Source organism: Schistocerca serialis, chromosome 1 (assembly GCF_023864345.2).
Source record: "Schistocerca serialis cubense isolate TAMUIC-IGC-003099 chromosome 1, iqSchSeri2.2, whole genome shotgun sequence".
NCBI lineage: Eukaryota > Metazoa > Arthropoda > Insecta > Orthoptera > Acrididae > Schistocerca > Schistocerca serialis.
In genome coordinates this window covers 473,943,058-474,015,146 of record NC_064638.1, presented here as the reverse complement: position 1 = coordinate 474,015,146, position 72,089 = coordinate 473,943,058, and the positions used below count along the sequence as shown (strand labels likewise).

Here is a 72,089-nt window from a genome sequence, read left to right as displayed (position 1 = left end):
CCACACACGCTACTGAAGATGGTTCCCTCCGCGTGCAAAACAGACTGCACAGCAGTACGTGGACGTCGCAAATCTGGACGGAATTGCTCCTCAACGTGCGAACGCTATTGTGGCTTATCTTGTGAGAAATTGAGCTCGGTGAGGATGAGGAAGATATCGAAGATATGTACCAGGACGAGGAAGTTCGTGAAAGTACTGCAATTGATCCGGAAGGTCGGATACTGGAGCGGGAGCTGCAATCTCCCGAACGACCTCGATGGAACTGAAATGTGATAAAACGTGAATCTGGTATTTTAGTTTTTTATATTGTCATATCTCTTATTTGTTCATATGTACACATTTTTATATTACTCATACATAAATACATATTGGCCATTACTACAATTACGTACTTTTGTTTTCATTTTACCAACCCATCTTACCAATTAAAGCATGGATAAAATGAACACACATGAATGAAGAAAATTGAGAAATATATACACAAGAAACACGTGCTGATCAGAGGACCGTCTTCCCACAGGAAATTTCATTTCATTCAATAACTTTGACTTACAAATACCAACAAAGTGGAATTACTTTGGCTTTCAAGTTATGAATGCGTAATAGTGCCAAAGACGATACTTTAGTAATACCAAATTTCATGCTCTACAACTTTGATAACATGACATTTTTCATTTGGAGTAGCCATTTTCGAATTATAGGCGTTGGAGTCGACTTTTTTAGCGAAGTGTGCAAAAATGAACAAACTTTGAAAATTGATTGTGTGCAAACGGCTGCACTGATTTTGACATTTAAGTGCGTCATTTGACGCAAAATTTAATGCCCTTTGATTTTGGTAATAGTAAAATTTTCAGTAGTGCGCACAGTTTTCACGTAATAGGCGAAAACCTGAAGAAAGTGCCAAAATTTTTTGGTTTTTTGGTCACAAAATGTTGTCGCGAGGGTTTTGGAGTTAGAAAACTTGGATTCAACATACTCTCAACTATACGCCCAAGACAAAAGGTAAAATCTTCTACCTCGATTACCCTGTTAATGGACTACCAGTACACCACATGAAAACTGCACAGGTCTAAAGAGCATATTTCGATTCAAACTCGTATACATTTATGAGAATGAACTATTTTTTTGCAAGATCATCCGCTTGGAAAATCTTTCGTCAGGGAATGTTATAAATTTATTATAGGGTTTTTACCTCTGTTCATTTGCACTTTGGACTTACAGAAAATTTTTAAACAATTATTGGGAAAATATAGACTACTTTATACATTTAACAAGCCACGAAAAAGTACTTCTTAACAGACGTGTCCAATTTTTATATATGTGGACTAATTTCTTATGTTGCAGATTAACATACGATCACGCTAACTCTGTGACTGTCTGAAATTGTTGTAGGGCCACTGCAGGGCAAAAAGTGTGACAACATGCTTTAATATTTGCCTTTGGTAAATGTATGGAACGTGTTGGCAGTTTGAACATATGGCAGTGGGAGAGAGGAAGGGGTTGCTGATGTACCTGCAAGCAAGATATGCGGCATTGTCTGACCGCGGAGATGCCAAGATACTTTTGCAAAAAAGAATTCTCAAATAGCCCAATGTACGTCACAGGGAGCATTTCTATGGGTGAATTCAACAGGGAGGAACTTACAGAGCTACTTCATTTGGTTAGGCCAACTAAATTTCCATATTGGATACACTTGCAGTGGGAGTTAGTTCATAGCCCGAAAGACACAATGGATTTTTTTTTACTTTGTTGAGGAACTGGATTAGGCAATAGTCCATAATCCTCAGTGCATGAGCAGCAGCAACATTGCCATCAGAGATAAGACATGCATAATTGGCCATACAACAAAAGGAGGGGTAAATATGATAATTGGAGGAGAAATCCAAACAGATTCAATGGCATCAATAATTTCCACAAATGTGACTCTGCACATACAAAGTAAAAGACATAGGACTGACAAGCAGAGACAACACGACCTATGTGACAGGACGGAGCAGGCATGTTCAGCAAACTAAACACTGTCTCAACTGTGGCCCAAGAGGAACAAAAATTTATATCTTAAATGTTTGTGTAATGGTTATCATCAAAAAACATACACCATGTACTGAAAATACTTTTTCAACACTGCATAGTGAATATAAAGACATTATTTTGTCTTTTGTTCTGTAACTGACAAATCAGTATTTTCAAACATTTTCAATGTTATGACGGATGAATGAAAATAATTAAAAGCGCATGCACAAAGATTCCAAATGAAAAAAGAGTGATACAATGAAAGAAGGAAAGCAAATAAGTAAGTTGATATGATTATTAAAATCACACAGAAAACTATTTGAAATTTAAAAAATACATTTAAAACAAAGCTATTTCATTTAAGATCTAAAAATAAAACTGTGTGATCACCTGATTAGTTTTAAACACATGACTATCACGTCGTGAAAGTATCCTAACAGCCACCCTATGCCACCACTATGGCTAACACTTATTTTTAAATGTCTAGCCCACAACATGAAATTTTCTGCACATCCGCATTGAACTATTCATTCACATTTCAAGTGCTCACCTTTGCGAAAACTCTGATAAATAACATTTATCATCTTTCAAGCAATATTAATGAATTGTCCTCTGGTGCAATTACAGTAACCCTTGTTCATATTGACATGAAACAAGCTATTTTCCTTCGTTGCACACAATGATTTCCATATCCTGCTGAATGATTGTATCCTCTCCATAATATAATGGCGAGTGAGGGAGTCTGGGAATGTTTTGCTTGCCAGAATGACCTACCTCCACTCTTATATACCTTGGGTGGCAGTAAATAAAACTTCTCTGTGGGATATTAGCTGTTGTTGAGAATATACCGGGTGATTCAGGAGGATTATAATTTATGCAGGGATTCTACATGCGAAAATAAACCGAGAAAGTTCTACGAACATGTGTCCGATATTTGATCATTATGGAACTTGAGCAGGTTGCATCCAAGAATGATTATGAAGACAAGTGTGAATATTACTCAGCCACTGTGGTGGACAGAATAATAGTGGGGCAGACAACTGATACACCACCAAATGGTGGTCAAAACGTCACCAACCCATCTCAATCCACTTGACACATTGGAGGGTGTGTTGTGCTGCACACTAGACGTCATCTCAGCTGGCTTTAATGTGGGCAACAGCGTCGTTGATGGGAGCAACAAGTTCTGCGCACTTATCTACCTTCATAACATACACATCCCCATTCAATCTACCCCATATACTTAAGTCTAATGGTATTAGGTTGGGTGACCTGGCAGCCAGTTAATAGCTCCATCACAACCAATCAAATATTGAGGAAATGTTTTATCCAGATACTGAGATACTTTTCTGGTACAGTGAATCGGTGATTCACAATGTTGCAGTACATGACTTATGAGCACGTGTGTGTACGTTGCGGCTGTCATGCGATTTGGCAGCAGTACAGCCCTATCACCAGGTCATCTATTAATCACACCACACCAGACATCCGCTGAGAATCTAATTTGGAATCTTGTTTCTCTAGTGTCATGTGCATTCTCACCTATGTATGAGAATTGTGGATGTTCATAATATCACGCCATGTAAATGTAGCCTCATCTGCAAATAAAGTTTATTGCATGATGTCTGTGTGCAACCAACCATTGCAAAATTGTTGTCTGCTTACTACGTGACCTGGATGCAGGTCTTGCACAGATTGCACACGAAAGTGGGTACAAGCCCTCAGAATGTAGCATACGCCACACTCATGTTTGTGGAAATTCGAGCTGATGGCTTATGCTCCATACACTGGTGCTGGGATACCTTTGTACTATGACAATGTCATCCCTTTCCTTCTTTCCTAAGCTGACTGTATGGCCTCACATTCTGATGTTACATGTATGCTGAGTAGTTTTCTGGATTCATTTAATGTCTGAAAAACCCTGGGAATCCCCTGACACAGGAGGTTCGTCGATCAGGGAAATGTCTCTCGTATTCCGCAACAGCCTCAAGGGCATGCCGTTACAGTACCCGAACACAAAAAAACACGTCTGCGTATTCTACATGGGTTAAAGGTATGCAGCATTTAGGTATTCACAGAAACAATGGACATGCACAAGGACTCACAACTGCTCAATGATCCAACCCACAATTGCACACTGATTATGCTTACAGCCATTTCCTCCGCGTAACATCATACAACTACCATCTGTTAGAGAGCCCCCCACCTCTTGTAGGATGTATCAGTCATCTGTCCCATCATTATTCTGCCCACCATAGTGCCTACACAGCTTTTCAGTAAACAATATTCACACTTGTCTTTGCATTCAGTCATGGATGTGTGTAGTCTTCAACCTGCTCCAGTTTGTAACGATCAAAAATTGGACAGCTGTTCATAGAACTTTATTGGTTTATTTTCACATGCTTAATCACCTTATAAATCATGTGAAATATCTCCTGAACCACCATACATAAACACAAAACAGGTCAATAATGCTAAGTTATCAAATGTAAGCAGTAGAACTGAGAATTATTTGTTATATATAGCCAATGAATCTTAGCTAGGCTGTTATTTTTGGTGTACTAATGGTGATAATTTTCAAATAACTTCAGGGAATTTAGCCAGTTAACAAGTTCAGCGACCGCCGATATTTCGGAGGGAGAACACCCCGCCATAATATTGGCGGTCGCTGGAAGTGTTACCTGGCTGAATTCTCAAAAGTTATTTGAAAGTTGTAGACGCCAGGAGAAACTCAGGTCTCATAATGGTGACATCTTTATCATACATCACAAGCACACACAGGAAACAATACGTATCAGTTGTAAGTCTACGAATCTTCCCAGTGTACTGAATTCCTATTACTCCATTTGGGCACCTGCCAGACATCTTCAGGTGAGACATCAATGACAGGGATCCATTAAAGACGCAATGTTTAATGGCACACTGTATGCATTTTGCCCATGGGTCATGACTGTAATTGCAGGCTTAATCACACTACCAGTAGGCTGCACACTTTATGGTGGAAATGTCAAATTCAGCTGTCTGGTGTGTGTGGTTACAGCGGTTTTTGGTTTACTCTGTTGTCCGTGATGAGAACCAATCATTGAAATAATGGAATGAAAAGCAACTTGTGCTTAGATTACACCTAGTGCTTGGAATTGGCCAATGGGAGCAAAAAAAAAAAGTCACTAAGTAAATACAATACAGAATGTTATGCAGCCATGGTGGAACAACCATTATTTCCTTCGCCCCATTAGTTAGCACATTTGTAGCTTTATAAATCTTTTTACAGAACCAACAAGCATATCACAATAATGTTCTGTGTAAAACTTGCTAGGCTTAGTAAAGAAAGGATAATACAATAAGTCAGATAGGGTTAAAGCCTGCCCTTCATTTCCACGATAGACAAAACCCACTGAAGTTATTTCCCAATTATCACAACAGAACATCATTTGCACTACTCTACCATTTTAATATAATTTAACACACTTAAAGTAACTTATAAGAATTATAAAATCAATTGCAAAAGTATGTTTCATGGCAAGTAATTGTTTCTGGTGCTTACCTTTCAACTTCAATGCATTCTCCACACAGCATCAACACTCACAATCAAAAACCTCCCACCACACTGCTAACAACTGAACCAACTTTGACAGAGTGGTGACTTTCTTTGTTATTCAGAAGTGCTGCCTTGTTTCAAAGCTGCATGTCTTCCTGTACGGTGTTACAATATTTCTAACAATTGTCACACTTTATAGCCTAATGGCCGGGGTCCGCACATTATTTTAGGTGGTGTCCAGAAGCTTTTGAAAATTTTTATTGAGGTCGACAAGAAAAACTTCATATTCCTTACTAATTTTTTATTCTAATTGTCACTCACAAAACCGTATGAAATACAATAGAAATTTGTATTAGAAATCAAGGGTGATATTGCATTTGTGGTCTTGAGCCAGTTTCTTAAATTTAAGTTCGCATGCGGAGCAGCTTAAGTGAATAGCTTCTTCAAAGTAGGCAGTCGTTCATCTTGAGCAACACTTGTTTAAGAAATTCTTATTTGAAAATGAAATTTCACAAATATATGCGGAACCAACATAGTAGCCAGAAATAGGGCTAATTTTTTGCAGTTTTCATATTTTCTAGGACAAGTTTACTCCAAAATACTACAGCAGGTGCAGTTTTATATGATTGCAGGACATGTCTTACTGCAAGACTATTACCTCCATTTGCTGTGACAGCTTTGAAAGGCAGAACAGATTTGTAGCCACATCTGTCCATTCTGCCACTGCAGAAACTTCAAAATGAGATTTTAAGAATAGCGACAGCTTCTGAAGTCTTCGAATCTAGTTGCAAATTCTTTCTTAAGAACTGACACAAAATTTGAGAATACTGAAATGTCTATTTCAGAATTACTTTTATATTCAAAAATTGTTGGAAAGTGAAAAATTTCTTGACTTGCAGTATTTTTTTCAAAGATAACAAACTTGTGATGAAAAGAAGACACACTTTGTATTACACCAAATATTAATGTCTCATTTCCTTCTAGCTCTGTATTGAGTGCATTTAAATGTTTCAGAATATCTTTTAAGAAAGCCACAGATAGAGTACTGCATTCATTTGCTAGGAACTACTAATGGTTCCTCGCTTCTTGTGAATGTAAGTTTACTAAGAAAGATGTTACTACTTCTTTATGTTACTACTTCTTTTATTTGCCAAAAATGTTTAATTACTTGACCTTTATTCAGCCAACGAACATGATTGTACTGTAGTAAAGTCAGAATGTGCCAAATCTCACTTGGAAATAAACTCTTTGAACTGTCTGTGCCTAATAGCAGAATGAGACCTCATAAAATTAATCAACTTCAACATATCCATTACTTCTTTCAGAGTCATACTCAGTTTTCCACAAAGAGCTACCTGGTGAATTATGCACTGATAAGATAGTAGCCCAGCATTCATATCTTTGCTTCACTTTACTAGCCCTCCTTCTTGCCGATCAGGCTGGGGCCACATCAGTTAGAAGAGACACTGTTTTATTGTAATTAATGTTCGATTTTGTCATGAAGTCACCAAAAGTCTTGATTGAGTCTTGCCTTTCAGTGGCAATATTGTCCGCAATTCTTCCCCAAATTCTTTATTTTCAATACCCAAAACACACCCAAAAACAGACTGTTCTTTATCAACAATGTTGCACGATTCATTTACCGCTATGGCGTAGCCAGGCGTGTCCTGCAGAAAAGAAGCTACATGTGCCTGAAGTTTTTCTTGATGAGCTTCACTACCAGCAGGAAAATTTGTATGTAACTCTTGATAAGTTGTTTCACACTATCATTTTAAATTGGCACTTTTAACAAGAGTGACAGTTCTGTTGCATACAAGGCAAAGTGGAACAGCTCCAAGCCTATCAGGCAACACAAAACAATACCGTTCAGTCCACTCAGTCAAAAACTTCCTATTTTCACTACCAACTTCACACTTTTTAGGATCCATATCGATGCAAAAGAAATGTTATAAGCCTCAATAATGCTGAAACACTCCGTACAAGCATAAAAAATACCCCTGCTCCTGGAGCGAAGCAAAATCTTTAATCTGAAAAATAAAACCATTTCTTTGAACTTCCAGTTCGCCCATCTGTGAATCATCTGCTAATATTAAAACTAAGGAATCTGGAAGACTATACTCAGTATGAACAATGTGTAGACAGCATAAGAGTGGACTCCTTCCAACAGGGATGGAAGGAAGAGCACCAAACTGCAGCAGTCTCCTTGATTGTATGAAGTTTATTATTAAGAGCAGTAGCATACCATATGTCATTACACTTTTGGGTAAAGAGAGATTTGACAAAGATCCGCATATGCCACAGCCAGAATAATGAAAACAAATGGGGTAAGTACCTGCTTTTGTAGCCAAACAGTCAGCCAGTCCATTCCCTGGGATACCCACAACTCGGGAGCCAGAGAAAGACATCTGAGCAGCCAGCACAGCCAAGGGCAGAGAGAAGGTGACCAAAAGGTGACGAGAGCAGTCAATTGCCTGCAGGCTGCTCATTGAGTCACTACATATTAAAACACTGTGAATGGACACCTGAGTAACCAACTGAAGGGCCTGTTAATGGCTAGCATCTCTGCTATGAACATCCATGATCACAGCAACGTGTTCTAAGCCATTAAGCGACATTAAAGCATATCCCGCCTTACCTATCATCTCAGAACCATCAATGTAGAAGATGGTAGCACCCTGGAACTTTACAAGGATGGAATGTACAAGATGCTTGAATACCATAGGGGCAACAGAGCCATAGGACCCTGGGATAGGTCAGTCCTAATCCATAGTCCAGGCACCATCAAGGTGGGGTGTGGGAGGAAATACACGAGTGCATTCCAGTGAGTGGAGATGGAGATCCCGACAGAAGGAAGTGAAACACATTCCAACTGGTGATCCTACCCATTGGCAATTATCAAGAGGGAGACATCCCTTGTTCATGAAGAGAACAGGGCACATGGGATGGTCACGGAATTAGCAAAGGTGATTGTGTAAGAAACCAGGAGTTAGCTCCATCATATCTGTGGAGGGGGAATCCCCACTTCTACAGATCAAGTATTTTCAGAGTGGAAGGAGCCGCTGAGTGATAAATCTGACTACCATAATCTAGTCTGGACAAGACCAGAGCATGGTAAAGATGAAGACAAGTAGTGCGATCTGCACCCCAAGATTTGTGGGCCAGGAGGCAGACAGCATTAAGCTCGCACATGCATAAAGTCTTCAGGTGGTGAATATAAGGCAGCCACATCAGCTTTTTATCAAAAATAAGGCCCAAGGAACTGGACTGTACTCCATTACCAAGAAGCTGGTCATCTAAATAAATTTCTGGGTGGGGTGTAGTGTGGGTAGACAGCGAAAATGCGTAACCTGTGTTTTAGAGGGAGAAAACTGGAAGCCATGGGAGACAGCCCATCCAGAGGCCCGTCGGATGGCACCTTGGAGCCTGCACTAAACAGATGTCACCAGATGAGAGCTGCACCAGATGCAAATCAACAACATGGAGTGCCGGGGTAACCAGATGCCCAACAGAGGTTACAAGCCCACTGATTACTTATAAGAAACAGTGTGACACTTAACAGAGAAACTTGTAGAATACCGTTCTCCTGGATTCAAGGGGCACTGTGAAATGCCAACTCAAACACAGAAAACTCGCGAATAAAAATCTGAAAGTGGCTGCAAAAGCACCAGTCATGCAGGATAACTAAGTTGTGATGGTGCCAAGCTGTGTCATATGTCTTATGTAGGTCAAAGAAGACCGTGACAAAGTGCTGGCAGTTCCAGGTTGCCAGAGTCTGAAATCGATATATAAAATTTCCTTGTTCATTAAATAAAATTCTTCTATTACATTTATGTGTACAGTGCTTTTCTGTGGATCGACATAACATGCTTCGCTGACCAGCCAGCTTGCTCCCTTCTGTCTCCACTCTTCAGCATGCTGCCCTGTGCTGCAATGCATACAAACTATGTATTTAATCTAGCTATAACTAAGGACAGGAAAATTCGTCGAAACAGTAAAGCAAAAACTTAACACGAAAATTGGTGGTTTTTTGCAAAATGACACGAAATAATTGATTTTTATGAAATATTGCGAAATTTGTTGATTTACTGTATGAAAACGTAAATCTGAGGGTGACACTTAAGAATATTTGTGACTGATAGTTACTGAACAATGAAATTACATTTTCCCTACCTTTTTTCTCATGGCTGAGGTTTAGTCTTTTAATCTTAAAATGACACTTCATTTCTCACATAACGAAGTGTCATGTGACGTCAAAAGTAGCACCAAAATACAAAAAATAAATAAATAATAAATAATTGGCAAAATAAATAAAAATGAATTGACAAAAAATCTGCAAATTTGACAATACACACATCTAATCTGGCAAGAAGATACGATGAAATTTACAAAAAATACAAAAAAAATTGGCAAAAAAGTATAACTGACCTCGGCGAAAAAAAACCAGGCAAAACCGACCTCGGCGAAAAAAAACCAGGCAAAACCGACCTCGGCGAAAAAACAAAACCAGGCAAAACCGACCTCGGCGAAAAAACAAAACCAGGCAAAACCGACCTCGGCGGAAAAAAAAAGGCAAAACCGACCTGGGCGAAAAAAAAAAAAAAACAGGCAAAACCGACCTCGGCGAAAAAAAAAAAACAGGCAAAACCGACCACGGCGAAAAAAAAAAACAGGCAAAACCGACCACGGCGAAAAAAAAACAGGCAAAACCGACCACGGCGAAAAAAAAAGGCAAAACAGCCCTCGGGGAAAAAAAAAAGGCAAAACTGACCGCCTCGCCAAAAAAAAAAAAAAGTAAAACTGACCGCCTCGGCAAAAAAAAAAAAGTAAAACTGACCGCCTCGGCAAAAACTGGTATAACCGACCTCGGCAAAAACTGGTAAAACCGACCTCGGCAAAAACGTGGTAAAACCGACCTCGGCAAAAAAGTGGTAAAACCGACCTCGGCAAAAAAGTGGTAAAACCGACCTCGGCAAAAAAGTGGTAAAACCGACCTCGGCAAAAAGTGGTAAAACCGACCTCGGCAAAAAGTGGTAAAACCGACCTCGGCAAAAAGTGGTAAAACCGACCTCGGCAAAAAGTGGTAAAACCGACCTCGGCAAAAAGTGGTAAAACCGACCTCGGCAAAAAGTGGTAAAACCGACCTCGGCAAAAAGTGGTAAAACCGACCTCGGCAAAAAGTGGTAAAACCGACCTCGGCAAAAAGTGGTAAAACCGACCTCGGCAAAAAGTGGTAAAACCGACCTCGGCAAAAAGTGGTAAAACCGACCTCGGCAAAAAGTGGTAAAACCGACCTCGGCAAAAAGTGGTAAAACCGACCTCGGCAAAAAGTGGTAAAACCGACCTCGGCAAAAAGTGGTAAAACCGACCTCGGCAAAAAGTGGTAAAACCGACCTCGGCAAAAAGTGGTAAAACCGACCTCGGCAAAAAGTGGTAAAACCGACCTCGGCAAAAAGTGGTAAAACCGACCTCGGCAAAAAGTGGTAAAACCGACCTCGGCAAAAAGTGGTAAAACCGACCTCGGCAAAAAGTGGTAAAACCGACCTCGGCAAAAAGTGGTAAAACCGACCTCGGCAAAAAGTGGTAAAACCGACCTCGGCAAAAAGTGGTAAAACCGACCTCGGCAAAAAGTGGTAAAACCGACCTCGGCAAAAAGTGGTAAAACCGACCTCGGCAAAAAGTGGTAAAACCGACCTCGGCAAAAAGTGGTAAAACCGACCTCGGCAAAAAGTGGTAAAACCGACCTCGGCAAAAAGTGGTAAAACCGACCTCGGCAAAAAGTGGTAAAACCGACCTCGGCAAAAAGTGGTAAAACCGACCTCGGCAAAAAGTGGTAAAACCGACCTCGGCAAAAAGTGGTAAAACCGACCTCGGCAAAAAGTGGTAAAACCGACCTCGGCAAAAAGTAGTAAAACCGACCTCGGCAAAAAGTAGTAAAACCGACCTCGGCAAAAAGTAGTAAAACCGACCTCGGCAAAAAGTAGTAAAACCGACCTCGGCAGAAAGTAGTAAAACCGACCTCGGCAGAAAGTAGTAAAACCGACCTCGGCAGAAAGTAGTAAAACCGACCTCGGCAGAAAGTAGTAAAACCGACCTCGGCAGAAAGTAGTAAAACCGACCTCGGCAGAAAGTAGTAAAACCGACCTCGGCAGAAAGTAGTAAAACCGACCTCGGCAGAAAGTAGTAAAACCGACCTCGGCAGAAAGTAGTAAAACCGACCTCGGCAGAAAGTAGTAAAACCGACCTCGGCAGAAAGTAGTAAAACCGACCTCGGCAGAAAGTAGTAAAACCGACCTCGGCAGAAAGTAGTAAAACCGACCTCGGCAGAAAGTAGTAAAACCGACCTCGGCAGAAAGTAGTAAAACCGACCTCGGCAGAAAGTAGTAAAACCGACCTCGGCAGAAAGTAGTAAAACCGACCTCGGCAGAAAGTAGTAAAACCGACCTCGGCAGAAAGTAGTAAAACCGACCTCGGCAGAAAGTAGTAAAACCGACCTCGGCAGAAAGTAGTAAAACCGACCTCGGCAGAAAGTAGTAAAACCGACCTCGTCAGAAAGTAGTAAAACCGACCTCGTCAGAAAGTAGTAAAACCGACCTCGGCAGAAAGTAGTAAAACCGACCTCGGCAAAAAGTAGTAAAACCGACCTCGGCAAAAAGTAGTAAAACCGACCTCGGCAAAAAGTAGTAAAACCGACCTCGGCAAAAAGTAGTAAAACCGACCTCGGCAAAAAGTAGTAAAACCGACCTCGGCAAAAAGTAGTAAAACCGACCTCGGCAAAAAGTAGTAAAACCGACCTCGGCAAAAAGTAGTAAAACCGAGCTCGGCAAAAAAATAAAACGGAGCTCGGCAAAAAAATAAAACGGAGCTCGGCAAAAAAATAAAACGGAGCTCGGCAAAAAAATAAAACCGAGCTCGGCAAAACATAAAACCGAGCTCGGCAAAACATAAAACCGAGCTCGGCAAAACATAAAACCGAGCTCGGCAAAACATTAAACCGAGCTCGGCAAAACATTAAACCGAGCTCGGCAAAACATTAAACCGAGCTCGGCAAAACATTAAACTGAGCTCGGCAAAACAATAAACTGAGCTCGGCAAAACATAAAACTGAGCTCGGCAAAACATAAAACTGAACTCGGCAAAACATAAAACTGAACTCGGCAAAACATAAAACTGAACTCGGCAAAACATAAAACTGAACTCGGCAAAACATAAAACTGAACTCGGCAAAACATAAAACTGAATTGGGCAAACAATGGAGTTCCACCAAAAAATAAAACTGTTCGGCAAAAAAATAACATCGGAAGTGGTACAAATTGAACAAAAAAGGCAGCACTAAAATTGGAGAAAATTAACACCATAATTGGAAAACAGCAATACGGAAATAGACAAAATAAAACACAGAATTTGGTAACAAGAAGCATTTAATGTGTGAAAACAGCACCGAACCTAGTAGAAAATAGCACTGAATGTGGCAAAAAAAAAATAAAACCATTTTTTTCTGTCTCTACCTATAACTAACCATTAAGAATCTGCATTCCATGCGGGAAGGCATGCCGGTCCCCAGCACAAATCTGCAGATTAGTGTTGAGTTCCGGCCAGTCTGTGGATGGTCTTTAAGGCAGTTTTCCATCTGCCTAGGCTAATGCGGGCTGGTTCCTCTTATTCCACCTCAGTTATACTATGTCACTGGTTGCTGGTGTGAGAGTTTCCCATGGGGGTTCACAGTGAGCCGAACCGCACAATAATCCTGGGTTCGGTGTGAGACAGTGGTGAGGTGAGTGGACCTGCTGTAGCCTGTTGTCGGATTGTGAACCACTGAGGGCTACGGTGGGACGAAGCCTCTCCGTCGTTTCTAGGTCCCCAGTTTCATGCAATACAATACAACCATTAAGAATTCTAATTATTCAGCAGTGAACTGTACACTACCTGAAAAATTTATAAGAGTAGAGCTCAAATGAATTGTTATTTACAGAAACTTTTTTTAAATTTGAGTACATAATATGTGCTTTCTAAATATTTTTGGTAGACCAGTTTTTGAGCTTCAGTGACCTGCCAGTTGTAGACCACTGCTATTTGGGATCATTAAGAATTGATCATGAAACTCTCACACCGTGCCATCTTTCTGTGTTAACAGTCCCATATACACTCTATATATTCTCCGATTTCAGTCTTCTCTAACAGCTTTCTGGTGTGAAGTTTGATCGTGTCGCTTATTGTAATGACATTCAGTTCTTCACTTAAGTCTCTTATTCCCTCCCCAAAATTTCCAGACTTTTCCGGATGGAAATTATACAATTCCCTTAACCAGTTTCCACTGTATGTGAGACAAGTTATACTTTTCTAGTTTTGAAGGCAGCAAATTAATTTTCTTCAGTTATTGCCTTACTTATTAGTAATTATTCAAAGTTCAGCTAGAATTCACAGTTTTCCCAACAACTCTATAGCTTCTAAGACCTTATCATACTTTGAAATTCCTTTGCTACTGTCATTCATTGTCATGCTGTCTCACTGAGTGATATCCTCAAACATATTATAAATCCTCACAGGTACACACTATGAACTGTTGTCATGGAATGTAGTATCAACAGAACGATACTTACTAGGCATCTAATATGACTCCTTCCTTTCACATTACAGCAGACTAGAAGCATGATTCGCAAGATAGGTGGCATAGAACAACTCTGCAATGAAATTAATTAAAAAAAGAATCAAAATCTGAACATTCTATGCAGATCTACAAAATGTGTGTTCAAATAAGAATTCATGTTTCACTAAATTAAAGCACCCACCTTTCCTTTTGTGTGTATGTCAAATTCACACTATGTGACAAATCCTCAAGCACAAGTTACACTCTGTCACACTACCGAGCTTTCAATTAGAAACAGCCCTAGAGCCACAGACAATAACAAAGACTTCTGAGGTTGGCAGGCATGCCAGACATAGATGTGATGAGGTAACCAGTATTACAAAAGTTTAATGACCATTTGCACTTTTTCTCAGGTGATTCCAAAACAAATTGATTCAGTAGACTGCATAAATTGCCACAAAATAACTGAGAATGTTTCTTTCTATCAATGAACAGATCTACTGCCCCTAAGTGCCTCAATTCAAATCTTCCTGAATTCCCTGATGTTCCCCATAGTTTTGTAGTGAATTCAATTTATCTGATCCCAATTTTCCAGGTTTTGCAGGCAAGCTGCCACTCTGTGTGATATTCCCCACTCAAAAACCTGAATTTAATCCACACTGTGGCTCAGAAATGACATCGTCGGAAAATAAAAGAAATAACTCTAGATGATGCTACCACATACAGTGAACATTGTGAGTAAAACTCAGAAATGAATTTTTATGGCATTCCACAATACATATACAAAAATGCCCAACTGCTCATGACACTTCACAAAAGTGTCAACAATTATGCAACAACTAACCTACTGATCTTCGCCAAGTGCTATGAGTGATGGTCTTATGTGTGAATACCATTTGGATTGTGATCAATATGTATAACCCCATTATTCACAGCACCTTATGAAAGCAACTATGCCAGTAGTTGATACAGTGTGAATAATTGGAATCATCAGTTTCACTGAACAATGTATTTGCAACACACACAAAACTTAAGTATCATAATACTCTTACACTAAAATACACACAGCCTCCAATCTAAACTTCATCACAATGCTCGTATTAGTTTATCTCCCAGTGTGTACGGGATTGTTGTCCACAATCCCATCAACCTACGCACCAGTAATGGATATTCTTACTCTTTAAAATATGATCCTAATCATTATAGCATTTTTCACATGCACAACATGCCTTGAATGTTGAAAGCTCTTCACCCGCCAAGGCACCAAGAACATTAAAAACAATTAAACTTAAATTAGTTCCTCCTGTTAAGGTAATGGCTTTTTTTTATATACAACCATTCCTCTCCACAAAGATATAAATTTCACCAAGAAAGTCAAATGTACAAAGCTCAGTTAAATACTCAGGTGCAATGCACAAATGCACAGTTCACTATTAAGACAAAAAGGCAACAGGGTTTGGCACAAGTCTTATTTTCACATATTTCACAAAACTAATGGCAAGAGAGAGGAAATAAAAACAAGAAATTTTTGACTAAAGTTATAGATGTTATTCACAATCTCAAAGAATTTCACAGTCAGACTTAGTTGATTTTAAAAAGCATTTGATCAACAAGTACACTTGCAGGTAGCACAAACTTATTTTATTATTTGTACATAGAAAAGCAGTTACCAAAAATAGCTCTATCTCGCATTTAACAACAGTTATCTTCATTTGTAAAATTTAATGTTTTTTATTTCCCTTGTTCTACTGAAAAAGGCTGATTACTTCACCCGGTGACATTTCTGCCATATGATGTGGCACTTTCAATGACCACGGTGCAATAAATGTTATCCAGTGCAAAGAGGAATATGAGTAATTTCCTTGTGCTGTTGTAAGGTCAAAGTAAGTGTGACCTCTTCGATTATTATTTTGTAGCCACGAGTGGTGCCAAAACCAGTCCACTAGGCTCTTCACTAGTTTCCAACTAATTTCATCATCAAAGCTGTATGAATTTGTTACAGCAGGGCAAGCAGTTCCATTTCCTTCCACAGTTTCTGTAGACTGTTCTGACAACTTCATTGCAATATCATTGACAATATTATGATTGAAGTCAACTGACACGGCAGTGTTGTCTCTATCAGATGACCCGAGAGAGGCAAGAATGAAATTTGTAACCACGGTATCAGCATTCTCCTGCTCACTGTTAGCTGTAAAATTCTGAGGTATCTCAGCAGTTGATTGACTGACGTCTTGAGTATTCCGAGAGATGGCATTTCCTGGTATTTGGCTGACAATAAATGCAGATCCTAGCAGAGCCAAAACACTTACAGTGTAACTTGTTATGCAAACAGCAGACACCTAAAAAAATAACAAAAGTCTATTATGTATCATTTGAAACTTTTCAAGAGGGAAAAAAGAATGTTTTATTTAAAAATATCTTTTACTAACCAGAAGGTATGAAAATTACAACAAAAATATGGCCATTGAAAGCCTCAATCAGAAAACAAACAATGGGCAGACTAAGCTCAGAGTATTTCAGGCACTGTGTGGTAACAGCCACTTACACAAGATCGAAAATGTTGCTAAGCTTTGGGACAATACCCTTTTCTGAAAGCTAAAGTGACATTTTCCATCTTTTTTGATGTACTTGATACCTGAAGTACTTGGCGAGTAGCTATATTAACACTTCCATTATAAAAACACGAAACTTAATATTTGCTGACACTTGCTTATATAGCAAAATTTCATTTTAAAGTTTTAATGTAAAGGACTTTGCATCAATTTCATGTGTTCAGTTTATTTTAACTAGTGGAAACATAACCTCACATTTTGGTTGTGATGCTCTTATACTCTGCCTGATCCTCCCCCCTCTTTACCATACAGTGCCATTAAAACACACACACACACACACACACACACACACACACACACACACACACAAGTCAGTCTGAAAGTTCCCAGAGTGATACTACCCCAAGCATGTAAGTAATTTCATTAAAGTAAATACAGTGCCACCTTGAAATAACAATCATTGTAAATAAAAAAATGTGCATTCGACCAGTCACTCATGAAAACGCAGCATTAAGTAGTGGACAGATATGTCAACATTGTTGTGTCACAAATCACAATAGAACGTTTCTAAATCAAGAGTTCAAGACTTCTCTAGAATGTTCTAAGGAAGAGAAAAGAGTGTGCAAAGTTTGTCGCAGACATATTGATTGCCAAATGAAAATGACAATGCAGGGTCATCTGGTACAAGTTTATTGAAATTGTTTATTCAGACAATTCTTTACTTGAAATAAATCGTCATGGGTTACAAGATTAGTGCCAACAATATGAAACCACCACAAAACGAGAAAGTACAGAATGGGTCATTGGTGGTTCGCCAAGACCGAAGAAAATACAAATGTGATGCACAGGTTAAACAACATCGCAAAGAAATTTTCTGAGTTTTACATGGTGAATGTTCTGTACACCATACTGAACTGGCAGGAGAAAATTTAGAAAAACTTGATGCATTAAAACTATAATCTCCACTTTTGTCTCTGTTTTCTTAATCCAGTCTTTAAACTTTTTGGATTGATGGTGTATTTGATACACACTACATACACAATCAAAATACCTGTCATTTTTTAGTTGTAACCCAACTGCAATAAACAAAGGAACACACGTCAAATTACATGAAAACATCAAGCACCTTTTATTTGCAATTCAGGGGCATTTGGCACTTTGTGTCCAGGCTCGTTTGATGAACTTAAGCAAAGAGCATTAGTCAGTACCACTATGTCCCACCCTTTCTTTAGTTGCACTAAATAAAGGCACAGCCAATGACCTTGCCGCAGTGGTAACTCCGGTTCCCCTTAGATCACCGAAGTTGAGCACTGTCGGGCTGGGCTAGCACTGGGATGGGTGAACATGCGGTGTGCTGAGGGCTGTTGGCAAGTGGATTGCACACGGCCCTTGTGAGGCAAACTGAGGAGTTACTTGATTGAGAAGTAGCGGCTCCGGTCTCGTAAACTGACATACATCCGGGAGAGCGGTGCGCTGACCACATGCCCCTCCATATCTGCATCCAATGACGCCTGTAGGTTGAGAATGACATGGTGGCTAGTCGGTACTGTTGGGCCCTCATGGCCTGTCCGAACGGAATTTAGATTAGTTTAAATAAAGACACATGCATCTGTTAATACTTTCATGTCTTGATTTGAAGACCTTCCCCTCTGCCCTCCATCCTGAAGGTGTGGCAAAATAAATACCAGTATATAGAGGGTCCAACTGCTCATAAAATCAGAATACTTGTTGAAAAAGAGTTACTTTTCTAATCCACATTTAAAACAATTACCCTGGCAAATGTGTTGCCAACAACTCAAAAAAATAAACAAGCCAATAAAATAAAACTAAATCAAATGCATGTATCTGCTATTGCGGTAGAAGGCCTTAGGCAGTATCTGTACTGTAGTGCCACATCCTGTCTTCTGAGGATGTTATTCCTGCCTGATCTGCAGAAGATTCTCTGCATAGTTTGTAAGAGGTGGTGAGAGGTTATAGCAGATCAAAAGCTTACAATCAATCCACCATGCATGCTCAGATCATTGAGAAAGTAAATATTTTTGTGTTAAGGGCAAAGATCCTTATCAATTTAGTTTCAAAATCTCAGGACATAAAGCTTTCATCATCACCCTATTCAAGAATTGAAGTGTCCTTCAGCATGTTAGCACCCTGTTAGATCTAGACCTCACACATGCTGCCAGTGTATTGTGTTCAACAGGCTGGAAAAATATGCTTGGGCATCCGTCTATTGTGTGGAAAGAGGGAGGATCACACTGGGTATAGGTGCATCAATACAGTGAATGCAATTCAAGTGCACACACCTGCCGTTACAGTCAAAACTGAAAGCCAGTAGCAATACCTATTCAGCCGACTGCACATTTTCAAGCCAGGAGTAAAGCTAATAAGTAACTCCATATCAACTGTTTGAACGTGTCCTCTTCTTGGCACTATCCACCTCATTTATTCTGAAGCCAAATAAAAATAATCAGCCATTTTACACACAGATTAATGTACAGTAGTTTTTTAACCACCCTTCAATACTGAGATCTACTCAGAGAGCATCCAATATCAAGAAATCTTTAACATGATAGCTAGGGAGACGTATTGACAATATTGTATGGTTCAAATCTATAAGATGTCACAAGCATACTGTTCATATTGCTCAGTTAAATCGTTAATAGTTATGAATTGCACTTACTGTAAGAACTGCATTCACTAATGCTGTTATATCTACAGATTCCAGAAGTCTCTCCATGTCTGTATAAGTAAACCAACCTCTCCGCTTGCCTTCTTGTAATGCAATCTGCTTCTCGAGACACCAGAGCCTCTTCCAAAAATTCTGTTCACTCACAAAGACTTCCCAATTCTGAAACAATGTAAATAAAAGACAAAGTGACATAAAATATGTTTTCCTTACACAAAGTGATGAATCATTGTCCAAGTTAATCACTTCTTGCAGGCATGTTTTATATACAAAGGTAGTTTTACAAGAAGCTTCAAGTGTAAAATACACATGAACATTGGGATATTTTTCACATTTTCTGTTGAGTTTTAGTAACACCCTCTCATAATATTTCTTATCATACACTTGTACAAACAAACAAACATTAAAATCCCTATAGGAATACTGTTGCATACAAATCTGTATGTCAATGGGTGCAGCTTCCACCATCCAGCTCACAAGAGAGCTATGCTGAATGCTCTTGTACACAGAATCAGAACTATGCTGGACAATGACCACCTCAATTCCAAGTTTAACCATCTAATGATTGTGTTCGATGGGAACAAGAATTCTATCCATGACATTAGGTGAACACTGTAGTGCAAACCAAGACGAAATCATTCAATGAAGCCACAAGGACCAACACAAAGTGTGATTTCCATTCTTAAATGCAAAAACTAATGGAATAGGTGAAGTCCTAAACAGCCAACAAATCAGACCAGTCTTCCGGCCATCCCAGAAAATTAAAGAAATGTTGCAGCCTGTTGAAGATAATTTTGGCCTGAGAGTTTCAGGGATTTATAATATTCCTTGCTAGTATGGCAAAAGTTATGTGGGACAGTCTATACGGACTGTTGCCAATGGCTGCGTTGATCATCAGTCACCTGAAGTACAGGAATTTGGGGGAAAAAAAATCTTTGTTGCCTGAGCAACACCTGCTAAACAAATAAAAGATTTTGTTTTTTCACACAAGGGTTGCTACACATGTCACACTATTTGGACTCTGACCAGGGAAGCAGCTGAAATTAAACAAACAACTTTAATAGAAACAACAGTTTTGCACTGAGAAACAAATGTACGCATGCACTTGGTAAAGAAAGGACACAGAGGAGGACTTCACATACAGCAAATTTTGTACTGTGGCCATCCACAGCTGTAGAAATGTACAAAGATGAATACGACCACATGAGCTGTATGATATATCTTTATTTGTGATCCAACTAGTTTCGCGGCATTAGATACACATCATCCAGTATGCATATTTATTTTGTAATTTATTTCAAACAATAACCATAGAAATTTGGAACACATGAGGCAATACTGACCCTATGGCTTATCTTAGAAGCTAGATTAAGAAAAGGCAAACCTACATTTCTAGCATTTGTAGACTTAGAGAAAGCTTTTGACAATGTTGATTGGAATACTCTCTTTCAAATTCTGAAGGTGGCAGAGGTAAAATACAGGGAGCGAAAGGCTATTTACAATTTGTACAGAAACCAGATGGCAGTTATAAGAGTCGAGTGGTATGAAAGGGAAGCAGTGGTTGGGAAGGGATTGAGACAGGGTTGTAGCCTATCCCCGATGCTATTCAATCCGTATATTGATCAAGCAGTAAAATTCAGAGTAGGTATTAAAATCCATGGAGAAGAAATAAAAACTTTAAAGTTCGCCAATGATATTGTAATTCTGTCAGAGACAGCAAGGGACTTGGAAGAGCAGTTGAACGGAATGGACAGTGTCTTGAAAGGAGGATATAATACGAACATCAACAAAAGCAAAATGAGGATAATGGAATGTACTCAAGTCAACTTGGGTGATGCTGAGAGAATTAGATTAGGAAATGAGGCACTTAAAGTAGTAAAGAAGTTTTGCTATTTGGGGAGCAAAATAACTGATGATGGTCGAAGTAGAGAGAATATAAATGTAGACTGGCAATGGCAACGAAAGTGTTTCTGAAGAAGAGAAATTTATTAACATCGAGTATAGATTTAAGTGTCAGGAAGTCATTTCTGAAAGTATTTGTATGGAGTGTAGCCATGTATGGAAGTGAAACATGGACGATAAATAGTTTAGACAAGAAGAGAATAGAAGCTTTCTAAATGTGATGCTACAGAAGAATACTGAAGATTAGATGGATAGAACACACAACTAATGAGGAGGTATTGAATTGAATTGAATTGAATTGGGGAGAAGAGGAGTTTGTGGCACAACTTGACAAAGAAGGGACCGGTTGATAGGACATGCTCTGAGGCATCAAGGAATCACAAATTTAGCATTGGAGGGCAGCGTGGAGGGTAAAAATCGTAGAGGGAGACCAAGAGATGAATACACTAAGCAGATTCAGAAGGATGTAGGTTGCAGTAAATACTGGCAGATGAAGAAGCTTGCACAGGATAGAGTAGCACAGAGAGCTGCATCAAACCAGTCTCAGGACTGAAGACCACAACAACAACCAGTAAATAAGCCAACATTCTTGCTCTAACTGTGATAAAAATGTTCAATCATCAAGAGGATGTTCGTCCAATTTAAAATACGGCAGAATGTAGTGATCTGAGTTCATCTAGGTGGTCATTGCGGACCTCATGTTGTCACAATGTTACACTACTGGTTTCCTGTAACAGTATTATGTTCCCTACATTCTGCATATTTTTATTTTGAGTACGGACCTTTTGACAGTTGAGCATTTTTATCACAATTGCAACAAAGAATGTTAGTCACCTATTGGTTACCATTTAAAATAATTTATGAAATAAATATGTATCCCCAAAGACGTGGTTCTAATGCTGCTTAACTAGTTGGATCAAAAATTTAACATAGAGCTAAAGCAGTCTTTTTCATAAAGGTAGACTCCAATAGTTTATTGCCTGATACAAATCATGGTGCTGCAACAATGCTGGAAAGAGAGAGCAAACATAATCTATGGATGTAGAGGGGCCACCTCAGTACGCACCATTCCTATGGTATCATGATATAACCCAGCCAATCAGATGCCAATCAGTGGGTATAAAAGTGAGAGCCTTGTCATTTTCACAATGGTCAGAATTAGCCCCAGACTACTACGCTGATGTAGGCAATAATCAAAAGCTTGGAACGTTATCCAAATTTGACATTGTAAGTAAATAGAACTTTCGTACAAGGACTCCACTGTGAAAGATTTTTTTTTTTTTTTTTTTTTTTGTGGTTTTTGGGCACACAACTTCAACAGTCATTAGCGCCCAGACTACGTTAGGAATGCACTGCAAGGCACACGTTTAAAACGGTAACTAAAAGGGAAAACACGATAAAAGATCGACAGGCATAGAATTAAAAAACAACATAATCAAATGTCCTTAGACAGGTTGGTCAAGTTGATAAAACGAAGAACGCGAGCAGCTGCTCCTGGGTCATCTGCTAAAATGGCATCGAGAGTACATGGCAGGCCAAGATCAAGACGCAGTGTAGTAAAATCCGGACAGGACGTTAAAATGTGGCGGACCGTCAGCAATTGCCCACATGGGCAGAACGGTGCCGGCGCAGCCGTCAGCAGATGGCGGTGGCTGAACCGGCAGTGTCCAATTCGTAACCGGGTCAAAACTACCTCCTCCCGCCGAGAGGGGCGGGAGGAGGACGTCCAAGCCGGGGGAAGAGGTTTCAAGGCCCGAAGCTTGTTGTCTGTAAGTGCAGCCCAATCGGCATGCCACAGCGATAAAATGCGCCAACAAATGACCCTGCTACAATCTGATGAAGGGACACAACAAGAAATTGTTCGAGGCTGGAGGACCGCAGCCTTGGCTGCAGCATCTGCAGCTTCGTTCCCAGGGATACCGACATGGCCAGGAACCCACATAAAGCTAACCGGAGAACCGTCGTCCACCAGCTGCTGAAGAGAGCGTTGGATCCGGTGCACGAAAGGGTGAACCGGATACGGATCACTGAGGCTCTGGATGGCACTCAGGGAATCGGAGCAGATGACATAAGCAGAATGTCGGTGGCGGCAGATATAAAGAACAGCCTGGTAGAGGGCAAAGAGCTCAGCTGTGAAGACCAAACAATGGCCATGGAGCCGGTATTTGAAACTTTGTGCCCCGACAATAAAAGAACAACCAACCCCGTCATTGGTCTTAAAGCCATCTGTATAAATGAAGGTCATATTAATGAGCTTCGAACGAAGTTCGACAAAACGGGAGTGGTATACCGAACCGGGGGTAACCTCCTTTGGGAGCGAGCTGAGGTCAAGGTGAACGCGAACCTGAGCCTGGAGCCAAGGTGGCGTGTGGCTCTCGCCCACTCTAAAGGTTGCAGGGAGTGAAAAATCAAGGTGTTGAAGGAGGCGATGAAAGCGAACTCCAGGGGGTAGCAGGGCAGAGACATACAACCCGTATTGACGATCGAGTCGTCAAAAAAGGAACGATAAGACGGGTGGTCGGGCATTGACAGTAGCCGACAGGCATACCGACAAAGCAGTATATTGCGCCAGTAGGGCAGTGGCAATTCACCGGCTTCAGCATGAAGACTCTCGACGGGACTAGTATAAAATGCTCCGATCGCAAGACGTAAACTCCGATGTCGTATGGAGTTGAGGCGGCGTAAGATGGACGGCCAACCAGAGGAGTATACGAAGCTCCCATAATCCAGCTTTGAGCGGACGATCGACCGATATAGGCGAAGTAGGACGGTTCGATCCGCTCCCCACGACAAACCACTGAGAACACAGAGGACATTTAGAGAACGGGTACAACGGGCAGCCAAATAAGACACATGTGGAGACCAGCTAAGTTTCCTGTCAAATGTAAGACCTAAAAATTTTGTTGTCTTCACGAATGGGAGAGCAACGGGACCGAGTCGTAAGGATGGTGGGAGAAACTCTTTGTAGTGCCAGAAGTTAATACAGACCGTCTTCTCGGCAGAAAAACGGAAGCCATTGGCGACACTCCAGGAGTAAAGATGGTCAAGAGAACGCTGAAGACAGCGCTCCAGGAAACATGTACACTGCGCGCTGCAATAGATGGTAAAATCGTCCACAAAAAGGGAGCCTGATACATCAGCTGGGAGGCAATCCATTATTGGATTGATCGCTATGGCAAAGAGAGCGATGCTCAAAACTGAGCCCTGTGGCACCCCATTCTCCTGGCGAAAGGTGTGCGACAGGACAGAACCCACACGTACCCTGAACTGTCGATCCATTAAAAAGGAACGAATAAAAAGAGGGAGGCGACCGCAAAGGCCCCATGTATGCATGGTGCGGAGAATGCCCGCCCTCCAACAGGTGTCGTAAGCCTTCTCCAAATCAAAGAACACAGCCACGGTCGGGCGCTTCCGCAAGAAGTTATTCATAATGAAGGTCGACAAGGTAACCAGATGGGCAACAGCAGAGTGGCACCTACAAAATCCACATTGTACATTGGTAAGTAGGCGTCGAGATTCGAGCAGCCAAACCAAACGAGAGTTAACCATTCGCTCCATCACCTTACAGACACAGCTGGTAAGCGAGATGGGTCGATAATTGGAAGGCAAGTGCTTGTCCTTCCCCGGCTTAGGAATCGGTACAACAATAGACTCGCACCAGCATGCAGAAACATGTCCCTCAATCCAGATGCGATTATAAGTACGAAGAAGGAAACCTTTACCCGCAGGAGAAAGGTTCTTCAGCATCTGAATAAGAATAGAATCAGGCCCTGGAGCGGAGGACCGTGACCGGGCAAGTGCATTTTCGAGTTCCCGCATGGTGAAAGGGGCATTATAACTTTCAAGATTCGAGGAGCGGAAGTTAGGCGGCCTAGCCTCCTCTGCCTGTTTTCGGGGGAGGAAGGCAGGGTGGTAATGAGCGGAGCTCGAAACCTCTGCGAAAAAGCGGACGAAGGCATTGGAGACATCCTCAGGGGCCACAAGGACGTCATTCGCGACCGTCAAGCCAGAAACTGGTGAGTGGACCTTAGTGCCAGATAGCCGGCGCAGGCTACCCCAGACAACAGAAGGAGTAAAACTGTTGAAGGTACTTGTGAAAGCAGCCCAGCTGGCTTTCTTGCTTTCTTTAATAATACGACGGCACTGCGCACGTAATCGTTTATAAGTGATACAATTCGCCACTGTAGGGTGGCGTTTAAAGGTGCGTAAAGCACGTCGACGATCACGTAAAGCGTCTCTACATGCTGCGGTCCACCAGAAGACCGGTACGCGACGTGGAGAAGTAGTAGTGTGAGGGATGGAATATTCAGCAGCAGTGACAATGACTTCCGTGAGGTGTGCGACCTGACTATCGCAGCTTGCGAAGGTTTGATCCTGAAAGGTCGCCCTGGAAGAGAAGAGCCCCCAGTCTGCTTTGGAGATGTTTCAACTAGCTGAGCATGGAGAGGGGGTATGATGCAGGAGATGGATGACACACGGGAAGTGGTCGCTCGAATATGTATCAGAAAGGGCATACCACTCAAACCGGCGTGCAAGTTGGGTAGTACATATAGAGAGGTCTAAATGGGAATAGGTGTGAGATGTGTCCGAAAGAAAAGTAGGGGCGCCAGTATTGAGGCAGACAAGATTGAGCTGGTTGAAAAGGTCTGCTAACAGGGAGCCCCTCGGGCAGGATGCTGAAGAGCCCCAAAGGGGATGGTGGGCATTGAAGTCTCCAGTTAACAAAATGATGCAGGTAGCTGAGCAATAATTTGCATCATGTCTGCCCTGGTAACGGCAGACGACGATGGAGTGTAAACGGTACAAATGGAAAATGTAAAAGTGGGGAGAGTAATTCGGACGGCAACTGCCTGCAGGCCGGTGTGCAATGTGATGGGATCGTAGTAAATATCATCCCGGACCAGCAACATAACCCCTCCATGAGCCGGAATACCTACCACATGGGGTAGGTCAAAATGCACAGAGGTGTAGTGTGCCAAGGCAATGTGATCGCATGGGCGTAGCTTCGTTTCCTCGAGGACTACGACGAGCGGACGGTGCAAGCAGAGCTTCAACTTCAAGTCCTCTCGGTTGGAGCGAATGCTGTGAATATTTCAGTGAATAAGAGCCATTTTGAGAAGAAAAGGAAAATGAAAGAAGGGGTCACCTCGAAGGCCGCTGAGGGCCTGGCTTCGAGCGAGTACCGCCGCCGCTATCAGTAGGCGGACAGTCATCGTCCATTGGTTCTATAGGTTCATCGGCCATCTCGTTAAGATGGCCGGGAGGAGGAGCTTCCTCCGCCGGTGGACGGCCAGATGTTCGGCTACCAGCGGTGCAGCCAGGCGAAACGGATGACGGCCTGGGGCTGCAATCGCTGGGTCGCACAGGAGAAGAAATGCGCTGTGGCGGAGAAGGAGAACTGTGCTTCCTATGAGCCTTCTTGGAAGGTCTTTTAGTGGAAGTACAGGTCGACAGCTGGGAGTGCGAGGTACGTAGGAAGTCTGCACGGTACGGTTCCTTCTTGAAGGCCCGTGCATCTGACTTCTGGGTCTTCGTCTTGGCAGAAGCTGATGAAGGTGCTTGTGTTGGAGGGGTGACGGGAGGAAGAGGAGACTTCGACCGCGTGATCTTAGCACTGGCCGAATGGACGACCGTGGTGCTGAAGGTCAGATTGCATGTCTGCGTCGCCACCTCCCTGGTAGTCCGAGGAGAGGCGAGGACAGTACTGTATTTTCCCACTGGGAGCAGCGTGGGCTTCCTACTAGCAAATAGCTTGCGAGCAGCCGAGGTGGACACTATCTTTGACCCGAATTTCTTCGATACAGCGTTCTTCCTTGTAGATGGGACAGTCGCGGGAGGATGCTGTATGGTCACCCTGAAAGTTCACACAACGAGGAGACGGAGGTGGACAGTCACCCTCATGGGCATCCCTGCCACAAGTGACACATTTAGCCGCATTGGAACAAGACTGGCGAGTGTGATTAAAGGGCTGACACTGGTAGCAGCGCGTAGGTGTCAGGACATAGGGCGAACAGAAATAACCTCGTAGCCCGCCTTGATACGCGACGGCAGCTGAACACTATCAAAGGTCAAGAAAAGTGTCCGGGTCGGTACAAGGTCATTGTTGACCTTTTTCATGACCCTATGGACAGCCGTCACGCCCTGCTCAGCGAGGAAAGACTGAATCTCCTCGTCAGTCAATCCGTCGAGTGATCGAGTATATACCACGCCACGAGACGAATTCAAAGTGCGGTGAGCCTCCACCCGGACAGGGAACGTGTACAGGAGTGTGGCCCGAAGCAGTTTTTGTGCCTGAAAGGCGCTCTCAGTTTCTAGTAACAAGGTACCATTACGCAACCTGGTACACGACTTGACAGATCCGGCTACGGCATCTACGCCCTTCTGGATAACGAAAGGGTTGACAGAGGATAAATCCTTGCCATCCTCAGATCGAGAAACTACGAGGAACTGTGGGGCAGGCGATAGTACTTTTGTCACTGGTGGCTGGTCAAGTTCCCGTCTATGGGCTGAAGTCGAGAGAGAAGAAGAAGAGAAATCCATTGCGGAGGAATCCCCCATGATTGCTAGCGTCTCCGATGGCGCGCTCCTTCCTTGTGGGGACCCTCTCAGAGGGCACTCCCGCCTTAGGTGAATGTTTACACCTCAGGTCACACCTCCCGAGAAACAGACGGAGGGACCAACCGGCATGGTCAGAAGATATCAGCTCAGGCAATCACCCCTCCCTGGGCCTGGCCTTTACCAGGGGGTACGTGCGTGCCTTACTTGTTTACCCAGGGCGGGGAATTACGCGTTACCCCATCACCGGCTACGCGTGCGAACGCGTGGGTCGGCCTTCAGGCGCGCACAGGGAGGAAGGAAGAAGAGGAAAAAGAAAGAGAGGGAGAGAGAGAGGACAGACTGTCTCAAACGCCGAGGTGGAGACCAGAGAAGGCAATGAGAAGGCAAGGAGAAGAAGACAAGGGAAAGAGTAAGGAAGACAGTGAGATGGAGAAGAGCAAAGAAAGGAACCAACCAAAGGAAGGAAGAAACGAGAAGAAGTGAATAACCAAAATGACCGCAAATAGAGGTTGTGGAACCGTCTGTCTCCGGACGCAGGCACTAACTACCCCCTTGAGGGGGAGGGACTCCTTTTAGTCGCCTCTTACGACAGGCAGGAATACCTCGGGCCTATTCTAATCCCCGGACCCACAGGGGGACTGTGAAAGAGATTGTAGACAAACTATGTACGAAGATAAATTATACTTGCCTTTCATGTTTTAATTTTTTTTCTTAATAAACTCCTGTTTATATTTCATTGACTGTATTTAATGTACGAAGATGGAACTGGTATCAGTGTCTTCTGGAAGAGCTCCACTGTTTTCATTTTACAAGGGAATAAGTCCAATCCAACATGCTGACAAAATTTTTCATGTAGGAAGCATGCACCGAAAGAACTGCAGTGTCAAGACATTAGCTGTTAAGGCAGACTGCAATTATTTGTAAAAAATGATAAAAGTTACTCATATCTGCTGGACAAAGAGCCACATAACAATGGTTTGTATAGCCCTTCCTGCCAAACACAGGAATCGGCGACCAAGTAGACACATCAGTGACGAGAGTATAGCTCGAAATCCGTAAGTATTCACATGAGAAGTGTGAGCAATTAAGCCACACCAAAAATGCCTCAAATCATTAATTGTTTGAATAACTTGCGCTTAATATTGAGAGCTAAATTGTTGCTGATGTAATTGTTACACGTGGCAATAGAAGAGGAAAGAAAATCCAGGCAATGTATAATGGTAACTTAGAGAGGACTTCCATTAATTTGGATTTTGATCTGTAGACATAAAATATTTTATAACAATTCCCACAGCACATTTCTTATGATAATTTTTAAATGATTTATATTTTATTGATGATGAAAACATTGCTTGTTTATTCCTTGTATTTGTTACAAAAACGTGAAGTGTCTCGAATGACAAAACCAAATATTTTCCTTAGACAAGGCACACTTGACAAAAAGAAAATTAATGCATTTAGGGCCTTCATAGTAATTACTACTTTTATTCAAACAAAATTGGGATGGAGTAGGAAACGGCTGTGGCCATTGTTCTGCATATTTTGCTACATACCAGGCACACTTGATCGAATTCATAAAACTTGGTGTTGCAAACTGACAATGCACAAATGTCCAAAGTTTAACAGTACAAATCTGCTGACAAACCTGAAATGGCAAAGAACTACTGCAAATTACATTACCCAACAATTTCCTGCAAAATTTTTCACACTTCAGAAAAATTTCTTTATGGAGAGGCTGAATCACACTGTTAGTTCTGGGTGGAATCCAAATTATATTAACAGTCATTGCCCTAAAGACATTATTCTCTTCCATTTTTCCAGATGTTGCTACATCGATTACAATATCTACACAATCATTTTTTTTTTTTTTTTTGCCCTAATCTGCTCTGAGGAAAAATACAAAACTGCACAAACTGATACTTTCCACTGACATTATTGTAATTAATGTCTTCATCAACTGTCTGTCTGGCCATATATGCAGTACTTTAGGGAGTGGTAAGGAGTTTTGTCTTCTTGTCAGCTACTAATTACTCTATAGTATTATCTATCAATGTCATCATATCCACACCTTTTCTTGAAGTAAAGCTCTTAATTTTCTGACTTCCTTTTTCATATCATTTCCTGAATCTGTTTAAGAAGATCAAACAAAGCCTGGAGATCAGTAATGTTCATCTCACTTGCAATTCAGAGTGCTCAAGTCACCTATATCTCCCTCTTTAAGGGTGCACTGTCTCTCAGAAGCTGTTCTATATTGAAAGATTTTCTTTTACATGTCTGCGAGTTGCATTTTTTCTATTCATACAATTTATGCTCAGACTTTATGAAATGAATCCGGCTTTGCACACTGGATTTTGTGCAAGAGTTTTGTCCCACTTTCATTTAAAATTTATAGCCTATTCTTTCTCACTGAAAGTTATTATTGTACACATTTTTTTGGGCTTGGAAGGTCCTTCACTTTTTTTTTTTTTTGGGACTTTAATTAGCACAACAATCACCATTCAGACCACAATTCACATAATCACCCAAGTTATTTCCCGTTGCCACAGTTTCTAATGAAATGATGACGTCATTCAAATGAATGTAAAAAAAATCAACTATGAAACGTACACGATTTTGACTGTGTAACACATCCAACAAACACTAAAAAACACCAAAAATACATTCTCAAAAGGCCAGATAAAAACAAACGACACAAAAAATCTAAAGGCAGCCACTCTAAAAACCTCAACAAAGATGCACAAAGGCCATACCCCTTTAAGACTGGTCACCACCTAACACACACACACACACACACACACACACACACGCAGAGAGAGCGAGAGAGAGAGAGAGAGAGAGAGAGAGAGAGAGAGAGAGAGATTTCAAATTCAGTGCCAAATGAATGCCGATGGGATTAGCAAACACAACAACACAGCGCTCATCGCATTTTGCAAAGTGAAAAAGGCTTTGCAGAAACAAAAATCACACAAAGTACTTTAGTGCATGTGTGCGTGCGTGCGTTCATGCGTGCTCTCAGAATGCAAAACTTGATTAACAAATATATACATGAAACATTTTTAACACAAAAATCATGTTTTTTAAAACTAAAGGGATGTGTTAACTCGCTGATGAAATTCACATTTATACCATTTGTTCTGCGGATGACAAGCTATCAGTGCAGGACACCATACAGACGGTCCTGAAAAACATGTAATATGAAGTCACGGTACGAAGGAAAATGAACAAAAACTATCTTTAGGCCTCACTTTGTTAGATCAGTTACAACATAAAATATGTTCACTTTTTACAGTTTTCAATGAAATCCACTGATGACGCACAGAGGTGCTGAAACATATTTGGATAACGAGAAAAATAGCGTTTTTGCGTAAAAAGTGGAACCTATATCCAATAAATCATGTTTCATTTTTGGAAAACCGAAAACATTTATTGGTTGACATTACTGTGAAACTATGGAACCTGTACAAAGGCTGATGTTATTCGCAAGCATGTACAAACATATCCTAAAGGCAACCACTAATTATTACGGGTATTAGCAGGTAAAATCCTGACATAGTATTTCTCTCAATGTATTCTCGTACAAAAAATTTCAGGGCAAGTTTCAGCAGGTCAGATTGACCACTTCCCTTATAAACTTTGTGGCAACAAATTTTTTTAGGCAATACAGGTAATGTGAGAGGAATACATTTCCTGAAGACATTACTTAATTTCTGACATGCGGGAAACTTATATAGACACACACACACACACACACACACACACACACACACACACACACACACACACACACACTTGTTTCACACATTAACTCTATCAGAGATCTCTTATATGACATACTTTCGGATTTAATGTGACACAGCATACTCCACTTCCATGTCAAAAACTCAGCAGCCCCCATTTAGTATCACTACAAGAAACATAGTGGTAGGCTAAAATTAACACATTACTGTATTTTTTGATCAATTGCATGGTAGTCAAGGTGAGGAAAATGGTTATTGATTTGGGAGAATGAAAACTAGTGATCAAAATACACTACTGCAGTTATGCTGGGCCTATATTGCAAACAGTAAGAGAAAGTTATTTAGTGTGATAAAAACAGAGTTCCTCAGATGAACTTAATTTGGACTCTGATGCTAGTAATAGCACTCTTATTACCTGTAAAAACTTAAATACATTATCTGAGCAAAAAAGTAAAGGACCCTGCAGACATAGCTGGATTTCAATATAACCACATACATGTACACATCACCAGCAAGTATATAAATTATTATAGTTGCAAATCTCTGACACAGGTAGAACAGCCACCTTAGTGTTGTTAGTGTTTAGTATGACTTCAGGTCACAAACAATGTTGCCAGGGAACTCTTGACAGCACAACAGTGCAAATGTCACATACGTATGTGGGCTCATACTGTCAAGTTCTTTGTAAATTTGATTCAATCACTGAAATAAAATCACACAGTCTCAAACCATGAAATTTCACTTAGTTTCCTCTTCACCTGTTTGGTACTTCAGTTTTGTTGTTAGGCAATGCATAATTTTGTCACCCATATACTTTAATCACACACACCAAACATTTAGTTGAATACAGCTGCACATCTTTTTAGTGAGATAATGAAGTAACCACTGACATTAGTCTTATCACTATCACAGAACCTTTAGTGACACTGTCAGTATTTAATGATGTAACAATTTTTCATAACAATTTTTAATAGCTTCATTCTACCTTGCTGTTTCCACGATACAGTTTGATGCAGAAGTGACTTTCCTAACAGCTACCTTGGTAAGTGTCTCGACTTCGGCAGTTTTTTTTATTATTATTATTATTATTATTATTATTATTATTATTCCTGGCAACATTGTTTGTTTTTTATTATTCCTGGCAACGTAACCTTTAATTTAATTTGGGTCCATATCAGTTCTATTGGGTTGAAAGGACTGAAAGTAACAGACTAAGGCCCACTGCATGCATCAAAGACAAAGAGCAGAGAACAGCAGGGCCTCTGCAGATCAGAGCACAGGCACAACACAGCTGCAGAGCCTCCACAGGTAAGAGCACAGAACTCCTAGGGCAAATGGAAATGACAATTGTACAATTGTCATGGAGTTGTTGATGGGAAAAATGTAACAGTGATAAAATCTCTGTGACCTCTTCCTCCTACTTCAATTATGAACAGCTCCAGTCTGCAGTCTTAAAGGCTACATTACGCATTTACTTCTATAGATGTGGATTCAAAGGGCTAATTTAGTGTCACAAACATTTATTCGAATTCAGTATTAAGAAAAACACTAACTGATGGGACTCTACTTATCCCACACGGTAAACCACTTCCTGGACAACATAATGGAAACTTCTCACCTTTTTGTAAGAGATGAGTTGTTTCCATTATTGTAATACTTCATGCTACTGATGTACATACAAAGTTGCTGATAAGAAAAATAAAGTTCTTTGCTACAGGCTTTCTCGTGTTCGTCAAATACTGGAATGTGCTTTTGGTACACTGAGTTCAGGCACGTATTCAAGAGATCCTCAGTGTAAGCTGGACACTGAATATGGAATAGCTATGGCTACATGCTTGCTGCTTTATTATTTGATAAATCAAAACACTGCATCAATGGGATGTACATGCACACAAGAAAAAAAAAATCCCACATTTCCCAGTTGAAAATACAGTATAACCCCACTTTTACATTCCTAGAATTAACATTTTCCCTCCGTTTATGACATTTTTTATCAGTCCCATCCTATTTCCTATGCCCATAATGTTAATCTGCACCTGATTTTGTATCAACATGTTTATAATTTTCCCGTGATTCACGCATTACGAAAAAATGTTTGTGGAAAAAATATGATGCTGGCATAATGTTGGCCATCCAGTAGTGTTTACAAATATTAGGTGGTTAAGTTTCTTGACACCAGGGAACTCATTCATCGGATTTAAATGGGTGAACGAGTAAAAATTGTAAAAATTCGTGCCGTACCTCCTGCTGCTGTTGCCGCCAAGCTCTATGTGGTGCGGTGGCTGATGTGAGTAACTAGGTTCATTCGAATGAAGATGATATGCCAATCACAACCATTTCCAAACCGTCTCTACTGCACAAATGCAGTTTCACAACTGCTGTGATCATCATGACACCTATGTCAAACCATATTTAGCGTGTTTCGGCATACGGCCACGTGGAGCGCTAGTTGACATCGTCATTCATTTTGTGTTGCTCAAATGTTTTTAGTGTATGTAAACACAGCACCGATTATGTATTGTATTCATGCTGAGCAAAACGAGTTTTGAGAATTTATTCTTGTTAAGTGCAGTATTTACATAAGTATTATTTGTGATGTTACACAAACAAACAGTGTGAATGATAGTTTGCATGTGTGTGTGTGTGTGTGTGTGTGTGTGTGTGTGTGTGTGTGTGTGTGTGTGGCTTTCTACATAACTGATGTGAGACACTACCCGATAACCTCAAAAAGACCAGTACAGTGCAAGAGACACAGAATAACGCATATTCAAATGCCATGCAAAATACTTATTTACACATTTGCACTTGACAATGATAAAAAAGTTTCAAAACACGTCTTGCTAAGCATGAGAAAGTATGTAACTAGGCAGTATTTCATTAATTAATTAATGTATGACAGCTGTAAGCTTGCCAAAACCATAGATTATGACATTTGAAATAAAGTCAAACATTTCCACTTCCCAGATAGTTATCAGTTCCAGTTACATCAGCAGTTTTTATTAGATAATAAAACTTTATTAGATAATAAAAAAAGTCCCGGACAAGTGTTTTGATGCTTGTTACGTATATACATTATACATAAAGTGCAAGGGGATATCCTATACGTAAATTTTACAACTTGAAACATTACTGCCCACATTTTATATTTTCCCATGTTTTAGACAATTTTTTGAGGTCCCTTGGAAAGCATAAAAGCAGGATTTCACTGTACACTTTTTCCTGGGTGGAAAAGTTTTTGCCAAGGTAAGTGGCAATGTACTTTCCCTTGGAGCTGTGAAACTTGTAATCCTTTGAATCATAAATGTTTTATACACTGGTGTAGAACTTCAGCACTTAAGGAAATGAAACACAGCAAAAAGCAATGCATTTCGGAAAGATCTTTTACGCTCGGCGACACGTACACTGCATAATTTCATTTCACAAAAGTATAAATATGGATTCCACAAACTACAGCAAATTAGCATCCAAAGCACTGAAATGAAGATTGTGCTGCACACTATTTGATATAAAAATAGTGTAAATATTAGTGTACTTGTCTAAAGAAGTGTAACATTCAATCTCAGATAAGAAATGTAATTAATAATTAGTTTCTTGGATTTTTGAGAGAACTATCATTTTTATTGTTTTACACAGACAGAAATGACACGTTGTCCAATGTCTTTGTATATCAAGAAGTAGTTGTGTTATATCAGTAGTAAAATTAGTACACTAAAGTCAAAAACGTATTATTGTGAGTGCCATAATTTATTGTCATTCTCATACGGGTTTAATCCACTAACAGCTTTGACATTATGTATAAAAATTTAAAAAGATTAACAACATTTTCATATTGGATTTGTGCCTACTGACTACTCAACACCACAACTGTACATCCAGTTGTTACCTTTACTCATATTATCCGTTTTTCACAAGGACCTTCCATTACCAAATTCACACCAGTCCCTCACCAAATACATCAAGTGCAATCTATATTCCTTGGTTACACTGCTCCTCTCCTGTGCCTCTGGGGAAATTTCACTTTTCTAAACTTTCCAACAGTACTCCTCTGATATCAGAAGTGCTCATCTGCTGCTCCAACTGCTGTGTCAAGATAGTTCCTTAACCATCAGTTATGTCACTGCAGAACTGCCACAAAGCCTTTCACCTACTTGTTTGTTAAGAATCTGTTAAGCAAGGAGCAGATTACATGCCCAAGGTGAACATTCTATTGCCTAAGAGAATTCTCATTTATTGTTCCATCTCAGTTGCTCATTTTTAATTTGACTGCATACTTCGGCCACTCAAGATCGTCTTTAGATCTAAAACTAAGTGGAACTAAATATGCACCACCTATATTTTACAACAAGTAGAAACAGTAGTAGCTGTATCTAAATGTAGGATTTACCTAAGTAGTTGCAGCTGCAACCCATCTTGTTTACTCAGAATCACTCATTAGAGTACTTTGTTTTGCATCTGCAGTCAATGTTTTAAATAGGTATATGTTGGAGGTAGGATGGGAGAAGGCAAAATTGAATGAGGCTGATTAGAGGATGTGAAAGGAAACAGGGAGGGAGTGGTGGGGATGTCATGAGTTTAACAAGAGCCTGCCAATAACCCCCCCCCCCCCCCCCCCACACACACACACACACACACACACACACACACACACACACACACACACCTTTCCTGCTACCAATACCCTCACTCCTTTTTATAATTTTGCTATTTTATGCCATTCACATTTCACATACCCATTTTTCTCCACTTTCAGTATTTTAACGAGAATTTTTATTTAATTGTACATTCTATAATTTCAGCATAACCCTTATCGTTATTTCCCTTCCCCCTATCACCAACATACACCTAATTAAAATACTGACTCCAGTTGCAAAACAAAGTATGTGATATGTGGTACTGAGTTGCTGACAACTATTTAGGTAAATTCTGCATTTATGTACAGCTATTGCCGTTTCTTCTACTTAAAATATTAGGTGGTACAAATTAAGTTTTACTTTATTTTAGATCTGAACATGATCCTGAGTGATCGAAACCTGTAATCCAATTATAAATTTGCATGTGAGACAGAACAATAAATGAGAATTATTTTAAATATCAAAACAACCGCTGAATCTCTCGAGAGGAATGTGTCAGCTATAATGCTATTATCTGTTGCTGTCAGAGAATCTTACAAAAAGTAAGCCAGACAAAGTGTTTAAGTTGTTAAATTACAAAATTTACAGAAAGGAGAGTCGTGCAAACAGAATGAAGTCAGGTGCATGACTTCAACCATCTGTTACAGCATATCGAATGCACTAGAAGAAATGCAGTGCAATTTTAGGCTGAAATAATGAACTTTTCAGTTGGGAAAGCTCTACAGTACTCTCACTCCACTGAAGAATATCTTCATAGAAATTCAAAATCAACATTTTAATTTCACAAGTTTTAAGTCAATAATCAGTAGTAATAATTAACACTGACACTATAATATAACAATATTTTATTGTGAAGAATACAAATAAAAGTACATCTGAGTTCTTTCCATATTCCAGGTGTCCCCGCTGCATGATCCACAAAAATGACTAATGTATGTATTGATGTAATGACACTCGCTGGGAACTATTTGAACACTGCACATAAACTTGTGCTTTGGTGTGGCACATTGCAATATAAACAACTAACCCATGATGACCTCAGCTCCTAACAGAAAGTAAATTCCCAGGTGTAAAGTGTTACCAAAATTCTGTATTACTTGTTGTACGTATTCCAATCCCTTTCTCACAACACAATTTTTGCCCTATATACCCCTCTTTAGTAAAATGGGAGTTATTCCCTGATGTCACCATAAGTTACCTATCAGCCAATTCTCCCTTTCAGTGTTCTCCATGTATTACATTTTTCCTTACCAGTTCTGTGGAGAACCATGGTTCCTATCAGTTCACTTTATTTCTGCATCCTTCAGTAACACCATATCTCAAATATATAGATTCTGTTTACAACAACATAATACCCATCTCTCTCACACACACACACACACACACACACACACAGATAAATTTTAGTTAGAAATCAAATATGAACACAAAACTTACAATAGCCTGCAGGAAGTCTCTTTCAAAACGATTCATTTCTTTCACGTCAATTCCTGCTGATGCTGCCCACTCATCATTGAAAACTTCATCTTCCTCACCATCATCATACAGAAATTTGCTGGCCACCATCTGAAAATGCACACTTTATGGCTTAATTTACACAAAGAGAAGCAAGAAAACTAACAGAAAATGCAGCTACAGCAATGGAGTAATTAAACAGAACATGAAAGATTAAATTATGAATTTGTCCCCTGATCATTTCAATAAATGCTTCTTAAGGGATTCTCCATCCCATTATTACTGCTAAATGCTAATTGATTCCAATTATTTCTACATAGTGCCATCTGGAATACAGGACAGCAAACTACTAACAAGGGAACCTTGCCATCGCACCCCCCTCAGATTTAGTTATAAGTTGGCACAGTGGACAGGCCTTGAAAAACTGAACACAGATTAATCGAGAAAACAGGAAGAAGTTGTGTGGAACTATGAAAAAAATAAGTAAAATATACAAACTGAGTAGTCCATGTGCAAGATAGGCAACATCAAGGAGAAAGTGAACTCAGGAGCGCCGTGGTCCCGTGGTTAGCGTGAGCACCTGGCGAACGAGAGGTCCTTGGTTCAAGTCATCCTTCGAGTGAAAATTTTAATTTCTTTATTTTCGCAAAGTTATGATCTGTCCTTTCGTTCATTGACGTCTCTGTTCACTATAATAAGTTTAGTGTCTGTGTTTTGCGACCGCACTGCAAAACCGTGCGATTAGTAGACGAAAGGACGTGCCTCTCCAATGGGAACCGAAAACATTTGATCGCAAGGTCATAGGTCAACCAATTCCTCCACAGGAAAACACGTCTGATATATTCTATATGACACTGGTGATGGCATGTGCTTCACATGACAGGAAAATATTGTCGTCCCACCTAACTTGTACACTTGGCGAATGGGTAAAAAGATTCTTCTACCTTGCCCGATTTAGGTTTTCTTGTGGATGTGATAATCACTTCCAAAAAAGTGATGAAAACATAAGAGTTTGTCACATAAACTGCAACAAATGAATGCAACAGTTTCACAGTCGCACAGTTTTGCCTGTGCTCTATCAAAACATATGTTTTTAACGTTTTCAAATTTTTCCGTGTGTAGACCGTCAAATCCTGCATATGTCCAAACGAATCTGAACATGTCCTGGAATTTTGGAGAGCGAAGTTGATTATGTGTAAGTGCCTGAACGTTGATAATTGTCTGAAAAAAAATTAAAATTTTCACTAGAGGGTAGACTTGAACCAAGGACCCCTCGTTCCGCAGGTGCTCACGCTAACCACGGGACCACAGCGCTCCTGAGCTCACATTTTCCTTGATGTTGCATATACTGCGCATGGACTACTCAGTTTGTATATTTTGCTTATTATTTCATAGTTCCACACAACTTCTTCCTATTTTCTCGATTGATCTGTGTTCAGGTTTTCAAGGCCTATCCTCCGTGCCAACGTATAACTAAATCTGAGGGGGTGCGATGGGGAGGTTCCCTTGTAAGTAACAAACATTATAACATATAATCTTTAGGTATGTCCTCGCACATTCTTTGCTTCTAACAATGGTGTTCAACAAAGTAAGCATATACAGACATCCTAAGTGGAAACAGGCAGCTCAACCCAAGTTCTTTCAGTATTGGAGGAGGAGGAGATTAGAGTTTAACGTCCCGTCGACAACGAGGTCATTAGAGACGGAGCGCAAGCTCGGGTGAGGGAAGGATGGGGAAGGAAATCGGCCGTGCCCTTTCAAAGGAACCATCCCGGCATTTGCCTGAAGCGATTTAGGGAAATCACGGAAAACCTAAATCAGGATGGCCGGAGACGGGATTGAACCGTCGTCCTCCCGAATGCTAGTCCAGTGTGCTAACCACTGCGCCACCTCGCTCGGTCTTTCAGTATTCTAAGGCATACTACTACAGAGTATCTTGATATATTTCAGAACAATTAACATACAATAAATGCTGTTTTCAGGATTCTAATCGCAGTGACAATTACATAGGACATCTGTAACTGAGTAACATTTCATAATATAAGAATCCACTTCAGGATGAAGCTCTAATGCTCAGACTGGCCATGCAGTTAAAGAAGTTTTCATTCTACCTGACGCAGACTCTTGTTTTAAGAAGATGACAATTCTATACTGTGATACATTATTTAGCTGCATTCTTCACATCCTCTATGCAATGATCTTAAATTTGCTTACTGCCTGGACTACAATCGGGTAATGTAATACTGTTCACATGGTGTCTATTCTTTAATTTCATTGCCAGTAATCAATATACTCTTTGATGTATATTTGTTTTCCTGTGCTTCTGCCGTTATTCTATGAAACATAGATCTCTTTGGAGTTTTCCAGCTCTAGCAGATGAGATGACTGAATAAAATTAGTGCTTAGAATGAAAACCTGATCAAATTAAAACCTCCATCTATATTTGTAAGCTTTTCTGTCACTCTCATTTCAAGACATTAATTGCTTTATCCCAGAAAATTGGAATCATGATACCAGTCTTGGTACATCACATTCCACGATTGTATTCCAGACTGCATTGAGAGAAAGCTGCTAGGTTTGGCCATTTCAGCCTGATGTGTCAGTCCTGTTACACCTCAGAAGCCAGAAACTGTGGTTTCTTGTGTGTGTGTGTGTGTGTGTGTGTGTGTGTGTGTGTGTGTGTGTGTGTGTGTGTGTGTGTGTGTGTGTGTGTGCGCGCGCGCACGCGCTTTCCAATGACAGACTTGTTGGCCAAAAGCTTACTTTCTGACAGTCTCTGTGTTGTGTCTATCTGCAACTCAGTGTCTCCACTATATGGTGCATAGCAATTATCGTTTTGTGACTCTTCAAGCTTTCCCAGCGGATGTGTTGTAAATGGTCTTCACGGGTTTGCCGCTGGATCCCGTTGTGGAAATTCCACAATATTTCCTCGGAGCAACTGTCCGACATCTTCAGGTAGTTCAACCTGGCTTGTGGCTAGGTACGCCTGACTGTATCCGCACACCGACACCCCGTTTTTAGAAAACGCGCACGAAGAATTCGCAGCTGCAGAAATTGCACATGCACAGTGATTTGCCATATTCAAACTCCCTCTGCCGAAAATCGCAGAGCGGCTCTCCCACGCGTGCGCTGTACGCTGCATTTGTCAACAGTGAGGTTAGACATTACTCACCAACGGCTGTACTAGGCCAGTGTTATGACGAGCCTGTTAACGAAGAGTCTTGATTTTCGTGTCATGATTTAATAGCAGCCAATGCAGGGTTCCAGGCTGTGCTCAGTTGAAATCCCGAATCCTTGTTGATGAGATTATTGGCTGTACGGATATGTATTGCTTCCTTAATGACAAAGTCCCTGCAAGATGATGCCGGTGATAAAACTTCCATCTCTTCATAAATCATATGATGTCCTGTATTCAGGCCGTGTTCCACAATTGCCGATTTTTCCAGTTGACGAAGGCTTATATGACACTGCTGTTCATCACAGCATTCTTGTACTGTGCGGCATGTCTGGCCTATATATCCTGCCCCACATTGACAAGGAATCTTTTACACACCACATTTCCTCATTCCAAGGTCATCCTTAAATGAACCCAACAGGCTTCTCAGGTTTGCATATGGTTGAAAAACACACTTAATTCCGTATCTTCCGAGGACTCTTCCGATTCTTGACATGGCACCAAAATACGGCAAAAAGGTCAAAGTGGTGGGTGTCTTCCTATCTTCAGTCTGCTCCATAGATTGAACTCACCTGGGCCTGAATGCATTATGTATCTGTCTCTCAGAATAACCGTTTTGTCGGAACACTGTCTTCAAATGTTTTATTTCATTCGACAGGCTCTCAGGATCAGATACCACATGTTCTCTATGAACTAACGTACGTAATGCACTACCGCATTGTGCAGGATGATGGTACTTTACCTTTCATTGATGTCTTGGTACGAGCGAAAGCAGATGGAACCGTGGGACACAGCATCTACCGCAAGCCAACGCATACACATCTATATCTGCAGGCCACAAGCTGGCATTGCAGAACACTGCCTCTATACAGGACATCGTATGATTTATGAAACGACGGAAGTTTTATCCCCGGCATCATCTTTCTGAGACTGCGTCATTAAGGAAGCCATACATATCCGCACAGCCAATAATCTAATCAACAAGGATATGGGATTTCAACAGAGCACAGCCTGTAAACCTGCATTGGCTGCTATTAAATCACAACATGAAAATCAAGATTCTTTGATAACAGGCCCGTCATAACAGTGGCCTAGTTCAGCCATTGGTGAGTAATGTCTGGCTGCACTGTTGACAAATGCAGTGTACAGCACACACAAGGGAGAGCCGCTCTGCGATTTTCAGAAGAGGGAATTTGAATATGGCAAATCACTGCACAAGAGCGATTTCCGTGGCTGCGCCTTCTTTGCAAACGTATTCTAAAAATGGGGCATCAGTGTGCAGATACCGTCAGTCATATCTATGTGATCCGATGGCAAACCCGTGAAGACTATTTACAATTATCCTTTTCATAATACTGTTGTAAACTCTAACCAATACAATAAAAAAATTTCCTGATGAAATCTGAAAAGGAGGGCAAAACAATTTTCGTTTCTTTATTAAGAGACAAACGGATGGATCAATTGGCCAAGACATTTACTAGAAATTCCACATACCAACCCCTTCCTTAATGTCTCGAATCACCATTGCTGTCGTGAAGAAACACTGAGATGAGGACTCTGGTTAATAGTGTTTGCGTGGCACAGATAGGGAGCACCAAGCCAAAGAGCTTTTACACTTACTAATAGTATTCCAAACAAATGATTTAATAGTCTCTTGACTCAAATTTTTACATCATTTGATTCAGGTACAGGAGACACACCTAGTTTAAAATAACACTTTAGCACTGTACATGTACAACAAAACACTATAACAGCAATACAGCTTCGATTTATTCGCCTCACTGATGTTGTGTGTGTCCACAGCTGTATAATTCTAAATATATGGGAAAACTACATTTCGGATAGCTATCTTTATTACCTTCTCTGGGAGAGCATAGCTCTTCAGGTCATAGTTCTATTATAAAATTAATATCTAAGTGTTTAACACATCCAAAAGAAATTATTACAGTCTTTTTCCACAAGGGCAATATTGGTCTATAATTAACTGAAAACTTGTTCAGAGTTACTATGCACAATTTACTAGACACTTTTACATTTGATCCTACATGAAGAATGTAAAATACATTGTAACAGTTACTATTACACTGAGGTGTTCCTTGTGTGTAACACTTCATTGGGAAGTAATTCCTTTTGGTTATATTAAAATAGTGGTATGCACTTCATAATGGAACTATACATTCCAAAACCAATTTTGTCTTAACAGACAAGACAAAGTTGCTGCATGGAAAATAGTTGTCTCAAATATCTAAATCTGAATTCTCTGTCTTAACTGTATACCATTTGTCTGCTTCAAATAGTATATATAAGGGGCGTTCAAGATGAAATGAGTCGGAGGCATAATTACAGAAACCAGTACCTGTATGTCAGAAGTATTGACCCTGGGTGTTGAGACACTTGTCCCACTGTGACAAGGCGATGAATGGCTGTGTCACAAAATTCCTGGGGCTGTGATGTTAACCAGTTTTGCACTTACAGTTGGACGTTGTTGTCCAAGGTGAATGTTTGCCCCTTCTTTATGTTGTTCTTTGACCAAGATGGCCCCCTTCTCATTCACTTCCTGTAGCACGTGACAACAGTGAATGCCCAGCGTTACTCGCAAACCTTGACTACCCTTCGCCAAGCAATCAAATCAAAACGACCAGGCGATCTCACCCATGGGGTCATTCTCCTCCATGACAATGCAAAGCCTCATACGGCCAACAGAGTCGCGGCACTCCTGCAGAAATTCATATGGGAGGTTCAGACCTCTCTTCTTGTGATTATGCCATTTTTGGTCCTCTTAAAAAGACTATGAGGAGCAAACAATTCACCTCTGGCGACGACGTCCAGCTGTACATGCTAAACTGTTTAACATCACAGCCCCGGAAATTTTATGAGACAGCCATTCACCACCTTGGGTCACAGTGCGACAAGTGTCTCAACAGTCAGGGTCAATGGTTCTAACATTTAGGTACTGGTTTCCGTAATTACGCCTCCAGATTGTCTCTTTTTGGACACCCCTTATACATAGAGGTATAATTCAACCACATTCCTGGTATGATTTCTTACTAGCTTTTCTGCAATAGTTTACCATTACACTCTCTCTTGCACCAAGACACACGATTTCAGTTTTATACAATGAGAACAATTTGCACTTCACTGACAAATATTCTATCCCACCAAGAGTCTAAGTACAATGAGCATAAAAAACCTCTTGCACTATAAAGAATAACAGAGTGAAATCTGTACCAATAACACAGCAGACATATTTGGCTGAAAAGTATTCACAGAACATTTTTAGAAACTCACCATTGTCACCAAGAATAATTCCGAGGGTGGAACCTGACGTACGTATTCAACATTTGAAACCTTCAGCCTTTCTAAGTAAACAAGTGCAAGAACCAGAGAACATGGAGACACACAAGCATTCCGAGACATTGATGCAGCTTCCTCCAGGCGCAATCTGTCCAAGCTGCGGCCATACTTCTCTTCAGAAAACAACTCTGCAGCAAGCTCTGTTATAAAAAGTCATAAACTAATTAAAAACATGAAATATATTTCTAAATTAAAATCACAGATATGCTGAAACAGTACATCAAAACCTTTTGAAAAAATTCGGTTGAGTATTTTCTGGAATGGTTTGTACAAAAGTAATAAATAAAATGACGAGAAATACACATCTCTTTTGCTGCACATAATTTGGGGCACCATTAAAAGGCACATCAAATGTTTCTCTAATCTACTTTATTTTTACTTTTATCTAAAACATTTCAGAAAACATTCTACTGATTTTTTTTTTCCATACATCTTTTAATTTTCAAGTTTTGCTCAGAAAGCATGACCTTATTAATTGACACTTCAGTCCTAGCATCTCCTATTCTTGAAATGGACTGTATTTAATGCCTGATTAAGGTAAAAGCAATTCAACAGTTAAGTATCACAGCAAAGTAACTTTTTATGTGCAGAACCGCTAGTTCTTGAAGGGATGGACCTTTTTTACATGGACAAAAACTCATTTTGTAATTTATAACGTATTGTTTTCACTTTCCTCAAACATTTGACCAAAAATAAACGAAGAAAGGGGCACAGAGAGACACTGTCGTCACAAAAGGTCAGAATATGTAAATATGTGAAATTCCCAAGAAACATGGATACATTATTCGAAAGTTAATTTTAATAGTACTAGCATTCATCATCATCATCATCATCATGATGTTTTCCCAGATGTGCTGCAAAAGCTCTTGTCAGTTCCACCTGCACATTAAACTTTCTTTTTTTTTTAATTTTATTTTCTCCACAGCATCTTCCCAGTGCTTACACGTCAAAGCATTTTGTTGTAGATTGAAATTTCTACATTGTCATATTTGACTAATATTTTAAATTTCTCTGTTCCTACAAAGTGATCATTTCACTGCAACTTTTGCTTTTTTTGTTTTTCATCATCCATTAGCTCTATTGGCCTTACATAAGAGTACATGTTTCCAGTCCATAGGTCAGAGATCAAAAACCTACAAATTACATAAAATGATTTCTTTAGTGCTGTTGGATGTTTTTTTAGTCCACAGCAGTTTCCTTACAGGGCTGAAAAACTGCAAGTAATTTTGTGTGCTGTTGAGTATTTCTTGTTTCACTGTCTCGTTCTTTGGTGTAATACATCCCAGCAATGTGAAACTTGAAACCAGTTTCAATCTTGCTCTACCTAAAAGGATATTTGAAGTTGTTCCTTTTATATTAACCATATTTGCACAGTTTTCATGCTGCTTATTTTAAGCACAAATTCTCTGAAATGGCCATTCCAAGCATTATGCTTCTCTTGCACGTTGAATAATGGTTTTTTATTTCCAAGAAAATCATGCTCTCTTCTGTGAAAACTCTGAAGTAGCACTCCCAGATATATTAATAAGAGCTCGGAAGTATCTCAAGGAGATGTTACCAATCGAATTGTCAAATTCTCCAAGAAACCAGTTACTGTCAACAATGATGAAGCTAAAATATATCCAGATTTCCTGAAAAGTGGTGCTAGAACTCTTAACTGGTTAGTGAAACTTTTAATGATATCATATGATATAGTATTTTTCTATCCCTGCTCAAGATAATTATAGTAGTTGTCATCCTACAGCCTACAAAAAGCAGAAAAAATGCTGCGGATTACCAACCAATCAATCTTCAGGCATATGCTACAAACTATTCAAAAGCATAATTTACAACAGAACGTTTGCCATAGCCTTCAAACAAATAACACACAAACAAGCTGTGCTCTGAGCAGATCAAAGCTGCTGTGACCATGTACTGGCACTCACCAATCACACAGAGAGGGATTTCAAGCTAAGAATGCGACGATCACAGTTTTCGTGTACTTGACAGACTACGAAACAGTATGACTAGAGATGATTGCAAAATTCTGGAAGATTACTCCATATAAGACCCTTGCGACTTTTCTAAGTAACATGCTATGCAGGTTTTGAAGTACATATAAATGGCAGTGTGTGAAATTTGCATATGCAGATAGCATAACTCTGAAATCTCAGTCCAGCAACTTCAAAATAGCTGAAACTGTACATGCAAAGAGTCTACACAACTTAAACATAGTGACTTAAACAGAGCTTTCACAAAACTGAAGCAAGCTGCTTCCATCTGGATAATCAAAGAGCGAACTATGTATTTTGAGAGGAATTCAATGACCAACAACTAAAACACAATTCTTGCCCAAAGTATCTGCGTGTCACAATGGACCTGACACCGTCATTATGTAATACTGCAACACAGATAAAAAATAAGGTAATGTTGCACAAGCTCAGTGGAACAGTTGAGGAGCAAACTCAACAGCTCTGTAAAAATCAGCCATTGCCTTGGTCTGCCATATTGCAAAATACGGCTGTCCTGTTTGGCTCAACAGTATACATACTATTTAAGTTGACATCTTACTGAATAATACAATGACGGAAACATGAGACACCATATCAAATTGCCACCGCTCAAATGTATTTTCAAGAAGTGGTGCCCGACAGCTCATATCTGAAAATTATCGCATTACCACCATGAAACCATGCTGGTAAAACACTGTATTTACACAACCAGTTTCAGTCATCTGACCATTATCAAGTTCCTATATAACAAATTGAATAAGCCCAAGAAACATTACAGGCTTAAATTGTCAAGAATCTGTTGACTGATGTAAATGTTAACAACAATACATTTGTAATGAAATGTTGCATGTTCACACAGAAGTATTCGCAGCATCATGTTAAGCGAAATATAAAATCATCATCATCATGTGATAAAATCATGAATTCTACACTGGAAAAACTGCTAGCACCAGCAGCTCAGGCCCGGATTACATCATCTGTCTGTAAAAAGTGTGCTATGTAGTGCACTCATTCACAATTAAAACTAACCAGTACTGACATTGTAAACAAATTCATACCACACAGATGTGACTGCACAGCTGATCACTGTTTACTGGTAGAGCCAAGGATGGTATCAAGGACTACATACATCGATAGTCACTAGTATCTTACAATTAACAAGCTGTGTGCCAACTGATACAATAAGTACATGTGCCAGTCGTAACAGGTGTTTTAATATGTTGCACCTAGTAGGAAATTGCACATGTTATGATCACAGTTTGGGTGACAGAAAACAAAATGCACAGGAGTAATGCCTTATACATAGTCATAAGCAATAGTGTGAAATGAATATTGGTAACTTTCGTATGTGTACGGCTTCCACTGTGCAGTAACCTTTATGGGTCAGGCTACATACAGGGTGTTTCAAAAATGACCGGTATATTTGAAACGGCAATAAAAACTAAACGAGCAGCGATAGAAATACACCGTTTGTTGCAATATGCTTGGGACAACAGTACATTTTCAGGCGGACAAACTTTTGAAATTACAGTAGTTACAATTTTCAGCAACAGATGGCGCTGCAAGTGATGTGAAATATATAGAAGACAGCGCAGTCTGTGGGTGCGCCATTCTGTACGTCGTCTTTCTGCTGTAAGCGTGTGCTGTTCACAACGTGCAAGTGTGCTGTAGACAACATGGTTTATTCCTTAGAACAGAGGATTTTTCTGGTGTTGGAATTCCACCGCCTAGAACACAGTGTTGTTGCAACACGACGAAGTTTTCAACGGAGGTTTAATGTAACCAAAGGACCGAAAAGCGATACAATAAAGGATCTGTTTGAAAAATTTCAACGGACTGGGAACGTGACGGATGAACGTGCTGGAAAGGTAGGGCGACCGCGTACGGCAACCACAGAGGGCAACGCGCAGCTAGTGCAGCAGGTGATCCAACAGCGGCCTCGGGTTTCCGTTCGCCGTGTTGCAGCTGCGGTCCAAATGACGCCAACGTCCACGTATCGTCTCATGCGCCAGAGTTTACACCTCTATCCATACAAAATTCAAACGCGGCAACCCCTCAGCGCCGCTACCATTGCTGTACGAGAGACATTCGCTAACGATATAGTGCACAGGATTGATGATGGCGATATGCATGTGGGCAGCATTTGGTTTGCTGATGAAGCTTATTTTTACCTGGACGGCTTCGTCAATAAACAGAACTGGCGCATATGGGGAACCGAAAAGCCCCATGTTGCAGTCCCATCGTCCCTGCATCCTCAAAAAGTACTGGTCTGGGCCGCCATTTCTTTCAAAGGAATCACTGGCCCATTTTTCAGATCCGAAACGATTACTGCATCACGCTATCTGGACATTCTTCGTGAATTTGTGGCAGTACAAACTGCCTTAGACGACACTGCGAACACCTCGTGGTTTATGCAAGATGGTGCCCGGCCACATCGCACGGCCGAAGTCTTTAATTTCCTGAATGAATATTTCAATGATCGTGTGATTGCTTTGGGCTATCCGAAACATACAGGAGGCGGTGTGGATTGGCCTCCCTATTCGCCAGACATGAACCCCTGTGACTTCTTTCTGTGGGGACACTTGAAAGACCAGGTGTACCGCCAGAATCCAGAAACAATTGAACAGCTGAAGCAGTACATCTCATCTGCATGTGAAGCCATTCCGCCAGACACGTTGTCAAAGGTTTCGGGTAATTTCATTCAGAGACTACGCCATATTATTGCTACGCATGGTGGATATGTGGAAAATATCGTACTATAGAGTTTCCCAGACTGCAGCGCCATCTGTTGTTGAAAATTGTAACTACTGTAATTTCGAAAGTTTGTCTGCCTGAAAATGTACTGTTGTCCCAAGCATATTGCAATAAACAGTGTATTTCTATCGCTGCTCGTTTAGTTTTTATTGCCGTTTCAAATATACCGGTCATTTTTGAAACACCCTGTAGATACATGAAATGTATGCCAAGCCACAATGCCTAAACATATGAAAGTATGAGAGATGTTACATGCTCATGTTCATGGACAAACAGTTACATTAACATCACACAAAACACACTAAAGCAGCATCTACATGTAGTTCATGACCAATTAAGGATTTTTCACAGACACACAAGTTTATGCTGATTAAAATCATGTTGGGGTCAGCTTATGTTGGTTTACAACTTGTCCATATTATAATATTCATAAGCTCTTATGTAGACAAAGTTGAGACTAGAAGGACCATGTCAGCAGAAAATCAGACAATAACCTCTAAGCATAATTAACTTGTGTGCAGCTATCTTTATATATGTATAGCTGCTGATGTCTCTTAAATAGTGTAGTATTGTTTTCATTCTTTTAACATGCCTGTAAACATAGCTGATGTATCTGTAATGCTATGTCACCCCATTGCATACAAGTTAAAAATAGTTGGGCTTAGATGCTTATGGTGTCTGACATTCTGTTGACAAGGTCATTCTAGCAATATTTCTGTCTGTCTAAGAGGGGACTGATTACCTCAGATGTTAAAGTCACATAGCGCTTAGAGCCATTTGAACCATTTGTCTACATAAGAGGTTAGATATGTTGTAACATAAACAACCACTACCACAACATTAGCTGCACACTTTGTACAACATGGTATCAGTCAATACATGCCTCCTGCGTCTGTGAAAAAACCGTAATTGGTAATGCATTACATGCAACTGCCACTTTAGTGTGTTATGTGAGACATCAGTATAACTATTTGTCCATGAAAAGGAGCTTGTCACATCTATTATATTGTTGTATATTTAAACAATTTGGCTAGGCATACATTGTAGGTATCTATACAGTCTGACCCATAAAAATTTCTGTACTTTGGAAGCTGTACACATATGAAACTGACTAACTTGTTTCACACTAGTGTCTTATGAGTATATGTAAGCCATTACTTCTATGCATTTCATTTTCTGTCACCACAACTGTGATTGTAGCCCACCCAAGGCATACAGAACACCTGTTACGACTGGCACTTGTACTTAATATAACAGATGACACACAATGAAGTTCTTCAGGCTTTCCCATCGAGGCATTGTCATGTTGAACTACTGGGTTTATGCGAATAACTGGCAGAAGCCCATTATTCAACAACATGACACACAGCTTATTAATTTTACGGTACTAGGCAGACACTGTCAATGCTTGCAGACCTCTATGACCATCTTTGACTCTGCCAGTAAACAGTGATTAGTTGTGTAGTGGCCTCAATGTAGTATGAATCTTTCAAAACATTAATGCCAATTACAGCTTTTACATGAAACAGTACACTACCTAGCACAGTTTTTATAGACTGACAATTTAATTTATATTGTAATATGATAACAGGTAACTGTACAAAAGTGAATCATGATATGTGGTTTTTGTAATGATTGACATCATTTTCTGTTAACAACCCATGGTTTTATCACCGATTTTGTTTTAAAGAATGAAGGTCATACGTGCTCATGTCAGATCCATAAAACACAATTGAGGGGGGACAGGGAGGAGGTGTTAAAAATGGCTACATGTTAAGCCCAATCAATGGAAGAAAAGATAGCTCAAAACAGGGACTTGGAAAACGGTCCATAAAATAGGCCACTGAGAAACAGAGGCCCTGAACTAATGATTACAATGTCCTTCACCATATTGCTATATGATGGATAAAAAGTAAAATGCAGTCAACTGCCTTTGCTTCGTTTGTTAAAACAGCTGACAATCAGACGGCAGACATAAATGAGAACATAAGGGGTTAAAAGAGGGCATTCCATCAGGAAATAGCAAACCGTCAGAGGTTGAAAGCAACAAGCACAAAGTGGTGGGGAAGCACCACTTAATTAATGGTGATGGCTAAAACTACGGTGCCCAATACGCAACCTAGCTAAAATGATCCCATGGTGACAAGAGGGCCGAGAGGATGTCGTCCAAGCTGCTGGGAGAGTCAATTTCCCGGAGCTTGTTCCCATGAAGGGAGGGATGACATCACCTGCTGACAAACGGCAACACAGAGATCGGAGGGCATGGAAGAACTGGTGGGACAAGGTACGAGAACTGCAGCCTTTGCAGCAGCAGATTTAAGTGACCAGGAACCCACTTAATCATCACAGTGACTCCATCAATAGGGAGCTAGTGACAGCTTTCCTGGATCCGCTACACTAAGGGATGGACCGTGTAGAGCACATAGAGGCTCTAAAGGGCACAGAGAGTTGGAGCAGATGACACAATTGAAAGGGTTGTGTCACCGGATATACTGCATGGCCTGATACAGGGCAAAGAGCTCTACTGTAAATACTGAACAGTGTCCCAGTAGCCAATGCCCAACAATGTCGGTGCCAATGACAAAGGCACACTCGACACCACAATCAGTCAGAGCCATCAGCGTACACAAAGGTACTTTCGTGAAGTTCTGTGTGAAGTTGGTGGAACTTATGGCGACAGAGCATGGCTGGAGTAGTGTATTTAGAAAGAGAATTAAGGCCAAGGTGAACACAAGCCACTGCACGAAGCCAAGGTGGTGAAGGGTTCACACCCCCTGAAAAAGTGGCAGGTTGCATGAGGTTAAGCTGCCACAACAAAAGCTGAAAGTAAGCTCCAGGAGGTACTAGAGAGGAGGGATGCACACCGTACTAACGATCAAAGGAGTCATCAAAGAAGGAATTGCAGGATGGGTGGCCAGGCATGGCAGACAAACGGCATGCATATCTGCTGAGGAGAAAGTCATGGTGGCATGACAGCAGTAGTTCGGCAGCTTTGGCATACAGACTATACAGTATTCAGACTGGGTTAGAGGGACAGACGTGCAGATGCATAAACAAAACACCCATAGTCTAGTTTCAAACGGATAAGGGACTGACACAAACAGAGAACAGAGGTCTGATCCACTACCTGGGAAGTGCAGCTGAGGACACATAAGACACTAAGAAACTGCATACAGCAGGCAGCAAGGTAAGAGTCTTAGTGAGCCTGAGCCCCAGCAATTTTGTAGTTTCAACGAACTGGCCCAAATGTAAAGACGGTGGAAGAAACCAATTGTGCCCTGAGAAATCCATACAAATGGTTTTGTCACATAAAAGCGAAAACCACTGTCGATACACCACGAGTACAGACGATCGAGACAGTGCAGAAGATGCCGCTCAAGGAGACAAGTCCACAGAGAACTGGAATAGACTGCAAAATCATCAATGAAAAGGGAGCGGGAAATACCTGGCGGGAGACAGGCATTATGGCGATAGCAAAGAGGACGACTCTCAAAACGGAACCCTGGGGCACACCATTTTCCTGGACAAAGGTGTCCAACAAGGCAGAACCCACTGGTACCTTGAAAACACATCTTTCAAAAATTCCTGAAGAAAACGGGGCATGCAGCTGGGAAGCCCCATGTGTAGAAGAGTACAGAGGATACCAGTTCTCCAGCAGGTGTCAGGGTTTCTCCAAATCAAAAAACACAGCCACAGTCTGGTATTTCCGCAGAAAACCATTCATGACATGGATTGACAGAGGGACGAGAGGGGCCCCTCTCTTACAGTTCTGGGAATACATCAAAGGGGATGGTGTGAATTAAAGTCGCCGAGCAGCAGAAAGGGGTGAGGGAGTTGCCGAATAAGCTCAAGTAAGTCTGCCCTGGTGACATCGAATGATGGAGGGATGTAAACAGTACAAAGCAAAAAGGTCAAGTGAGGAAGGAAAATGTGGACTGCAAAAGCTTTAAAGTGGGGAATCAGCTGCTTGGTCCTCAGTTTGCAGGCCTGTGAAGGACCTCAGCTGAGAGAATGCTGAGAATTTTGCAGTAGCCTTTAATTGCCATTGCATCAGGACTGTAATCTCCAGAAACCACAGGATGTAATTCCATGAACCCAACATGGAAGCTTGGTGAGAAACTCATCAAATCAAATTACGATGCAGATCAGACGCGGCAAGAAGAATGGCCTCCTTCAAATTGAGACCACTCAGGTTTAACCAACAATCCATGCACAACTCTGCCAGTTTCAAATCACTGTGATAGGTATGGACATCTTTACATAGAATTAGGACAAATCATGGAAGACAAATTGTGGCTGCCCAAGTGGGGAAATGCTAAAAACTCATTCTGCAACAGCGTAAATGTGCAAGAGAACATCCAGCACATTGCTATGGAATGTCCAAGGAAGGGATTTGAAGTAACTATGCAAAATGTACACTGTGGTACTGCTCACAATATGAACTGGCTGAAAACACTGCACCTCACATTTTAACTTACCTAATGTGATCTGTGGGTTTGTCACAGCACTGCAAAGAAACTAAGAGGTACTGGGAAAAGACATCTGCCATCACATAATATTTGTTTTGCCTACCTTCTATGTTAAACTTTTGCAGTAAAAAGCACATAGAAGAAAAATTAACGTTGACACAGCCCAGTCAACAAAGACAAAAGAAAGTTGATGGGGGAAAAAATCTTGTAGTCCCAAATTTTTGTACAGTGATAGGAGGGAGTGTCTTTAACATTATATTAAAAATCCTGACTGGTGGATGTGAGTAGGGTTTGGAGCATTTAAAGTACACTTTTTTTCTCAAATAAATCTGAAACCATGGCTTCTGGGGAAAAGGTTCCTGGGTATAAAACTAAACTACATTAAATTCCCTACATTTAGGTAAGTTAAAATGCGAGGTCCAGTGTTTTCAGCCAGTTCATGTTGTGAGCAGTGCCACAGTGTACATCTCGCATACTTACTTCACATCCCTTCCTTAGACATCCCGTAGCCATGTGCTGGATGTCCTGTTGCACATTTACATAGTTGCAGAATGAGTTTCTAGCATTTCCCCACTTGTGGAGCAACAGTTTATGTCTTCCATGATTTGTCCTAATTCTGTTTAAAGGTGTCCATTCCTTTCATAACAAATTGAAACCAGGCGGAGCTCTGCATGAATTGTTGGTTAAATCTCAGTGGCCGCAATTTGAAGGCCATTCTTCTTGCCACGTATGATCTGCATCAAAATTTGATGTGATGAGTTTCTCAGCAAGCTTCCATGTTGGTTTCATGGATTTATATCACTGTGGTTTCTGGAGACTGCAGTCCTGATTCAAAGGCAGTGAAGGGCTACTGCAAAATTTTCACCATTCTCTTCGCTAAGCTGTTTGTCTTCATATGCAAGGGGGATATGGGTGCCGGATAACTATGACATTATTTCAGGGGATTTAAAAATGTGATATTACTGCCTTGAGCTGCTGTTAAAATGCTTTTTCCACATAACCAGTTAGTCATCTGACCATCATTGGATTCCTACATAACAAATGAACTCATAAGTAACATTATATGCTTAAACTGTCAGAAATCTGTTAACTGATGTAAATGTTACCATACACACATTATGAAATGTCATTTATACAAAATCATTCACAGTGTCGTGTTAGACAAAAAGTCAGTTGCCAGGTGATAAATAAGACTCTCCAAGGGAGCTCGTCACCCTTTGGTGGGGTTCGTGCTTGGCTACTACGGGGCCCCAGCCTTTGCAGCATCTTTTCCCTTCTGCGCTGCATGTCTATCCTCTTGCTATTTTTTTCCACTGGGGAACATGTCTGGAATGTTTTTGGAAAAGTGTTCAGGATTTTCAGTAGCCGATATAAAATAGTCTCTCCATTGTTTTTCCATTCCACTTTTCTTTCTTCGTTCCCCTCCTCCTATCCTCCTTCGGCTTCGGTGTTGAGAGGTTCCTCTTTTTCTTCTTGCTCCCTGTACTTGCTTGAAGGCCAGCCAATGCATCTGGCACCTAACAGGTGGGGTAGGGTTTGCACGTACCTCCTGGTAAACACCAGGCCCAGGGAGGGGCAATTGTCTGAGCTGCTACCTTCCCAAATTGCCGATTGGTCCCTCTGTCAGGTGTTCAGGAAGTGTGAACAGTCACCTAAGGTGGGTGTGCCCCCTTCAGAGGAGGCCCCCCAGTTAGCAGCAGTGCTTCATCAGAGACACTGGCAATCAAGGGAGATTTTCTCGCAATGAGCCTGTTATCTTCACAGTCAATGTCTAGTAAACGTAAATGGAATAAGACTAACGATTCAAAGACCCTGCCAGATGCACTACGGCTCCTCGATGATTCACATACTGAATGCAGTCAGTCCTTTGCTACGGTAAATCCATTATTCAGAAAGGCGCTGATGCAATCCTGTGAAATCCTGCTCTCATTTACACAATGGCACTTCGATTTTTGGAGACTACTTCCGATTCTCAGGCACAACTACTGCTCACAGCTTCACTCCTCCACAGCTATCCTGTTCTGTCGAGGCCCATCGAATGCTAAATACTTCGCGTGGTGTTATTTACACAAGGCTGCTCAATGGTCTCACCGAGGCAAAAATCCAAACATACCTCTCTGATCAGAGTGTCACGGCAGTCCATCAGGTGTTGAGAAAGGTAGATGCATCCTTAGTGCTTACACACACACACACACACACACACACACACACACACACACAAAATCTTTCTCTCACTGTTGATAGAGTGATGCTTCTGCCAAAAAATTAAAGCAGGTTATGATTGGTTGGCTTAAAAGGGGAGAAAGGGACCAAATTGCAAGTTCATCGGTCCCTTGTTCCCAGTAAAACAATTACCCAAGGGAGAGAAGAAAAATATGACGTACGGCACAATAACAGGTGAAAGGAAGAACCAGAAGAATGACAGGAGGGCAACAAACACTACAATGGACAAAACAGGACAAGAAAACCACAGCGAGAAGCAAGAAACAGGGAGAGGAGATTAGAAACAAGAAAGCACATTACCATGGATGGCTGGCCATGAGAATAAAAAGAGAAGCCAGCCACTGTGCAACACATTAAGACCTCCACCCTAAAAGCCCTAGGGTGGTGGACACAGGACAAAGGACATGTGCTAAAACTCAGATCAAATGATAAAACCCACCCTCATGAATAAAACGTAAAACTAAAGCTGCTGTTAAGGGATTGTCGCCCAACACCGAAGGCAGTATGCTACGAAAGTTAAAAGTCCGCCGCAGAGCATCTGAAAGCGGGCACCCCAGCAAGAGGTAGATGACTGTCATTCGGGAGCCACAGCGATACTGAGGTGGGTTCTCGCGATGGAGGAGGTAACTGTGTGTGAGCCAAGTATGGACAACGCGAAGTCAACACAGGACAACTGATCCCCTGTGAGAAGCCCGCAGGGAAGACGAAGACTTCCACACATTCACAGTCTCCTTAATGAAATGCAGTTTGTTGTGCATACTGTTATGCCACTCTGTCTCCCAAAGCTAGAAAACCTTGCAGCGTAAAACAGAACGCAGGTCAGTTTCAGAGATGCCCATCTCCAGGAGCGGTTTCCGCATAGCATATTTGGCCAGCCTGTCAGAAAGTTTGTTGTCTGGGATTCCGACATGTCCTGGGGTCCACACAAACACCACTGAACGACTGGACCATTCCAGGGCAGCGATGGCCTCCTGGATGTTTGCTACCGAAGGATGGTGAGGGTAGCACTGGCCGATAGCTTGTAAGCTGCCCAGGGAGTCAGAACAGAAAAGAAACGACTCACCAGAACAGGAATGGATGTACTGAAGTGCATGAGGTATGACCACAAGCTCTGCAGAGAATGCACTGCAGCCAGTGGGCAAGTAATGCTGTTCAATATGACCTCCGTGGACATAGGCATAGCCACCATTACCATCAACCATCGAGCCTTCGGTGTAACCAACTTTAAAGCCCTAAAACACATCAAGAATTGAGAGGAAGTGACCGCGGAGAGTGGCAGGATTAACGGAGTCCTTAGGGCCATGCAAAAGGTCCAGATGAAGCTTCAGCCAAGGTGTACATCATGGAGGTGTACGTGAATGGACGTCAAGTAGAGGTGGTAAAGGGAAGGACTCCAGTTCAGAGAGATGGGAAAGCACACGAACCGCAATTGTGAGCCCTGGCCTGGGCCACCGATGTAGGAGATGATGTGCCGTGGGTGGGAAAAGGAGACAGCAATTTGGATGCTCAGGAGAACTACGAACATGTGCAACGTAACTGGCAAGCAGTTGTGCACATTGTATACTCAATAGAGGGACTCCTGATTCCAACAGGACACTGGTCTCCGGACTCGTTCTAAAAGCTCCCGTCGCTAGGCGAATGCCACAGTGTTGCACTGACTCGAGGAAACGCAACGCTGTGGGCTCACCGAACCTTAAACCAGACTCCCATAGTCAAGGTGGGAATGAACAAGGACTCTGTAGAGCTGCAGCAGTGTAGAACGATCTGCACTCCAGTTGGTGTTGCTCAGGCAGGGGAGAACATTGAGGTGCTACCAGCACTCCCACTTAAGCTGGCGAAGGTGAGGTAGCCAAGTCAATTGGGCATCGAAAACCAGTCGTAAGAATCAATACGTCTCCATTACAGTGAGTGGATCATGAGTAACAAAGTTCAGGTTCTGGATGAATGGTACGACACTGAGAGAACTGCATGACACACACGACTTCGCGGCTAAAAACTGGAAGCCGTGGGCTACAGTCCATGACTGCCCCCTTCTGAATGGCTCTCTGTAGGTGCCGCTCAGCAACACCTGTACTGGAGGAGCAATACAAAATGCAGAAGTCATCTGCATACAGACAAGGGGAGACCAACAGCCTTACAGCTGCAGCTAGGCCATTAAAAATAGAGATACATTCAATACGAAGCCCTGCGGAACATCATTCTCCTGAATACGGGGGGAACTATGGGAGGCACCAACTTGGAAAGTACAACAGGAAGTTTTGGATAAAAATCAGGAGCAGCCCCGGAGACCCCACTCATGCAATGTGCCAAACAATGTCAACAGGTCGTGTCGTATGCTTTATGCAAGTCAAGAAAGACGACAGCAAGGCGTTGGCGTCTGGAAATGGCTGTTCTGACGACAAACTCTATGGACACAAGATTATCACTGGTATAGCAACCCTGGTGGAAGCCACCCTGACATGGAGCCAGTAGGTCACGCGACTCCAACCCAACCGCCGACACACCACACATTCCAGCAGCTTACAGAGAACGTTGGTGAGGCTGATGGGCTGATAGCTATCCACATCAAGCAGGTTTTTACCAGGTTTTAGCACCGGAATGATTGTGCTCTCCCACCACTGCGATGGAAACACGCCATCGCACCAGTTCCGGTTGATGACAAGGGAATATTGCTTGTAGTCAAGACGAGAGATGTTTAATCAGCTGACTGTGGATCCGATCCGGCCGAGGCAATGTGCATGGGTATTCAGGAGCTCCCACTCTGTACATGGGGAGTTCTAGGGTTCACTGTAGTGTATAGTGAAACAGAGGACTTTCCTTTCCATCCACTGTCTGAGAGTGCGAAAGGCTGGGAGGTAGTTCTCTGGCGCAGAGATTCGAGCCTAGTGCTCAGCAAAGTGCTCAGAAATCATGTCTGCGTCGGTAGAGAGCACGCCATTGATGTTAATGCCAGGGACTCCTTTTGGGGTCCAGACTTGGGAAGGTGATGTATGGCATCCAATGGTCGACACATACCTCTCCCAACACTCCTGTTTCTGTCGTTTTATAAGCAGGCGAACACAGGCACGGAGCTATTTAAAGGCTATGAGGTGCTACAGGGAAAAGTGCCACTTATGTCGCTGTAGAGCTCGCTGATGCTCTTTAATCGCCTTAGCATCTTCTGGCAACCACCAAGGGACTGTCTTTCACTGGGGGCACCCTAGAGAACAAGGGATCGCGTTTTCCACCGCAGAAATTATCGTTGTAGTGACCTGCTCAATCACAACATCAATGGCACCACATGGAGGAGATTCAACAGTGACAGCAGAGGTGAAGGCTACACAGTCTGCCATGTTTAAGGCCCATCTGAGTAGGCGTCCGTGGACATGACGCCAGGGGAGTGACAGGAAGATGGGGAAGTGGTCACTACCACACAGGTCATCATGTGCTCTCCAGTGGATAGATGGGAGAAGTCCTGGGCTGCAAATTGGTAAAGCAATGGCCAAGTAACTACCATGAGCAACACTGAAACGTGTGGCGGCCCCAGTATTTAAGAGTCACAGGTCAAATTGGGACAGCAAATTTTCGACATCTCTGCCACAGCCAGTAAGCATGGTGCTACCCCACAAGGGTTTATGGGTGTTAAGATCTCCGAAAAGTAGGAAAGGTTTAGGGAGTTGATCAATCAGTGCAGCCAATATGTTCAGGGGTCTGAAGGGAGATATACATTGCAGAAAGTTATTTCCTGCATCATCCATATCCTGACAGCCACAGCTTTAAGAGGAGTTTGAAGGGGCACAGGTTCACTAAATACCGAGTTCAGGACATACACGCAAACTACACCTGACATGAAGGGCAGGAGTCCACAATGCCGGGAACCAGGTTCCCTGGAGGCAATGCATAAAGCAGAGTTTAAGCTGCCATAGCTCAGCCACGTGGTGGAAAAGACTGCTGCAATTCCACTGGAGGATGACGTGATCGTGAGGCTGGGAAGGCATGAAACACTCAATGAGGCAGTCTATGCCTCAGGGTCACCTGCTGCCACTGACTTATTTCCTGAACAGGCTATATTCACTGTGTCTGAGGGTCCGGCGAGATCTAGGTCTTCAGCGGATTCCAGAATCTTCACCTTATCCTCAGATGCAGAGCTTGTGGGCAGCAGTGGTGTGGGTTCCACTGCAATTCCCTTGGACTTGGGGGTCTTCTTTCTGGATTTCTCTTGATCCTTGGGTTTCTCTGGATGTGGGGGGCTTCACTGATTTAGTCTCCAGAACTGAGGATGATCGTTAAGCCCTACGACCAGCTGCTTTTGGGCACTTCAGCCACTGGCAGGTGTCATCTCTCCTACTAGCAGAAACCTGAGGGGGTAGTGACCCAAGGGTCCCCTTCCTAGCGAGAGGAGCTGAAGAGGACTTATGCTTCTACAGCTGAGATGTGGGGGCTGGTGTCCCCAATGGTTGGGGGGACAATGCTCACAAGGTAGATAGTGCGGGAGCAACAGGGAGGGAAGTGCCCCCACCATCAAGGAGACAGGTGTAGTCTTTCGGCTCTGAGAGCCGACTGGAACTTGTGAAACTGATGGGGCTACAATTGTTCTCGTAGCGGCGGCATAAGAGGTGGTCATAGCCACAGGATTTAAGTGCTCAAATTTCCTCTTTGCCTCAGCCGTAGGTCAGTCGGTCCAGGGTCTTGTATTCTATGATTTTCCTTTCTCGCTGTAAAATCCTGCAGTCTGGTGAGCATGGGGAATGATGCTCTCCACAGTTGACACAGATGGGAGGTGGGGCACACGAAGTATTGCAATGGGAGGGACGTCCACAATCTCGACATGTGATGCTCGAAGTACAATGGGAAGACATATGGCTCAACTTCGAGCACTTAAAGCACCGCCTTGGGGAAGGGATATATGGCTTGACATCACAGCGGTAGACCATCATCTTGACCTTCTCAGGTAACGTATCACCCTTGAATGCGAAGATGAAGGCACCAGTGGCAACCTGATTATCCCTCGAACCCTGATGGATGCGCCGGACAAAATCAACTCGTCGCTTTAAGTTGGCGCACAGCTCGTCATCAGACTGCAAAAGAAGGTCCCTGTGGAATATAATACCCTGAACCATTTTTAAGCTCTTGTAATGTGTGATGGAAACATCCCCCAGCTTGTCACAAGCAAGTAATGCCCGTGACTGGGCAGATGATGCCATTTTTATCAAGACTGACCATGACCGCATTTTGGACAAGCCCTTCACCTCCCCAAACTAATCTCTAAATGGTCTACAAAAAACTGAGGCTTCATCAAGACAAAGTAGTCCCCATCAGCTCTCATACATACGAGGTACCGGGTTGAGTAAGATTCGCTGCCATCCTCAGCCTGGTGTTCCTCCCATGGTGGGGCCAGGGAGGGGAACGATTTAGAATCATACTTCCTTGCATTGTACTGAGACTCGGAATGCTTAGAGACTGCTGGCATTTGATCACCAGCAAGTGATGTCGTGGTATGCTTCATCACGCATCATTCGCCCTGATGCCACCCATTCAGACCAGGGGCCCCTCCCACCAGCGCCACCCAGCCACAGCAAAGGCCACCTGGCAGGATGGCCATTGCCGGGAGTCCGGCTGCCCCAGAGTGACGGGCATCTACTCCTTGGCATATGTGGGGAGTTAATGGCGCAGGCATCAGCAGAGCGATCCCTGTGTAGTCAGGGGGCTAAAACCAACAGGGAACGTGGCAGCCCCACCATAACGGACTCAGCATATGACACACAATGCATTACAGCAGATTACTGTTCTAGACAAATCACACCAGTATTTAAAGGTATAATGTAGATGTGTGGTAAGTGGCTCCACTCAGTGCATCCCACTCTACAAGTACCAGCAATTCCAGAATGGAAAACACCTAATAGTGAGAGAAGTGCACTAACTTACTGGTCAATTATTAATTCACAACCAACTGACTACAGTGCAATTTCGTGACTTTGCAATACTCAGTCAACAAGACAGCTACAAGGAGTCACATTTGTCAATTCAGTACCTTTCCCACCACCACAACACAGGTCACTGACAACAACACACATACAAATTAAACACTTCTCAGTCATTTTTTACAGGAATGGATTTTACATAATAGCTCATTTAACATCTGCAAAAAGAACTCATTTAATAAACGGAAAACAACTCCACTATATAAATAAGAGCTCAGTGAAGTTATTTTGTCTGTTCACAGGAGAGAACTGGATATGAAATGCTGGGGATGTATGGTATGTCTGTAAACTGAAAAGGAAGTCATGCTGGTGGTGGAGAAGTTGCCCTTTTCAGAAGAACACTACAGCATCTACACAGTACGACTAGGAATCAATTTCCCCTGCAGCAGTGTAGAACAATGTGCAGGGATTTATGCAGATTCAGTCCATATGCCTTTCATGCTTTACTAATAGTAATAATAATTATCTGTTTTCCACGTAGTGCTAACACAGTTAGTGGGAAATAAATACCCCCTGGGTATGCCTGTGTTGTGCATTGCCAATGCATCATAAGGTGTGCAGTGGAGGGGTGGTATAACTTTGTGAAACACCTGCTCAATCTTCCATTTGCAGGGCACGCCTATGATGGAACGAAGTGCATGAACACAATCTGACGACCTACCTTACCTTACCCCGTGCTTCTACGCCACACATTCCCCCCCCCCCCCCCCCCCCCCCCGGAACACAATTTGCCTCTACTTCACTTCAATGTGGTACACACATTTAATATTTGTTTTAAAACACTTCATTTAAAAATAAACAGTTTTATACTGTTAAATCAGTATTAATAATTTGCGATTTTTCCTATCCTCTTCAATGAAAGAACTGTTGGCCGTAGAGAAAAAATAAGAACTTTTCTACTGGGAATGTACTGCATTTAAATTTTGTACAGGGAAAAGTTTTTTTGCTAGGAGTCACAGTTTCCAAGTTAATCGAGGAAAACAAAGTGATCTATAACCACCCCCTCTCTCTCCCCTCCACCTCAATGCTCACATTCTACCACTCAGGGTTTTTAGCATACTATCCCATAGCAGTGGGCAAAAATTTGCCATTACACCATTCCTCCCTAATTTTCCTTTGTTGACTGGAATATGTGACAGTATTTACCAGTTCTAAATGGTATTTTTATCACCAAGCGAATAGTGGATTTGCATGTCACTCTGGCAGAACCCACCGATTTGAGGATTGAAAATGTACTGCTGAATCCGCAAGGTATGCAGGAGAACATTTGTGTAGTTAAGAAAGCAAGAGAGGCAATGACACGAATGAAGCTGTGAAAGACCAAGGTTAGTGTCTAACTAGCTCAGTTGGTATGATCAGTGCACTGTTTTACCTGACAAAGTTTTAAAACGACACACACTCCATTGCAGAATGAAAGATTCATTATATCTTCTATATAGTGACCTATAATTACGAAATGGCAATTCACGTATTTTCGAAGAAAATGAACCATACGGCTGATTAAATGCAGGCAGTGGCATACTTCATTTATAATATAAAACAATAACAATAAGGAAAACAGGTATCAAATTTTTCCCAAGTTCACAGTGTCCCAACTTTACGATACTTAGTATATTACGCTTAGCTGTCGCAATGCATGTAGCTTCTGATAATTATTGGTAAAAACGTTTAATTGAAAATTTCTCATATTACGAGAGATATCACATCTCAAATACTGCATTTTTTATGGCTATGATTCCTGCTGGCCAGTTTTTTTTATTATTATTTTTAAACAGTCGTAATCATTTATAACTACGCCTGTTAATCCTTAATGCTACTATATTATTTCGTCGCGATAAGTAATTATTTATTGCCAACAGTAACTTTTGGCTAATTCTGCTTTCCAATTTTACAATACGAAGAGACAGCTTGGAAAATCAGTCAATCTCGTCTTCTGTTTATAAATTTTGAATTCTGTGGACTCTTTAGTAGGCTACATGATACAATAACGTGAATGTTTCTATGAGACACATTTACAACAACCAGCTTTTACGAACTGATAATCAGGTAAACAACCATGCAAACATAAACTGCAATAGAAGGCATTTATGAACGAGCAAATAATTCTTAGAAAATGATGAAAATGAGGTGATCCAAATACCTGAAACGGGTAAGCTAAATCTCTCTGTCGTCGGTAGTTTCCCATAGTACAATGTTTTATTTATTCGTGACAAGAACTCTTCATGGTCTCCAATCACCTACGTTAAATAAGTGCAACAGTTAAAACCATCGACTGCTACATAACACATGATTAAAAAGATTGGGATTAGTGCAGCAGGGGTTGCTTGTAAAGTACTTGTTGACACTGTACCTTGAAATTCTTTCTAGCCAAAACCTTCCCCTTTCTGGGTGTAATGCGATTAGACATTCTCGAATGTTAAATCACTAACATACGAAGTCTACAATACGTTCAAAGAATTAAACTGATTACACTGAAAAGCTGGACGTTAACCTAAAAAACCGCCAACCCACCCACTGTTACTTCTTATGACATCATTTCCCCACCACCTCAAAGATACGTGTTACTGGCATTCCACAATCTTTGCTCACACGTGAACTATGAAATTTGATTCTACATCATATGATTCATACGCAGAGATCACTTGCCAAGAGCGAAGGATGTTAGAATCTATGACGGCATTAATGGCTTAAATCACTGATCTCTTTACAACCTGAATGTAGATGTCAATGAGCTCAGTATTTGAGCTCACTGCTTGGTAACGGCGCCCCACACGTTCAGTAATATTGGCATACCATCAACATATTGACCATCTGAGGGCGCGTATTCACGTATTGTCAATACTAGGTACATTGACGATAAGTATTGATATACCTCAAAATAAATACTGAACGTGTGAGGTCCAGTATTGACGGTTTGACAACATTCTCCATTCCGATGTTGACAAATGACAGAGCGTCAGGAACAGGGCATATTTCTCAATATGTCGTGGTATATACCACACATCAATTCACTTTTTAAGGAGTCTTTTAACACAAAATAATTTTAATAGGCCTATGCAAGGGTAATCATTGTATATACATCACGAGAAGTACCGTGGCTGCGCTTCTTTCAAAGATATACTTTGGTTCTGACCTGAGGAAACTTGAGTCTACAGAGCGACACGCAACTACGGCACTGGAGCCGAGCGACCTTTCACGGAAAGAACCGAAGATGCACGAGGTAGCAGATGACACGCAACTACGGCTGACAAGCGAGGCAATTTGTGAAAAGGAGACGTTTTACTTACTGTATTATAAATTTTTACTGTTTTAATCACGAATGTAGCAGAAAATAAAACTATTAAAGAAGAAAGCCAAACATAGGGCAATGATTTAAATTAATTTCTTCATATTTAATAAGGGATAATAGTCATTCTTATGCGACGGACTGAAGTTTAATAGCAACAGCAAAATTACGATGTAAACTGCAAGATACTAAGGAACGTCACAAACAAAGGAATTAGGTAACATACATTTTCACTGTATAAACGTCAATATTTATTGACTGTCTTGTAATAGAGAAACAGTAATGTCTTGTGCCTCAGCTGTACTTGGTTTCTCGAAATGGTGCACTTTCCTCCTCTGCTTTGTAGAGAACAACCGTCTCTGAGGCTGTATATTTTGTTCCCTTCTTGATGAAGTAGTGCAGGGGCCAATTCCTGAATTATCTTTATTGGAGTCAACAGCAGCTAATGTAGCTTTCAAGCTCGACAGCTGGCGTTTAAAAACTTCCAGTTGCCCTGGAGAAGATATTGTGTCAATCACTTCAGCCAATTTGCTTTTCATTTTCTCCTTCTCCTGAGTTAAATCTGAAGATTCAATATTTCCTCTGCTGAGTTCGACCAATATACTTTCTTTTTCACTTGCTACTGATTCCCCTTCTTCATAATTATGTAATATATCCTCGTCATCATTAACATCACGAAAATTACTGACGTTCACTGAACTGGATGACTTTCTTGTTTTGAATAGGCAGACAGAGAGAATATGTTACCACATGTTTCATCTGATACTCGAATCTACGCACGAGCATGCATACTGATGTATGCAGGCCTGGCAGTCAATACAAATCAATTTACAGCTGCAGTCTTGCACATTTTGCTGCACAAAATAAGTGACGCCCAATTCAGAAGTAGATGGTACAAGCCAGCCTTTTCCTTCTTCAACTAAGCGTTCCTGAACCACTTCAGAACTTAAGCCATGATTTGAGCGAATATCCTGGAGTTTGCTTGTCAGTTTTCCCTTGGTCAGAATAATGAGCCTGTCATGTAATTTGTCCCTGACGAAGCTCATTAATGCACGAATGAATTTGTCGTTTTACATGTTTACCAGGCAAATATATGTATTTTACTGTTCGATGCATCCTTTCAATATGCATGTTTGTATTGATACCACTGTTGACTCTGTAACTATATGCCCAGCACCTGGTGCTTTTAGCATAATGTTCTTGGAGGTAGAACCCAAATACCGCTGTTACAGGATCTAAAACCAGGCGCTCCAGAGCTAAAGGAAATACGTGCTCAAATGTTATGACGTCTCTTTCTTGCATTAAACTCCTCACTAGCTCATAAGTTTCAACCTGTCTTTCCTTTGATTTGATTTTAATACATATATTTTTCCTCCATGCCCTGTCAGTACGCCACGAGCAATAAAGTCTTCTCACAGGTTCTTCCATCTGTGAAAGCCAAGCATTGTAAAAAGACTCAGCTAAATCTGACATGAACACTTGAGGACGTACTTTTCCTACTTTAGTCGTTGTTTCATTAAAAAATAATGACAGCACATCTTGATCAGACCTGTTTGAGATAAGAAAATCACAAGGAAACCCTTGTCTCATGTCGTCAAGCACAAGAAGTGAAATTAAAGAGAAACCATAACCGTTAGTTCCATGAGTTCCATCGATGCAAATACAGTCACTGCCGTACTTCTTCCGAATTTCACATTGAGCATTGTTCATAACGATGAGGACAAAGTCTTCACTTCTCAGGAGAGGATGACTTTGGCTGCTTGTATGTTGTGGTTTGTAGAATAAAACACAGGGATTATCGCTAGCATTGATTTCGTTTACCCACGCTTCTACGCTGATGCTATCGTCTCTATGTCTCATGACCTCGGAATGTAAATTATTACACTGCTCAATGTTGTATAAATCTTTTTTTGTCAGTAGATGTATACACTCTAGCATGGAATCAGATAAAGTGTCTACTTTGTTTGGGATGTCAAAGACTAACGTGTTTCTTTCTTCTTCTGTCTAATCTAAATGTCTAACACCATTTTGATGACCCACATGAGTAACCACGTATTTTACTTTGCAGCTACCATCTCCATCTTCGGTTACTTCAATGCTGGAAGCACATACACCTCCTATTATGTTAGTGCCTTGGATTTTTATGCGGCGAATACCTTTACTCTTAGATACATATTGTCCTGAACGATGGCATACAAAGGAATGCCGAGTGACATTGTCCAAAGTACGGTACGACCTACACTTTTTGACGTAAAGTTACAACGTTTTGCCCTCAGTCTGCTTCTTCCACTCACTGAATTCCTGGAAAGATGCAAATTCAGTCTTTTCAGATGTTATCGACACAGCATGTTTCATTCACAAGTGATCATAATAGTTTTTCTTCGAAAGAACTGAAATATCGCACAATGGATATTTCACTTTCCAATCCATGTTCCTTTCTTTCCTGGCACATTACATTGCGCTCATGGTTGAACTGTTTGCCACATAAACTACACAAATATTTATAAAACTACTGCACTTTTAACTGTGGAGCGGTATCATTTAACTTTCCTGAATGTACCTGTGATACATGTTTCCTCAGAGTTTTGTTATAGCTATAGCTTTTTCCACACTCTGAACATGTGTATCTCTTTTCTGGATTCAGCATATTTCTGATTGTGCTGTCCTAGTTCAAGAAGGAGAAAACCTTCACACTTTCAAAACACCTCGAAGATTTCACACGACGACAACGAAAACTACACACGCGACACATACACAATAGACCACAAAGGCTACTAGCATCAGGCCGCTATTCGCCGAACATGCTATTTTCCATGTCGTCTGCTGCATCGTCTCTTTTCGCTAACGCTCGGCTCCGGTGCCACAGTTGCTTGTCACCCTGTAGACACAAGTCACTCGAAGGTATCGGTGGATGTCTCTGTTGCCAGGGTATCGTCTTGACTGTGGCAGCCATTCCAGCAGACGAATTAAAGCATAAGCTCTTTGATTGTTCAGCTGGTTCATTCATGGCAAATCTGGAAACTATTCCTGTCTTTTCTTTCTTTGAAACTGACCTTCTGCCCGCTTCATATACGTAGCAGTATGTACTACAAATGGTACTTAACAAACGCTACCAACGACAAATAAGTGTACTGCTGTTTGAAGTATGTCCTAATCTGAGAAAAATTACAATTATTGCTGTATTTTCTTTCTTTAAAAGTGAGAACCTTTTAACTACATACTAGTTTTTTATGTAGTGATATGTCTTACAAAAATTGCTTAGGGAGAAGCTCCCCCACTGCTAAATAAATGTGCTGATTGCGTCAAGAATGTTCTAATATGCGTGAAAAATTACAATTCATTCTCAAGGAAGCAAACTTCTTTCTTTCCTATTGAAAGCAACTGAAACAACTAGAAAAAACACAAGCAATGTCTGTACCGTTACAAGAATATATATCCTACATATATATGCTTAATTTGAAGACGTTCTTGTTTGGAAAAGAAGTCTCCTAAATAACTAGTTTGTAAATTTTCCTGACAGTGAGAGTCACCTTTTAGTTCTTTCTCACATGTGTCAGTCTTGTTTATTTTTTCTCTTCTGACAATGAGTGATACTTTCTTTTTACCAGATAATCAACGTATTTCGAAAATTCACCAGAATTACCGTATTTCATGCTTAATTTGTTAATGATTGACAATGCTAAGTCACAGAAGCTGTCAGAAACATGAAGACAAATATTAAATTTTTTGCAGACGGCAGGACGCAAACCGAAAATTCTACACATGCTATATAATCTCATCCTATTGTTGTTACCCAGTACACTACAGTGATCACTTGAAATTTGTAGTTTTGGTCTGAAACTTTTAAATGCTGATATTTCATTACTTGACATTCAGTATCAATAAACAGTACCTTTACCAGAGATCCTCAATGTGCTAGTATTTTCGAACAGCAGTTATTTACAGGACATAAATTATAAGTTGGTTATAATATAAAAGAAACCAAATACGAGCAGATGAAATCCAATATGGCCTCATACAGATGCTTTGGCTAAAGCATGTCTTTGAAAGTAGTGCAGCCACAGATCCTTTGGGGTGATGTATATACAAATAAAGTCACATCTTCACAACAGTTAATGGAGAATTCTCCATGACACTACTTAGTTTGATAATTTGAAAATATAGCATAAGTTGATGTATTACATAGCAGTTTGGAAAAAACGCTCCCAGTTCGAAAAATAGGCCATATATCTGCAATAACTAGTAAGAGGTCTGTGAAATACATGTCAGTTTCACCAAATTATCAGAAAGCGAAAAAAGAAACTGTTATATGTTAACTGGCCAAAAAGATTCTTGCCTAGCAGATATAATTTCTTCACAGGTTTCCACAGAATTTTTCTAATTGTACTAGCTGATATTACAGAACTAAACTCCGAGCATTACAATGACCTGCCTGACACCAGAAATCACAAAGTTACTCCTATCCCCTTGTCGACAGCGTTTGCCTTTCTGATTAACGCATTTTGTTTCTCTGTCTTATCTTGTATCAGCGCTAATAAATTGATATATGATGCAGGGTTCATCGGAAAACAATTTATGAACTCTTTTGGGTCCATGGTTCTGATTTCTGACCAGTCGCTCCTTTTTTCCAAATGTTCTCGAACCCATTTTGCCTTTTTCGTTGTTTTCTGTTGCTTGCAAGCTATCTATAGCTAATATAACTCCAGTACACGCTTTCTTTCGGGTTTTCAGCATTTTGACATTGTAAAATTGCGTCACCAACTGACAATTTTTGTCAATGTTGCTGACAGTGTGAGATCTCTTCAATGTATTGAAGGTTTTAAAAACTAGAATTGTCAATAAATGTTGAATGTGCAATTTCCTGTAGAGGCGTGGTCTCTGAATATAGAACTGTAGCGTCACTGCAGACTCATATGCTTTGCATCATAGGCCATGTTGTAGTTTCACAAACAATTATCCATTGGTCTGTATGTTACAAAGAATTGCAGACTGATTTCTTGGTTTTAACTTTATGCCAACATGTGATGTAGTAGTCTGATTTTGGAGGGGAATCGAAAAGTATTTTCTTATCATATTCTAGTGACATTTCCTAACAGCCTTGTTACAGTTTGGCAAGAAACGAAATATGAGCATCTGTGGCTGTCACGATCCGACAGCTGAAGTTCAACATCGAGATGGCATAGAGATCACTGCCATAAATGCAAGGAGTCTATACTTATTGCATAAACGTGAAGCCAACGATTTATCCATTCCACCAGACGTTTGAGACCAAATATTGTGAGTTGCATGTGTGCACTGTAGCGTTATTTATCGGAATACAAACGTAAACATGGCTGAAAATCGTTATTCATATTACCTACAGATGCGCAAATATAAGCAGAAAGTCTGCTGTTATTTTCTACAGGTAAAGGCCAATTCACACTGCCCACCACATCAAATCCCTTCCCATCAAAACATTCTGCAATGCATTTCAAATGGTGGCATCCACACTGGCCACCCAGTTTCGTCACGTCATGGCACAATCGAAGTTTCTCTGAAAGAAAGTTTTTCCAGCTGACGACGTCCATCTGATGTTGGTCACATGGCTCATTTCCTCTCGATACACAGCCATACATGGACCTCCATATTTCGTTCTTATGGCTTTTGTGCTTAATATTAGCAATTTTTGTTGATTAGTTATTATAAATTGCTTCATTTAGTTATTTCTTTTGTTAAAATGTATAATAAATGACGAAGGATTATCTGAACCAGTGAGACAGCAGTCTGAATCGTTCAATATGAGCGTACTAAATAGCTTGCCCTCCACTACATCTTCAAAGTGGATTTTTATACATAATAATATCTTATACAACATAATATCTTACAATGAAATTTATTGCAATATGGCTCTAACTTGAAGTGAAAGCGTACTACGGGTAGAATCAGACTGATTAGTATCTGTAATTTATTTGTATGTTGTCAAGCATTTGTACCATTTCATAAAGAAATGGACTGAAACATTTAGACAACACAAGTTGTTTCTTTAAACATATTTGTGGCAGGCTTATTTGCTGTTAAGTAGTTCTCTGGGTTGTGTGCAAAACAGTTTATCGAGTGTCAGTGGTCAATATTTACGTGGTTTCACGACCAAACCCCCGTATAAATAAGGCATTTGAACTATTAAAGGCCAAATACAAGACAGCAAGATAACTTACAAATATTGACGGGAAACATGTTAAGGGAGATATGACTATTGGACAAAAATTTGCACTAGACCAGCAACTAAACTTAACCTCAAGTAAACGAATTTTTCGTGGGATGCAGTGGCAGCCAGTAACACTGTGCTCCTTTCAGTCGTTCTGGATGCAATTTCACATAACAAATTTTTAAAAAATACTGACGTTTCGACTAACTGAAATATAAAATGAAGATTCCTCTCAAGATTCTAGTATAGTGTGTGAAATTCCCCTTCTGATCCACTTAATAACACTTTTCGGTCCCACACCCTTTTTTGTGTTGTTCTACCCTTCTGCCTTCCTTCTCTAATATACATGTTATCCTTGCAAGCTGTAAACCATTTAAGTCCAATAAATGTCAATTTTGTACAAATGTGCACTCCAGTATCCACAAACATATGCTGTCTCAGTTGAAAATCATCTTGAGAAGCCCACAATGCACGCAAAAAAACAGATGCGGACAGCCACGCGAGTTAAGATCACCCTACTTCAATTGACTTGCTGTGCCATGATGTGATGGACAGTATGTATACACCTTGACGTGACCGTTCCGTGACGTAACCTTGCCATGACGGCCAGTGTGAATTGGTCGTAAGTGCTTTAGCTAAAATAATACTTTTGGTTTATATATGCACTATTCGTTGCAGAATGTAAGCTTCACTAAATCTTTCATAAATGATTGTAATGTATCAGTCTATGACACCTATTTTTTAATAGACTTTAATGTTAAACTTGTTTCCTTTCGCTGTCAGCAGCTGGTGTCATAGCAGCTGTCCATGCCTTGTACACTGAAGCGCCAAAGAAACAGGTACAGGCGTTCGTATTCAAATGCAGATATATGCAAATAGACAAAATACGGCGCAAATTTAGAGACATGTAAACAGGCAGAATACGGCGGTCGGAAACGTCTATGTAAGACAACAAATGTCTGGTGCAGTTGTTAGATCGGTTACTGCTGCTGCAATGGCAGGTTATCAAGATTTAAGTAAGTTTGAACGTGGTGTTACGG

At 41.1% G+C, this 72,089-nt stretch overlaps 1 protein-coding gene across 1 annotated transcript; it reads right to left on the bottom strand.

Annotated features, from left to right (window-relative positions):
- Positions 1–15,660: 15,660 nt before the first annotated feature.
- Positions 15,661–64,193, bottom strand: LOC126473457 (protein CNPPD1). Its single transcript, XM_050100522.1, has 6 exons — positions 63,930–64,193; positions 63,720–63,816; positions 44,117–44,322; positions 37,636–37,764; positions 19,365–19,532; positions 15,661–16,474 (listed from the first exon to the last, which is right to left on the bottom strand). The coding sequence occupies exons 1-6, from the start codon at positions 63,984–63,986 to the stop codon at positions 15,881–15,883; spliced, it is 1,251 nt and encodes a 416-aa protein (XP_049956479.1). The 5' UTR covers positions 63,987–64,193; the 3' UTR covers positions 15,661–15,880.
- Between the last annotated feature and the right edge of the window lie 7,896 nt (positions 64,194–72,089).

Bases quoted from the DNA above. Each gene is read 5' to 3' on its own strand.
- LOC126473457 (XM_050100522.1), bottom strand. From the start codon at position 63,986: ATGTCTAATCGCATTACACCCAGAAAGGGGAAGGTTTTGGCTAGAAAG. The intron at 63,817-63,929 runs GTACAGTGTCAA...TATTTAACGTAG, and splicing joins TGGCTAGAAAGAATTTCAAG to GTGATTGGAGACCATGAAGA. The intron at 37,765-44,116 runs GTGAGTTTCTAA...GTGCATTTTCAG, and splicing joins AATTATTCTTGGTGACAATG to ATGGTGGCCAGCAAATTTCT.